The 58,879-nt window shown below is 33.5% G+C and overlaps 1 protein-coding gene across 10 annotated transcripts; it reads left to right on the top strand.

Moving 5' to 3' along the window:
• The first annotated feature begins 4,116 nt into the window (after positions 1–4,116).
• On the top strand, positions 4,117–51,065 carry LOC105347368 (uncharacterized). Of its 10 annotated transcripts, none has more exons than XM_066086244.1 (4): positions 4,117–4,134; positions 19,467–19,536; positions 32,690–33,544; positions 44,388–51,065. In XM_066086244.1, the coding sequence occupies exon 4, from the start codon at positions 44,418–44,420 to the stop codon at positions 47,265–47,267; it is 2,850 nt and encodes a 949-aa protein (XP_065942316.1). In that variant the 5' UTR covers positions 4,117–4,134; positions 19,467–19,536; positions 32,690–33,544; positions 44,388–44,417; the 3' UTR covers positions 47,268–51,065. The 10 variants fall into 10 exon arrangements, with proteins under 10 accessions (XP_065942316.1, XP_011454721.3, XP_065942317.1 ...); XM_011456419.4 differs by lacking the exon at positions 4,117–4,134 and adding an exon at positions 17,700–17,753; XM_066086245.1 differs by lacking the exon at positions 4,117–4,134 and adding an exon at positions 19,148–19,164.
• The last annotated feature ends 7,814 nt before the right edge of the window (positions 51,066–58,879 follow it).

Genomic DNA, 58,879 nt, shown 5'->3' with positions numbered 1-58,879 from the left:
ATGCTCGTACAAATTATTGAGCATTAATCATTTTGATATTAATTAAAATATGTCGATAATTAGGTGAAATATAATTTTTCTGTTCGAGTACTCTCAGTCCTTTGATGAATTTCCTTATTGGCTGCTAGCTTCTACGGGCTTAGTGGCTGCTGTTAGTGGCTGCTAGCTTCAGCCTGGTGGAACTATGTAATCTGGGTAAATTTATTCACTTTAGTTTGAAAATAAGACAAGATTTACTTAATGCAAATTAGATGTTGATATCATATGTACACTTCTGCCACATTCTCCTGTTAACTACCTGTACGTGTATATTGTTTATATTTATTGTACTGATAAACTGTATAGCTTAAAGTTAATAAAGAACTGAACTGGCTGTAGTTTACAACAAAGAGAATATTACAAACATATATATACACATTTTACTCTTTAATTATGCGTGAGTATAGAGGAAAACAAAACACATAATGGGTCTGTACATAATATACATGAAGTAAAAATGTACATTTTTATGTAGATAAATATTTAGAAATTAATAACAACCGGGAGGTTTAGCCTTCTCGGTAACAATACTGATAAAATAAAATAAATAAAATGATTTTAAACTCTACAGTGCGTTACTTGCAACCAAAATAGATTTTCTACTTTTTCGTAAAAAAAAAATACAATAAAATTCATATAAAAAATGAAGGGCATATATCCTTCTTTGAACAAACCAATCTTGCTTCAGACATGACACGCTAACGATCCATAAAATAAATTTTTAGAGTAACATTCCATCTTAATTTCAATTAATCTCATGAATCAATTCGTTAATTCATCAAACTCTTTACATGATGTCATAAGTAGCCTCACACCCTGTGAGGCTACCAAGAGGCCATTCCATAGCAACTCTATGGGAGGACACTGCCATGAAATCCTGGTTTTCCCTTACTTATTACTAACAGCAAAGCAATTCACCTTTTTGTTACTTTTGTTCGTTTACTCTATATTGTTGAATGTATACAGTGTATATTTAGGAGAGAGAGAGAGAGATGAGGGCTGGGGACACTTCTACTGTAACTTGATTTGCATCTTTGGTTGTCACCTCCCTGTTCGAAAAGACAGTAAATCATGTTCATTAGTGTTAACAAATCATTACTATCAAGTAATTAAAAATCGAATCCCATATTTGTGATTTCATACTTTTTTGTCTCGATATAAACAAAAAATGGTGATGTACCTTCATAAGTTATCAACCTATGCCACTTTGAACAAATTTTTTCAAAGTGCGTTATCATAACGCACTTTGAAAAATTTGTTCAAAGTGGCACTTTGAAAAAAGTGCGTTATCATAACGCACTTTGAAAAAAAATTGTTCAAAGTGGCATGGGTTGATTTGGTCCCAAAGACGCTCTTCGAAATTTTGATTCAAAATGTGTAATTTGTTTGTCAAAGCAGCCCCCCCCCCCCTCCCCCCGCGATCCCGATACTACGTGATACTACGTGCTTACTCCAAGAAAGTTGAACTTATTGACAATCCCTCAAATTGTGACATCATCACAGAAAGCTTTATGTACTACGTGTATATCACAATAAATTTATGATAAAGGAACTGATCTATAAGCAATGTCAAAGATGCGATAGCATTGTGAAAAACAAAAAAGCAGCATCGTTTCTGAAAGCTGGTGGGGGCAGACTCATCCCAAAAAAAATCTTGCCAGAAGACAAAAAAGACATTTGTCAGTGGAAATCCTAATCCGTGTGGGGGGGTGGGGGGGGGGGTGGTGTTACTATAACTATATCTATATAACTTCAATTTCACTGTTTATTTTCTTACTTTCCCTTCAAGTTTTCACATGATCCCAAAAAAGTGGGCGAGGGGGCAAGTCCGTTATAATTCGATTTTAATATATTCGATCAGTGCTTACTATCTATTCAAGACAGACTTTCTATTTTTTTTTTATATTACTATAGTCAAGTACTTTTTCACACAATTTCTCTGAAATAATATAGGTCCATTCACAATCAGCTGATACATTACAACAATTGATGTATGTCTGTAGTATGTGGAAGAAAACAAAATTAACGTCAAATGATATGAAGTATCCCTTTTCTTCAAGAAATGTAAATAAAAAGTATCCATATTCCTACGCTCTCTGCCTCCTAACCCATATCTATTCTTGTTTGTATGTGAATTAAAATAAAATGCTCTGCGTGACAAAAACGGGGAGGGGTGTGGTGGCTGACCTCCTGATGCTACGTGCCTGAACAATTGGTGTTTACAACTCTTTTTTTGCAGAGATCTGTATTGATTTGAATTAAATTGAAAATAACATACGTTATAAAGTGTGAGGAATTACGGATAGTCGCCGCAAATCTGGCACGTTATAGGCCTAACTGGATTTTTGACGTTTTTATATCAATGAAATCTGTGAAGCTATTATTATTTTCTTTCATTGAATGAATATCTAATTTACTCTTTTTTGTGTGATATAATTATGTGTGATATTAAAATGCCTAAATCACATTTCACAAACTTCACAAAAGTTGCTAAAACATGTGTGTGTGTGGGGGGGGGGGGGGGGGGGGAATCCTCTACATCGAGTAGCCTCCCTTGTCACGAGAATTTCCTCGCGTGATCATCGGAAACGAGAACATCAACCGGGAAAAAAAACCCTAATATAAATATTGCCTATATGCTTTGAACCACGTGGATTTGGTGTGTAATTTTAGCTAGAGTTACCTTGAATTTTTCCACAGAAGAACCTTCCATCAGCTGCAAAAGTAACTTTACTGAATACCCTCCATTTTAATTTTTTTTGGGGGGGGGGGGGGGGGCACGTTATATTGCAGCTACTTACTTTGCTACTTTGCTTGCCAAGGGGTAGCGAAGATGCTACATGTACTTACGGCATTTTGTGATTTATATCTGTCGATTTTGAACTTTGATTATTGGTATTGATTTTTAAAAAGTAAGCGTAGGGCCGATACAACTGTACAACTCGATGGTCCATGCAATGTGTCCAGGAGAATATATTCACATAAAATGTTTGGGATAAAAATATCATGAAATAAACCTGATTACTGAAAATTGCATAAATTTCCTTGATTGTCACAGCATATTTAACCAAGAAATGAGGTTGTTTAGTTTAAGAATGAATTTAATGAATTATTTACCTGTTTAATAATTGATATTAAAACGAAGAACCCTCTTTTTAAAATACAAACCACTATACTTATACTGTAAAGATTATGAGAATATCACTGTATTATGTACATTGCTAAACAATTGCCAATGCCAAATGCATCTTTGTGCATTTTGGAGCAAAATTGACTATTCCATGGTAATTGGATGATGGTAATTTTTTTATTGGACCTTATTAGCCCAAATTTTATAGAGGTTTGTTGAAATGAGTAAACAATTTATATGTTAATTAAATTTAATGATTATGATATATTCATAACTCAGCAGAGTGAGATGTTCCTGTACTCCAATTTAATAGCTTTTTTTATAAGGTACTTTTGAGTGAAACCATAAGTTGTTGTATTTTATGTCTCAGCAATCTTCCTGAATAGCAAACCTCCCTACAACACCCCCCCCCCCCCCCCCCCAAAGTCTACTATGTCCCAAATTTAAAACCCTCTCAGTTCAACTTATGAATGTGGGGTTGTAAATTATCAAGAAAACCATACTTTAGTCATCTTCTTTGTGCCCTTGTTGTGAAATAGGGAGAGTACTTCAGTATTTCATCCTGCAACCTCTGCTTGCATTTACCAAATAATTTTAGGTAACAAAACAAACCAATGCTTTATTATTTTTATCAAGTAATAGCATAGTAATTCAAAATCTTTTTATACCATATTTCAATATACACTTCATGTTTTTGTTTTCTCTACCAAAAGATTGCAATTACCCTTTATATTTCCTAGAAAATGAGATGAAAATCAGACTTATGCAAAAACTCAAATTGGAATTAAATTTGATTTTTCAACTGATGTTATTTTACTATTAGTTATTCCAACTAAAATATTTTTATTGAAATCTTCATTGTAGAACTGAATAAGGTCAGTCGTGAAAATAATAGGAAGAAGAGGTTGACAAAGGTAATTGCAGGCACGGCTCGATGGTGTATATATACATCTCAATGATTTTAGGTATGTAGACCTCAGTAGCAAGAGTCTAAAAATGTCCATTCCTGTTGCTAATTATTTTCTTTTTTGCTGAAAATGTCCTTGAATTTTTGATTTGTTTCCCTGGTTCTGAGCTGGCTGTCTTCATGTGGATTTTGGGTCATAATCATGCAGGTTTAATCATATTTGAACCATTACCAGTTTCTTTAGTATATATATATATAGTTTGAAGTTGAATGCATTCTTTTATTGCAACTTTGCACACAATGTATCGGCCAGGATGTATAATCTTTTGAAAAATATATTTCAACTTTCTTGGTTAATGATTCCTATGTATGAAATCTGTTAAATTCACCAACCAGCTAGGTGATAACCTTTTACCCTTATTTACTAAAAATATTAACATAGTTGTAACAGTTAATTGATTGGAAAGAACACTTTTATGATTTACACGTGTAAATTTTCTATCTTAGTGGAAAGGTATACAGCTTTTGCTTAAGGCCATCTTGTCACACAAACTAAAACAAATTCAAACTCTGTTAGATGTAAAGCTAAGCAATATTCTGCCAATCCTCTGCTTACATCTAGGCAACAAACATTTTTTTTGATGGACTGCTCCCACCCACCCCTCAACCCCCAAACTCTAGGTTTTTTTTAATGATAGAAAGGAATGCAGATTGTTGTTTTTTCTAAAGTGGGTCGTTGACTTTAATACAAGAGAAATTATTCACACAGAATGCTACATGCATATAAAAAGAAATTTTATGGGATAAATAAATTCTGTTTTTATTCATCTGTTTTGATAACCATAGCCTTTGTGCACCAATCCCCAGGTGATCTTTTGACAGGTAGAAGCCATTGACTTACTGGTACACACCTGAATGAAGTGCATTGGTTCATGTATCGTAAGGTATCAAAACTGCAGGATGCTTATTGACAGAACAGACATTTATGAGATTTTTCCACCTTCTTTTTTTTGCAATATATATTTTGATGCACCAAATTTCTGTCTTTTATGAGGAAAAATACTTCCATCTTCTGACATCTCATTTATTAACTTGTGGGATATATATAAATTTTGATGGAGACCTAGGAAATTGGATTTTTTTTCTAAAGTATGACTAAACCATAAACACACAATAAGCCTCACCCAATAAGCTAATAATTTTAATTTTCAAAGAGAATATTTCACTGTATAATCGGTCATTAACTTTTGGTTTAATCATACTAAACGTGATGTTTTATTTATTTGATACTGCTACTGAGGAAAAATAATTACTGGACAGGTAAGCATCACAACAAACAGCTATGTTGATTTGTTGCGCATTTAAGTAGATGTCAATATGAATACCTATGACAAGATGAATGATCGAATTAATTAATGTGAACTGTTTTCTCGTTGTAGCCTTTCTACGTATTTATAATTCAACCACAAATTTTTTTTGTAATTCACAATAACCACTATGCTTCATTAATGAAAATTTATCATAATTTTAGATGATTAGGATATTTTTGCTGCTACAAAATACAAGATTTAAAGGCAGAACAAAGGAATGTCTATTTTATCTAAAGTGTCATCTCTTCTCCCCCCCCCCCCCCCCTTTGATCTCATGCTTTGATTTGAGGGCCAAACCACACCTTGAGAATGTTTGGTGTTTATGTGCATTTCTTTGGTGTGAACAGTTTTGAGTATTGACTTTGGGATGAGCATCGTCTTGTGTGTCTGTGAAAGGAACATTAGGTCTTTTGGAGAAAACTGTTCTGAATTATTCAATATACCACATTGATTTTTTTGGTCGTGAAGTTTAAACCTTTTTTTTTTTGTTCACTTGATACACTATATTTGGATATGGGGATTGGGGATGGTGTGGGGTCAGAGTATGAATGAAGTATAACCGGTAAGAATATTAATTGCACAGTTGTGGTTACTGGTTACATTACTGAAAATTAACTGGATTTTTCATTTTGTTAAGTTTCAAAAAAATTCTTCCTTTCTCTCCAATATTGTCTATCATAAGTGACTTACTTAAGGGTTTGGTTATGGCATCAAAATTGTGAAGTGTGGGGTGGGAAATATCAGATCCCCTTGAATCAACTAATTGCCTGCCATTACTGAAAATTATGATATCATGTGAATTTGTAGCTTATGATCCATTTTTAAAATTTAAAATACCAGGATGAGAGAAATAATGATGGAGCAGACAAGGATGCCCAGGCCCCCTGAATCTCTAGTCATGTGCTCTACCAACTGAGCTATCTGGCGCCGGTATTCGAACCAGTCTGACCATCACATTCATCATTCCCCCTTAAATGATTTTAACCAGTCAGTTCCAAGGGTTGGTCACAGCACCAAATATAATAGAATGGGAGAAATAATGATGGACCAGACTGGGATTTGAACCTGGGCCCCCTTCCATCTCTAGTCAGATGCTCTACCAACTGAACTATCTGGCACCGGCATTTGAACTGGTCTAACCATCACATTGGTTAAAAAAACCCACAAATATATTGTTTCTGTGTGTGGACATGGCCGGCTGTGTTAAATTAATGTGTTTTAACATTTCATTTTCGGACAGGTTTTATATCTTGAACAGACACTCTGCGGTTGACAGAGATTTTTGTATCCCAATAAATTATGCACCCTAAGTCACCCTTCAAAAATCTTTGAGTGTTAAGATTTTCAAATTATGCCAATACTTCTGACCTTATGGCTGGAGAACTTACTCTCAGGGAACATAAAAAAAGGGATTGCGACAATTCTAGCCACTAATAGGCGGACACAAAGAGTTCACCCAATCTCGTTGCTTTTCTCACTGAAGCAAATTACCATATAGGTGGACAGAAGCGCTTCATCGTTTGTGTCGGGTAGTTATAACTATCCAGTCTGAAGTTTGGTAATGATTGAGTAATGGTTAGAGAGACAAAAATTAAACTGTTTTTCTCCACCAATGATGATAGGAAATTATCATATAGGTGAAGATGTCAAGGCAAGATGGCTTGGGATTTTGTCTGGACTGTCTGGAAAAGGGGACAAGACAGTGATCAGATCAAATCTGTAAATTATTTTTAGCCTGCATATATTTCAGAAATTAGCTGATTTTATGTTTGCAAAGAAAATTGAAAACCTTCAAAATGAATATAAGATTGCAGAAATTTTAGTAAAGAATTTGTTTCGGGGTTCTTAAAGTGATTTTTAATGTACATTCATCTGATATTTTCCCTTTGCCTCATCTATGAATGAATACCAACCGAAATGGTTTTTATTTTTAGGCTTATTAGTTATCTCTAAATGTTACAAATGAGAATATTGTACTAAATATTGACATTTAGGTATATTTATATTTACCAACAAAATAAACCCAATGTAAAAAAACTCTTTTTAACATATATTAATTTTTAAGGTCTCTGCTGAACTTGTCAGTTTAGATTTGTTAATTAAAATTGTATTTCCTCGTGTTGGACACGAAAGTCTTTTATATAGGTCAGATTAGTCTCTAATGATTGCAGATCCTCATTATGAAATGAGAAATTAAATTTATACAGTGACTTCAGCACACTTATGTGTAATAAAAACTACCGTACTACGCAGATGGTATTATTTATTTATATTCTGGTCACTGTGCAATTACTTATGCATATCTTTGTTCGCTGACCCGAAAAATTAGGAAATAAGCATTTTAATAGCTCACCTATTTTGAATCTCGTTAATCATGATTGTTATAAATGTATAAACACCTTCAATTCTCTGCATTGATAAGTAGATGTTAACAACCTTCCTACACTGCCCCTATCCTTGTGAGGTTTGAGGTGCAAGTTGGTTTTTTACAAGATAGATGTTTTTGTGACTAAGTTTATCCAGTGGAAGGAATGATGAAAACATTCAAAAGTCAACGATGTCAGATAATAATGTTAGGGAGATTGTTCTGTTCATTTACTTTTACATTTTAATAAACCTTAATTTACAAGGTCATAAAAAAAGAGACTTTGACCTTGGACATCGCCATCACATCAGACTAGAGTGGTGCGTGCACAATACATAACGTAATCCCATTTAGGGATTAGGATCTGGTGAGGAAACATTGTTTGATACTGATTTGAAAGCAAGACAAGAGTTTTTGTGCACTTCATTTACATACTTTATGATTATGTATACTTAGTTGTGGTAACAACCATTATTTGCTGGTTAAGTTATGAAATGTTTTAACACGTGAGAAAATTCACATGTTCACATCGTATGTGTATTTGTAAAAATAGGAATCATTAAATTGTTGACGTAATTTCATGTGCATTGTGGTTTTTATGGCATTAGATTTAAATTTAACAATTTTTGTTAGGAATACAAATCCTGCGCAATAATTCTCATGCATAAATTGCACTGATGCAATTTTAATAGCAAATTAAGGGAAAACACTGGCAAGTAAAAAAACCTTGTTTCACCCTCATATGGGTGTGAATCAGCAATCTCCATGTTTACTGATTTTCAACTGACAGAATTCAACTTCATAGATGTAGTGAAATAACAGCTTGTTAAAGCAAAATAGGTACCATATTCTTTAGAATACTTTGGGGTGTATAGTAAATAAGACAATTTGAATTACCTGAACAATCATTGAAGATTTTCTGATTAATTCTAAAGTTTGAAAGTGAAAGTTTGCAGAAAAGTAGATTGGCATAGACCTTTCTCTTAGTCAATTAACACTCTGTCAGGGCATGTAACTGCTCACTAAAGACATCAATACAAAAAATAATAAAAAGTATTAAATGTATTTATTCGCATGAATGTATAGATAAAAGGAATCAGTGAAAAATTGACTTTTTACTATATTTATATATATATTTAGACTTTTATCCAACTCCACAAGTCTTGGAAAATGAATAATGCATGTACAAGTGAGTTGGGTAAAAAAAAATTTCGTTGCAAACTTTGCAATTTTTTTTTTAACTGGACTTTTAATGACATTTATGTGTATAGTCATACACAGATTAATAAAACGATTCACTACTTGCATGCACCAAATAGGGAAACATTCAACAGATATAAACATGTAAAGTTATAATTGTTGATGTATAACCACATGTAGCATGAGTAAATCTGACTGATCTATGTGGCACATCCAGGCACCGATATGTCAGAGCTAAAAGCACTACTTTGGAGCAGTCCTTGGGGGGAGAGGTCAGTTTACCCCGGTCAGACCTTGCCCCGTCAGAGACCTTGCCCCGTCAGTGTCTGCAAGTAGGTGATGTTTTTCCTCTCCCGGCCGTGTTCCCAGTCTTGTTAGCGTCCAGACCATAATAATTGCACCTGTTATGACAGGTTTTGTGGCTTAGTTCATTAAATCTGTGTGTTTTACCGGACAACTGCCGAGGATTGCTTCTATTTCTGTGGTGCTGTCTGTCATGTGCAGGCTGCGTTGCTGACGGCCAGGTTGATGGAGTCCATATATAGCTTGCACTGTGCCTGTGATGGACACATTTTGGTGAGGTTGTTGATTAAGGTCTTTACCTCATAGAAAATCTAGCCAGGAGTGCATATTTGTAGATGTTTTAGGTTTTAGTATACAAATGTATGTGTGGTTAATGTCGATGAAAATTCGCTATTCTTTCATTTTCCATCTTTGGCAAACTTTGGACAATTCTGTCATTCCATTGAACCTGGGTTTTACATAGCATCATTGGTGGGGTACAAATTGCTTTAGTGTTACATAAAACCCCCAAAAAGGAGAATTATGTCATCTTTTCAAAATCATTTGGCAGTGATTGTTTAACCATGTCTAAAGCATATTTGCTAGTTAATTGTCTGATGGGTATCCCCTCATCTTCCCATTGGCTAGTGATGATGACTTAATTGGAGGTTAAACTTTATTCAGCACCCAAACTCCCACCCGGCAGATTGACTTCAGCCCTGTATCAGCCTGAATGTTTCTCAACATCTCTCTAAAATACTGGTGGCCTTTTGATTGCTGTACAATACATATCCCTCTGAACATTAGTTTAAGGTGGTATGGGACACCTCCATGTTGTGTTGTACTATTTATCGAAATTAACGATAAAATCAAGTGTAATTTTAAAGATCGTCTCCTTCCCAAATCTGTTAACTAACAGCTCATTTGCAGTATAATTGAATCCATGGTTCTAAGATTTAGACAGTTAGTGCTGGCATACTTGCATGTTCTATAGAATGCTCGTTGACTCGTAGTTCATTTCGAGGTTTTTTATAACAAGCATAATACGTGTAAATATAGGTCAATCATTGCATATGTAAATATTTCTATTCTGGAAGACAGTGTGATTGATATTTTGATGGATTTTCCCGCAGGGACTGGTTTAATTTTTATTTCATTCTTGGCATGTTGTACTGTTGTAGGAAAAGTATATACTGCATTTTTTTTTCATAATTAAAATTTTTTAAATTACCAGTTCTTTTAATATTCACTTTACTTCACTATTTACCAAAACTGCATATCCTTATGGAGAGCCTTTCACCAAAGTACACATTTGAAGTCAATCACCTGACAAAAATTTGTCCATGCACCATTATTTATTTCGGATTCTGAAAAAAAATTACACTCCAAATAACTCTGCCTTGCACTAGTTATATGATTCTATTTTTGAACAACAATTAGTGTTAAGACCGATTAAGATATTCAGGACAATCAAACACAATGATATTTGTTGAATCAGGTCAGAAAAGGGCAAGTCAGACTGAAAATAACAAGATTAAAACCAGATATTGAAATGAAGACAAGTATGGAGATATTTGTATTTGTTTTTTCTTCTGACATTTATTTACAATAGTTTTGAAAATGTTATAAACAAGAAATACATGTACTTAGATTCATGTTGGTGAGTTATTATTGCTCAAAACTATCATGAGTCGAAATTACTATTGTAATACCTCTTTGTTTTAATAAGGTGATTTTACGTATTCTGTTAGGGTTAAGGCTTATTTTTGGATTGTTGATAAATTGCAAAATTTCAATGATTAGTCAAATTATGACCCTATTATTCAGAATACCTCCTGGTTTTATTTCGGTTTGTTATTTTTGTTTTTCATACGGGTTTTGATTATGGCTTTTTAAAAAAAATATATTTTCATTGAAATCTTCACAGAAGAGACAATTCCTAACACATGAATATTGTTAGTCACAATGTTACTCTTGTAGGTGAACCAATCCGATGTAAGTAAAAAAAAAATCAGTATTCTACCATGAATAGTTTGTTTTGCACAAAAGTTTAAAAAGTAATGGAGAAGAGCTGGTCTTGGTATACATATAGCATACAGTTGAAGATTCATGCAGAAAAAAATCACATCTACAAGTAAGTTGTGTTGCCTGCTGTCACATTGAAACTTGATATTCTTAAATTGTCATGAAAGGAAGTGAAAATATGATTAATGAATATTTAGAAACAAAATATGCATGTACTCAATTCACTTTATAGTGAATTATGATAGTTTCTTATTAAAATCAAACAAGAGTTATGGTCCTTGCTTCCTTTTTCTTAAGGTAAATTGGTGTAACTTGCCTGGATTAAGTTACCATATTACATGTAATTAGAACTGGTAATAATTCAACAAATATTCACTGACATCTGTGAACAGGAAATAGAATATATAGAGTATTTACATTCCATATTTGCACTCAATTATTCAAGAACAAAATTTGTTAACTGAATTTAGGGTGGTCCCTTTGTTATTCATTGGGCTCGTCAAATCCGCCGTGTAGATGTCTTCTTTATAGGTAACTTTTTAGTCCATTCTAAATGTCAAGGAAAAACTTATGGAAATTTATCACAGTGTTTTGAAAAAAGGAGAAAGAGAAACCATAAGAATTAGGTTAAAAAACTGGTGATGGAGCTGTTTTATTTGCCTGGAGTGAGTTAATATTTTGGAAATACATGTATGAGTTGATTACTTAGTTCATTTCAAGGAAATAAAGTGTGAGAGATTTATTACAATGGTATTTTCTCACATACTTTTGCAGAACTTTTCAGTGACAAAGTTTCATCTTGGTCGTTTATCAAGTTTACCTTTTCATCTGCACAAGAGTGATTAATTCTACAGGTATAAAACAGAATAGAAAAAAAAGACTTTGCAAGATTTCATGAATGCCGTAATCACACTGAGTTACACTTCAGAAGTTGATGTTAAAAAAAAAAGAAATTGTATTTGATAATGTGTTGCAAATTCAAGAAGTGGCATTCCATTCTCACCTGTGTTAAAATATTCATATAAAGTAAAATATGGCCTAATAAGAATGTAATATTTCAAAAACATTGCTCAACTTATAAGAGCAACTTTGAATCATTACATGTACAAAAAAAAACCCAGTTAATCATCTTTGTGTCAAATCACCATTTGTTTTTTCAGACTTGGTGTTAATTGGCTACAATATGATAAGTACAATTCTAGCCAGATTTAATGAATAAAACAAGTCAACATCTGTATGTGATAATAAATAGCGTGGTGCATGTAGAATAAAGAAAAAGAACCCAGTAGATCCAAAGTGGTATTTCAAAATGCAAAAATCAGGTCCTATGAAGAGTTTCAATACCTTGATTCATCATAGAGTCTGCTAAAGTTTCATTTTCTAAATAATTTTGTTTCTAATTATTTCCCCTTATTGCTTTAAGCATTAAGATATTTTGGGTCTCTACATCAGTCCATCTATCAGTCTATCCTCCACTCCCTCTCAGCCTGTAACACTTCATCTCTGAAAGTCCTTGACCTTTTGGAATAAAAGTTTTCTTGATGACTCCAAATTAAAGACTTCTACTAAATTTGAGGTAAAGTGCCCAAAAATGAAGGTCTTAGTGATATGAACCCATACGATGTCTCCAGTTTCCTTTGCAAGGAAACTTTACTTTGATCTTAACAACTTGAAGAGAAATGGTTATAACCTTATTAGCTAAAGGTCAAGGTCACAAATTATTTATATGCTGTTAAATGTGTTTGTTAAGGACTATACTTGTATATAATATGGCATGGTCCCCATAATTCACAATTTTTTTAAGTGCTTCAGGTACAGTAAATTGTTTTAAATATGTAATATTTTAGAATAGCTAGTTGATAGGATATATGTTTTTCATCTATTTTTTTGATTTAATTGTACTTGCAGTTTGTGACGTCAGAAATGACGTTGTTTTTTTTAATTCAATCAAAATCAGTCAAGAATAGACATTTTTTTACTGGGTTTTGAGTAGAAAATAAAGAGCAACATGTTGAACAAGTCATTTTTAATTCTTTGATAGATAAGATACATCTTTGATGTAAATATTTTGTTTGTTCAAAGAATTGCTCAATGTTTTCTGAAAGAGAAATTAAGCCGTAATATGCTTAAAATGCAAAAAATGGTGGGAAAAGGTTAACTTTATGATGTCATTTTTCAAAATTGTTGGTGGATCAAAATGAAATTTATAAAAAAGCTTCACATGTATATCTGTACAAAGGAATCAAAGGTTACAGTAAATTGATTACCAATGTTCACTTTTGGGGGGGGGGATACTAGGTCCATAATATATATACCAGAAGTCCTTTCTGCCAGCTAAAACCCTAATGTCTTCATTCGGTTATCTTTTTAAAAAAGGAATTGTAATAAAATATGTATAATTGAATTGAAAGAATATATAATTAAAATAAAAAAAAACAAACTTTATAAATTGTAAAAAACTAATTTATAAAAAATTGATTTATTATTTATTATTTAACATCATCCATTCATTTCTTAATATTCTTTCCATTGTTACTTAATGATCAGATTGAATAAGTTGACCAAAATTATCTATGGAGAATCATAGAAGTAAATTCAGAAACAGTCATATCTGATATAAGAAAATATGTATGCACTGAAATACTTTCAAATACATGCATGTATTAATGTTATTTTTAGATCTTTATTACTTTTTATTTTACAGTACATGTATTAATTAAAGGAAATATTGGAACTTGAAACATACAAAAGAAAGAACTTTATTCCTTAAATATGGTAATGCAGTGCTTGATATATTTTGCAAAAATTATTTTTAATATAAATCCCTAGTATGAAATGACTTGGTGTATATCAACTATTTTGTCATTTTCTTAGCATACACATGAAGACCCTTATGCATAATTATTGTGGCATGTTGTCTACTGTATACGCATCTTTATGAAAAGCAATAACCTCTTTGTAATAAATTAAGCCACTGGAATTTATTGATTTGGGAAGTGTGGGTTAAAATTGAAATTTGGTGTGCTATTTTTGTTTAACTAGAAGGTATAGCCAGCCTGATCTATCCATATGTAGAGTTTTTTTTGGTTGAACTATTTTTCCTTTTTGATGTGAAATTTATATTTTGTCTCCAGTGAGTTAAATGTTTTATTAATGCAGAAAGCTGCATCTCTCAAGAATATTGTATTGATAAAAATTTGTGTATGAAAGATTTTGAAAAGCAGAGAAATTGAAAGGAATTGACTGTCTAGCAAGTGTTTTTGACACTGAGAAAAAGCACTATAGCTGATTCATCAGATGTAAGATTATCAATTTCCACGGAAACATAATATTATATTTACATCTACCGAGTATATTTCCCTCTATTAATTACGGAAACTTTGATTTAGTGAATTATCTATAGATCAAAACTAACAGGATTAAAATCTACACGCCCTGTTTATCAATTGGTCAAAATCTACTGTGACTTTAAAAAAATTACGGAGTGCGTGAAATAATCATAATGATGTCATACTCAAATTCCCATAGGATACAATTTGGCTGTTTTTTATCTAATGTACTGATGTACATTAACAGTAATTTTGTGAATTTTACTTTCTTTTTACAATCAATTTATTAATTTGTTAAAAGAAAGATATAAACAATGAAATGGTTTTTTTTATGATTCATACGGGTTATGAAGGTAGCGATCATTGCCAAAAAAATTTACATAACCTGCTAATGCGGGTTTGGTATTTTTTCTGCAATGTTGCCACCTTCATTTCCCGCATGAATCACCAAAGAAAGCATTTTCTTATTTAAATATTATCCATGGACTAAAGCAGAAAAAAAAGAAAAAGAAATGTATGTCAATTGTGTAAAGATGGCTTATTTTTCATAAATGTTATATTTTCAAAACAATTGTTACTGATTCAGAAGCATTGAAACTACATCAAATATAAGTACACATGTAATGGTAAAAAATTTTTTTTCATAATTTCTGTATGCATTTTATTTTTGTTTTCAAATTGGACATTGCTTTGTACAACAAATTATGATGGCATCACTTTTGTGACAGAGGAAAAAAGATATTTAAATATCCTTTAAAAAAATCAGCAGCTGCATTTAGTTTTGTTGAGAAATTGTATTTTTTATGATAATTTAGGATCATTTTAACAAACATAAAAAGTAATGTGAAACATTATAACATATCAATTGTATATTTCTTCCATATTTCTGGTGGAAACTATGCCTGAAGATGGGTGATTATTTCACCATTTATGAATCCTTAATGATGAGAGTCAAAGTTGACGCATTCGTTTTTTGCTATATTTTCTGCTTGAACATAATTTTGATTATGGACCAATTTCCATAAATGCAGAGAGGGGGCCCTAATTATGAGGATATCTCCTACCACAGGCATCCTATTTCATAGTCACCTTATGCAAATATCTCTCTATAAAATTTCATTTAATTTGATGTTATGCATGCATGACGGGCTCTGCTGCAATAGTTTCCTTGAGAGAAAAAAAATATCGTAAAAAAACGGCCAGTTTAAAGGTCACAGACAGGATAACAACTTTTAAGAGGACAAAAATCGAAAGAAAAGAAAGAAGACGGTCGCCTTTTATATCTGCAAGTTTCTTTTAAGATGCATTGAAGAGTGTTTAGAAATCTCGGTAACATTACGGTGAGAACTGCATCCCAATGAATGCTCACTGTAATAAATTAGCGGAAGGTTTCCCATGTATGCAGCTCATTGTCCGGGTTTTGCTTGGCTCCGTATGCCAATTAGGATTAACCAAGGCGTTCTCACAGCATCCTGCTGAAAGCCTGTGAGCAGCATTGTGAAGCTGTGGCATAAATTTCCATCGGGTACTCGGGTAACGTTTGGTAATCACTGGGTCAAGTGATGAATTGTCGTTTAATTTCGTGTCGCGACCCCACATATAAAAAAAGCATAGGGCTTGCACTGAGTGATGAAACATGACCACTGGACTAGAAAATTTACGAAGGACGAGTCTCATACAATTCAATTGTTGAAGGGAATGTCACTTACCTATGAACATGCAACACTGAACTTTATATGCCCTTTTGCTGCAATTTCCCATATTCTTGAATGGGTTTTTTAACCCGTTTTTGAATTTTAATTTTTATATGTAAGGTGTACTCAACTCAAATTGCCTGCAGACATTTGAATTTTTTTTTTCACAAAAACCCTGAGAACTTTTTCTCAGGTAAAAAAATAAGATGCCTCTTGCCCAGATGTGAACTTGTGATTATGTAGAATTACAGGTGTTTTAAGTCATATATTGAATGTTCAAAGAAATGTTCAAAGGAGTGTCCCGTGCAATTAGAGTGCAGGAGAAGACATTAGAAAAGAGGATGTCTGTACAAGAATAGGGCATTTGCCTGTCATGTAGATGAAATGATGGGAACCAATTTCAACTTTAGAGAAGTTAACTGTTAGATGAACCTGAAAGAAGAAAGGGGATGACCGACAAAATATGCAATTTGCTCGTAATTTTGGAAGACCTTGCAAGGAAACCCTTCACTGAAGTTCATTAAACCAATCTTGATGGACGATTAGATCCTATTTATTTCAATTTCTATCTTTAAAATTTTGGGGGGAATGTAAAAAAAGAACATTACATTTATACCCCCTTGAACTTTATTATTAATTTTTTGGTTTAAAAGAAAGTGATCTTATAAATTTACTAGCTTTGATTGAAAAGGAAGTAAGACACTCACAGTGACTGCAGACAATTAATTTTAAAAGTTGAAAATTTGAATTTGAAAATTGTTGTACTCAAGTTAAACTTTTCAGCATGTTGAATAGTCAGAAGTGAAGAGAAACTAATGCTGCACCAATGGTATCAGCTCATCCATAATAAAATAGGGAAAAATAAAGTAGCAAAGAAAAAAAATAAAACATGATAACTACAGAGCTTGTCCTCAATCAAAATAAAAATATGACATAAAAAATTCACTGGCTGTCTTCAAACTGCAACAATGACTGGTTTAAAAAAAAGTGGAAGCCTGAGAGAGAGAAAAAAAGAGCAGATGTTTTTGGTCAGACAGGTCATTGTGGGGAGAGAACTTTTGACCTTGTGTAATCAGTTACTCAATGCAAAAATTTTTTGTTCCATCCACTGATCATTTGCATTTTCATAATATCGGCAAATCAAGCACTTGAAACCCGAGAGTGTGTAGAAAGAAGATTTGGTTTGGGTTCTGAGGGGTTCAGAAAAAAGCGTATTGTGAACCGGGGTGGACAATGGGATTGAAGTATTGTGCAATCATTAATAATTGCCCTTCATTTTTGGGGTAGCCTTTATATCCTCTTTCCCCTGAATTTGAATCCCTCCATTTTAGATTTGTAAGCCCTCTAGATAAGTGCATTTGAGAAATGGATGGACAGTAAATCCCTAGCTTTTATAGTGCTTAGATGGACAGGTAAGAATTCCATCTAATTCTATCGCTTTCAAACAGTTAAAAAAAACAGGGGGAAAAAACTTAATTACAAGAGAGCTGGTTTTTGAGAAGGTATTTCGTGGTTTTTCTTGGGTTGACCATTTTACAAAACGATGGCTTCTGTAGTAGAACTTCGGTGGTCACTGTGCAAACAGTGGTGGCATGGACGGTCTCTGAGGGTCAATACAGCAGTGTACACCTGTGCTAATCCGGGGGTCTGCTTGACATACCTAGAGTTTGACTCAACGACTGTTTGTGGATTTTGATAGTCATCTTGAAATGACCTGTGGAACTGAATGTCCATTGATTAAATCTTGTGTAGACAATTCCAGCAGGGTCTAGTACATTGTACAAACATTTTTGCAAGGCCTCTGATAAAATGATTCCAATATCAAGTGGACAGAAAAATTAAATCTCAGATTTGTTTTCTGGTGAATTTGCAAAACTTAGATTTATAAGGTGTAATTTGTAAGATGTAATAATTGGTGGTAAACAATTTTTAGAAAAAAAAAATAAGTTTAAGTCACTTCCAGAGACTTAAATTCAGCCTGAAATGATTAATTTAGGAATGAATTCAATGGCTATACCCAATTTATACTTGTATGAAATGGGTTGAGGCAGTTTTTGCTTTATAAACTGTGAAGTTTATAAAAAAGCTTTAACTGTTCCAACCCATTTTATATCAGTATAAATTGAGTAGCTATTGAATTCATTCCTTATAATTTAAAAATTATCTGCCTTTAATTGTAGATTAAAACTGTCATTTCACCTTTAAAATGACACAAAATTCAAACATAATGTCAGGTAGATTGGTTTTACTGTGACATAGGTAACATTGTTTATACAATATAAAATAATTTTTTCAGCCAATCAGAAAGCATGTTACAACAAAATTAAGTTATTCTGAAGTAAGAAAAAAACCCTTGAAAATATATGTAATTACTGGATTTTAAGATAAATCATTTATCACAATATCTATAGTGGAAAAGGATTTTTATTTCATTATAAAATGCAAGAAATTGCAAATTTTAGATTTAGAACCAATTTTTAAGTTAATACTCATAGCCCATCCTGCAATTGACTATTTCTACCATTTAAGCCCTTCTTAAACTTTAAACCTAGGTTGCTTAAAACCTTTAAAATTGCAATCGAGAATTCTCCGATCTGACCATTTAGTGGGTAATGTACATCAGCCTAGCACCTGTGTGTCAGCTGACATACATGTCGAGCTGGTCACACTGGACAACAGAAAATTGTAGATAAATTCTTGGTGACCCTCGATAATAACTGCAGGCGATACATGTGAACCAGTGCAGCCGATCGGCACTCTATCTCCTTAATAGCATTCTCTGAAGACCCCATAGGCGCCGTAAGGACTAGGGGCTAAAACTAGGTTGTGGATCAAACTATTTTGGAAGATTCAACCATTTTAATCTATATTTGATGCTAATTTGCATTTTCAATTCAACCACATAAAAAAAAATTAAAAATAAAAGTAAATTTCATTTTTGATCTTTTAATTTTTGTTCACACAATGCAGAAGTATGGTAATCAATAAAAAAATATAAATTAAGATATTTAATTAGTAAAAATCAGCATTTAAAGAATAAAATCAAGTTTTCTGATTCTATTCTGTTCTTAGCAGTATTGATTGATTTCCTGTAATAATGTTTATTTTTTGATCTAACATTCCAGACGGCTCCTGGTCTACCAGCAGTGTAAGAGACAGAAAATCTGGTCATCTGCAGAATGTGACATTTAAAAGGTACGTTATCTGATGTACACTCGTGTACAATGGAAATGTAATTAGAATTTTGCCTGCTGGGTAGGACCATAATTCATCTGAATGATAGCCGGTCGCGTCCAATCTCAGAATTGCATAAGTGTTTTCTTTTGATTGACCAGCGGTACCAGTGTGCGCTGGGGTACACCGCACCAACCACCCCTCAGGCCAGTGATGCAATTTTCTTTGCTTTTGTTTGGTCACTGGTTAAGTGCTCTAGATGAAAAATGGTCAGTGTGAAGAAATAAACAAGCAATTGAAAAATAAGGTCGTGCCTGCAAAGTACAGTCATTCAAATCCAAATAAAATGGGTTTCTGCGCCAGTAGTTTTCAATGGGAATAAAACGCCCCCAGCTCTTTGCTTGTCATCATTAAATTGTGGGGTATAGGTGTACATATTGTGCAGGCAAGGCCAAAGATTTCTATGGTGACTGTTTTATTATCAGAGCAAACCTCCTTCTGATAAAGTGATACATTTTTCCTCAATGAAACGGATTGGAGACACCAATGATTTGCCACCCACTTATAGATTGTAATATCCCAGCATGTTAACTGCATTAAAGATATTCAAGCAACATTTTCTCAAGATGTATTCATAAACAAAATTCATTAAGGAGGTCTGTAGAGAACATCAAGTATGCAAAAATTGATCTGATAAAATTCTTATTCCTATTTAATGTATTAATTGTGGGGAGTTAAATATTCTGTGATTTTGACAACTCCCATTAATAATTCTCCACTAAAACATTCAGAGAGGGGTTTTTTTATTGGACGACAAAGACTTGAGGAATATATGCCACTTACAATACACCTGCAAACTGTATCGTAGCAGAGCAAGACTAAAGATGCCATTTTGTCCTTCAAAAGCTCTATCCTAAAATACTTCTGACACTAAGTAATTAGTTTTTCAGACATATTTCCTGTGGCCATGAATTACAATCTGATTTAAAAAAAAAGATCTTTATAAAAATTAAGATGCCATGCAAGTAAAGTCTGACTTGCACAAACATTTTTGATAATTAACACCTATAAATGTACTAGATCTTTGACTCTTCTTTCACGCTGTGGTTGTATGGTTGAACCCCCCCCCCCCCCCCCCCCCCCCCCCCGTCATTTAATGGATATGGTCTTAAAGAACCCCTCTCCATTCATCTTTTATCATATCAAAATATTTCTTTCCAAATCCTATGTATCCGTTAATGAAACTCGAAGTCAGTGTTATATACTCTAATGATGAAACTCAAAGGTGAACATCATTTCTTTTACATAAAATCATACATGATTTGTGATATGGTCAGTGGTTTTTATTCAGTGAGTTTTCTATCCCTCAGCCTTGGTGATATTGTATATAGAAGTCCAGAGACACGACGTCATCCCAGGGTAATAGCAACAGTTGGTAACATGATAGATACCCACTGCATGTTGGTGCAATCATGCAATCATGACGTCATCCCAAAGTAATAACAACTGTTGGTAACATGATAGATACCCACTGCATGTTGGTGCAATCATGCAATCATGACGTCATCCCAAAGTAATAACAACTGTTAGTAACATGATAGATACCCACTGCATGTTGGTGCAATCATGCAATCATGACGTCATCCCAAAGTAATAACAACTGTTGGTAACATGATAGATACCCACTGCATGTTGGTGCAATAATGTAATGAATTCCCTTTGGGTTTGACCACATTACCTTTCAGTTTTGGCTCCAGCAAGGGTCAGAGGGGTTTCGAACTCCCCTCTGGAATTTTTCAATTGTTGGGTTTACTAAACGATGAAGAAAGAGCCACCTTAGAAATGAATCTGATATTTTGGGGGGACTATAAGGGTTTACAAATAAAAACTAAATCTTAGAATATGAAAAGTGACCAAAGCCTGATATATGATTGTGTGGGAATGTTTGTCTGACAATGGATCACCTGTTTATTTTGGTTTATTTTTTAAGTGAGAAAATCATCACTTTCCACACACAAATGTAGATGGTCTACTTGTTTTTGTGCCAGACGATCAGAAATAGTTCTTGAGGCATATATGGTTCAGATACTTTTGGTAAATCTATGTAATAAATACTGACTCCTCTGTTAGATCCACACCACAAAAAATCGCATGAAATTGAAATGTAGGATTTTCCCAGAAGCTAAAGGGTTTTCCAAAAAGGATGTGTGAACTATTGGATGCTATTGATTTGAAAAAGTTGTCTAGGACTTCTTTGTCTCAAGAAGAGATGGCCATGGAGGAAAATTTATGTTTTACTGTATATTTAAAAGCTGTTTTTGTGGAGTAGTTTTTTAATACAAGCATGAATCTCAATCAAATTAATGTTAAAAAGAGAACTTATAAAATATATGAAATGATTTTTATTGCTAGGTTTTGTTCAAATCTCCAGAGATATCTTTTGTGTTCTGTCACTTCTGTGGGAAACCATAAAGACCCCAAGAATAGTTTTAAAAAAGTGAATGATGATATTCAATTCACTGCCTGTCTGTCTGTTTGTCAGTGTTTTAAACTTGATATTGATATCATAAGAGGCCTCCTTTCTGGTTAGGTTAAAGATGTCAAGGGTTATCAGTGTCAGAGGTCAATTTGCCACATGTTTCTTGTCCTTGCATGAAGTAGAACATACTGGTATAAGATATGTAGATCATCTATGTAAGATTTGTCACCAGTCTATTAACAAAAACAAAAAATTAACAACTCCATTTACAGTCTGCTCACCGGGAAGTTATCAGTTCAGTACAAAAACTGTTAGTAGTCTAGTCTGTGAAATTAAACTCTGTCGCAGCCCTGCTTAAATTCTACTTGTTCTCATTGGTAAACATGGAAGCTTCTAAGTCGGTTACACTAAGAACTAGTATGTTTGAAAAAAAAAAATCAAATATATAATTAAAGAGGCGGAATGGTCAGGTAATTGCCCGTCAGATATATGTTATTTTAATGAAAGGGAATAAACTGCAGAGTCTTTGGGTAATAAATAAACTAGTCCATAGATGTAGTTGCTAAATATGGTAGTTATTTACCAGTACTCGTATAAAGAATAGTTTGGCTTTTGGCTCAGATGTAAGAGATGTTAGTGTCACATGTACATATCGCTCTGCCCTTGTATATTGTATGTTTTAAAATTCAATCCATCTGCTATACATGTCTTGAAATAAGTATGCTGAGTACCCAAATGAAAGCTGGGGAGTAGAGTTCATTCTTTGATAAAGATGCTTCATTATAATAAATATTCATATAGCTGCAACAGAATGTTGACAATCTGGATCGGCTGGGCAGGCTCTCTGTGCCTGGCATCGCCTGCATGTTCCAATCAATGCAGTGGCCATCATGAGGATGTAGATAAATTCCAGCATCTGTTGCAGACCCATATTGATTTTTCCCGCCTTCCTTCTGCACTTTCCTTGCCAGCACAAGCTTTTCAATTTGACTGCATTGATTTCTGCAGTTTTTGTGACACAGGCTTGAAGCTGTACTATAGACCTTCAGGGCTTCTTTGGCATTGGCTTGGCTTGAAGTATTGACGACAAACAGAGAGTTGCCATGGCTGTTCATCTAAATAGAATACCACCCTTGTTGCTTATTACATGTAAAGTGTTTATTTTACCTCATTGAAATGTGAGAATTTTGAACTTCTTATTTTTGCAAGGACATGGTTTTTCTTTGTTTTTTTTTTTATTATTACCTTTCCTAAGGTGCAGTACAGGTAGTTTATAATAAGAGTACTGCATTGATACAGTATGAGCTCCGCTGCATTATTTTCATTGGTTGATTTCTTTGCATCCTACCTGTTAGAAGTAAAAGTATGATAAAAATGACTCAAAGAATTAAAGTCTGATGCTGATGACACTAGGCTTCTCCTCTGAAAAGATTTGTTTTGAAGGTATGCACTTGTTATTTTCATGGTTCTGCTTTTTTTTCATAAATCAATATTAGTTGCAATTTTCTTGTATTGTTGAAGTTTTTAGTTTTAAAGTACATGAAGTATCAACATTTTTCTGGTTTATAAACTTTTATTCATTTTTTTTTTTGGGAGGGGGTGTGTGTGATTTTTCCTTCTTCTTGCCCAAAGATTGGTTTGCTGCTATGTATAAGTTCTCTATTTATTTAATAATATAAAATCTTTCCTCAGATTAAATTTAAATGATGTGTTTTTATCTACTTATGTTATCAATTAAACAATAAATTATGCCTTTTTGGGTGATCCATGCTGGATATGAAGGTGGGAACATTACAAACAAAAATACATGCCTGCATTAGCAGTTTTTGTAAATTTTATCATATTCATATTCTGCATCCTTTCTTAGATTGCTGAAGAATTTGACCAATCAATTAACTGGTTAGAATTGGATAATGTAGATTTTAGCCCTGTCAATTTTATATAACTATGAATTACATTTAATTTAAGTAAAAAATAGAGTGATCGAATCTGCATACCTTGTGGATGCAAATATAATGGTATAAAATCCATTCAAAATAATCCTAATTAGCATGTTTTTTGCAGCAATAATAAAATTTTGAAAAACGTAGCTCATAATGTTTTATTGAATGCATAGAGTTTTTAGTGAATGATGACAATAAGTGATTTGACCCAAAAATTGCATTTTTAAATCCCTTAATGTTATTCAATCAAGAAATTCTTGTCAGAATGCTAGAAACGTAATACAAGTACATTGATTGATATGTTTGAATTTGGAATCTTCTACTCAATAAGTTGTACACATCTAGAATGTTTTGTCTTGCTAGTCCTTGAGATGCTTTGAAGTCTTAATTGAGGTATACTAAAAAATCCTGCAATTTGATAAAATTAACAGCTTTTATTTAATGTGACGTATTACATGAAGATCATCTGCTGTATTTATCAGATTGCCATGGTGATGCATGAAGGTCTTGATTAATGATGTCTTTTTGGTATTAATGTTTTAATTTTCCTAACACATACAGATTGTTTTAACAAAGTCATGAGTTTTTGTTAAACAACTTCATAATAAGTTTATTCTAAAATATTGATAGATTCAAAAAGCCCTCTTGGTGAACTGCAAGCACAAAAGTCTAAAGCAGCAGTTGCAGTCGTCCTTCTGAAGAGGGCCACAATGTGAGCATCAAGCCTAGAACATTTAAAGGCTAACATTAATAGACACTTTATAGAGTAATTTTGATTATTACACAATATATAGATTATTAGGTTTGTAAATACTTGTATTAATTAAGAAGGCTCGAAGGCTGTGGCCATTTTCAGACTGTATTGATCTCCTAAGAAGAAGAGCACTCTATAAAAACATAGGAAAATACCCAAGTTTGAACGGTAAAATATATGAATTTTTTTTAACATTTAATGGTTTATAGCTAAACGAATCATTTATTACAATTTTAGGCAGATCTGATGGTTGATTTGTTGACCATGCATTCAGCCCCCTTAAGGTTAAATTTATTGTGAGGTTAAGGTTGAAGGTAATAAAATTACTTTTTTACTTGGATTCACAGAAACTTTTATTTGAATGTTATCCTCTGTGATATAGCTTGCAGTGGCAAAGGCACAAACACATGCTACAAAGTGTGACCAGTGCAGAAGATCTAAACGTGTACAGTGTCAAAGGGATGACTCTCACAGTTTGAAAGTAAATTGTTGTATGCTTTCTTTGCTTTTGAAAAAAAAGGTGTTCACAGTTATTGCTCCTGAATGCTTGACATTTTTTACGTTCCGCATAAAAAATTTGCCGTCAAATACATTTAATTACTGCTGGCTTATGATGGGTGGACAGAGTGTTTGGGATTTGCATTTTGTTGCTCACAGTAAACATAAATATGAAGACTTTTTCCTGCTTTTTGATTTGTAGCTTGTGTAATTGGGAAGGGATCTGAAATTTTATTTACATGAATGATGTGCATACAATCTTAAACCACAAGAAATTTTGGTTGTTATTTTACATAAAATGAAATGGTTATGAAGATTAATCATAGAAAATACAATACCAAGAATGATTGTGAATGATTGATTAGTTTACGGTTCCGCTACATGACATATTTATATTTAGGATAATTCGAACATGAAGGAAGAATTACCTATTCAATTCAGGTGTGGAAATTTGCATAAAACTTGCAACTGTTTTTTATAAGTTAAAACAGAAAATGCTAATGAGACGGGGTCCATTATCGTGACTCACCATTAGTTAATTGAGACATCATAAGCGTAGAGTAACGTCTTGATGTATATTAATATTTTATTCATGACCTCCAATGTGCAGCCAGGTAATTTTTAGACCTTTTAGAAGAGTCTTTTTTTGTGTTTCATTATGGCGCTGCCCATTTCAGGTAAGCTTTGGTTTTTATCTTATAAGCCTCTGTCAACCCTCATATAAGAAAAACATTATATATGCCTTGCTTAATACTTTGTCAATGTAGGTTCAAATACAGAATATGCTACCTGTATTCAGTCACTGTTATGACTCTAAATTACTGGAAAGATAAGACCTTTTTATAAACTACGTATTTATTGATAGAGATTCAGGGAGCGAGAAATGCCGTCTGTAAAGCTGTACAAGTCCGGTGGTGTATAACAGTTGTCCGTTTTATGATTAACCTATAACAACCTCTTGATTTCTGCGTAGTATCCCTGACACTTAAAACAAGTACATGTACACTGCGCTGAAAAATATGAAAGCAATTAATTGTCCATGTTTAAGGACATACTGGTATATCTATTATAGGGAGATATTTTCAATATGGTGGGTGTGAAATGGCCCGGGTTCGGGTAAAAATTATATATGGTATGTCAATTGATTGAGAGAAAATTGTATTTTGACCTTGTCAAGTATTCAGATCATTAGTATGTATGATTGCTGTAAGATGGAGGAAATGTGAAGGCACTGTGGCATATGTTTATGTGTGTGCAGCTGTGGGGCGAAGAATTTTTCATCAAATACATGTTCAGCTAATAAGTCAATGGCAGAGTAAAACCAACATGTCTTTTTTTTACTTCTTTAAAGATACAGGTTAAGATCAAATGAACTGAAGAACTAATTAAAATCTACAAGGGTAAATTCTTTTTATTTATTAAATGCTTTAACTACTCTCCGACAACCATTTATAAAATTCACATTTTACAGAAATGAAGTCATTGAACAAACTTGCATTAAACTTTTAAACTTTTGAACTTGGCCGTTTGTTGGAGATTCGACAGCATGTTGCAACACTGATAAGCTAGTTTTGTGAGTGTAAACCAGGTGCAAGTGTTGTTTAGGACCACAGGTAAACAGAACAGGTCAACATTTAGATAAGGACCGGCTCCTCAGTTGTCATAGTAATTTACCTATTTTAAAAAGGTGCTGGTTTACAGTGCTCTACAACTGTTATGGATAAGTGCACTAGGGAGAGAAATTCAATAGATGTGTCCACCCTTATAAAGCCCAGCTAAACCTCTTTTTTTCACCTTGTCAACTGTAAAAAAAGTTATTAAAGTGAATTTATTAGCCAAGACATTCCGTTGATATAGACTACTGCAGAACCTTCGCTCTGTGTATTTTTTTTAGGAAAGGGAGGGGTTTGCTTTTATTGATATTTCATTGGTTAATTTGTTTATTTCATTATTGTTTAATCATTTACAGATAGATAAGAGTTTGACTATTACCAAACATCACACCAGGTTTAAAATGTTGTAGGGGGGGGGGGGGATTGTCAATACAAAAGAAGGCACAATTTATTGATGTACTTATTTTGGATATTTGTTACAACTTGCATATCCTTTATCTCATATATCCATCAGCTTGTCTTTCTGGGTCCAATGTCAGAAAGCAAACTTCAGCTTATTCAGTTGCTATGGGACAACCTAAAATTCAGGTGCCACATACCAAAAAAATCTGAAAAAAAGTTCTGCCTTGTACAACTATTCTTTTCTGCAATCACCAATTAATGTATCTTAGCATTAACATGGAATTCAAGCATATCTAAACTTAAAAGTAAATGTAATAAAAGCAACAGTTTAAATACTATTTTTCTCACCCGATTTTTTGCTCATTGTTCTGTTGATTGCTTTGTTATGTAAACACCAAGCCCGTTTACTATTTAGCAAAGGTTTCAATGACCTACTTATATGATTTAACCAGTTAAAAAAATAATCACTTGCTCTGGGATTATGCAATATTTTTACTTTTCAGGGCAAACAACCTATTCATGTCCCTTTAAAAGCTTCACAGAGTGCATTTTGGACAGCGTTCATAAGAGGCGGCCTCTTTATCGGTCCTATCTGACCACCCCAAGGCTCGGCCTGTCCGGTGCCACTAATTCTATATAGATGAGTCAAAACCTCTTTGATGGATATGTCCATTTATTGAACATTTGATCCTTTACTTTCTTTTAAAAGAAATGCAATTAGTACACAGCTTTAATGGGCTACGGTGGTCAAACACAGAGACTGTGGGTTGGAGTTAGTGTGTACAGCGTTTTATCGGGTACCTGACGATCGACCCACATTACTTACTGACCACTGCATATGTCATGCACCCTGGAGGCATAGATTAATCAAGGTGTACAATGTTACCTGGTCCCTCAATACCTGGTCCCTTTGTCAGCTCTGAACGAGTTCAAATAAAACTTCTCATTCGTGTTTGCCTCAATCAAATAGCTTCTTGTAGAGAGAAGCTGTCTTTAGCAAATAATCTGGTCTAAAAATTGAAGGTGATTAAAGCATTAATGTTTATCACTATTACAGGGCATTTTAAAAATACCATAATTTTCTGTCGGAAGATATGCATGTAATTATGATGAATAAGTACATTATTTTTACATGTAGTACCTTCACTTGAAGTAACCTTCATATGTCAATTTCAGTACCCACATAATAAAAAACTTTCTTTCCCTCTCAAAAAAAATCTCATAGTTTATAGGTCAACTCAAGGTATCTGATTTTGTGTGCTGGTAATGACCTCTAGCAATATTATAAAAAAAATTCTGCATTTATCCATTGCATATGCGTCATTATTATAGAATCGTGTATAAATACATACAAAAATTATTTCCTGAACCTTTCTTAAAACAAAAAGCATCAAATTTATAAATTCTAAATCTGCAAGATGAAAGACCTATCACATCTTGACATATAATGAGATCAAAATGTACCATTAATAATTTCATGGTGATGTATTCCAATAAAAGAATGAAGAGTAATATACATTTTTTTTGCAAATTTGAAAAGGGAGGTGTTGCCAATTGAATCATCAAGAATTCATGAAAATCAGAAAATTTATTCATTGACCTCCAAAATGCAAATGTATTGCGTATGCATCTAAAAAAAATAATCTTTCATAGTGCATGAAATAATTGAGACACTTTCTAAAGTATTTCTCTTAGTTTTTTTTTTTTTATTCCAGGGAGATTCACTATTTTGAACGAATTTATATTTTAAACATTTATAAAGTGACAAATTTTCCTGCTAATTTGTTATAAGTCAAAGCATTTCTGTTATAATTATCCTGGTGTGAATTTCTCAATGCATATATAATTTTTTGGGTATTGACTGAAAGGTTGATTTACTATGACTGCAAAATTTACATTAAAAGACTATAATAGAAAAAAGACATTAATACAGAGCAGTCACATTTGCAAATTGAAAGGAATATATTTTAAGTAATTAAATTCAGTTTCTTTTCTTTATAACTAGAGAATAAGATTTTAATTGTCATGATGTTGTTGTTCTGAATTTAATATAGGCACCAGAAGTTTTGAATTGAACTTTGCCCTTCAGGGAAATGACAAATTCAAGAATTGTGCAGTGTCAACTGAGGTGCAAGATTCTCCCACCCTATAATATTTGGCTTACAATCAATAACTGTACAGAAAACTCAACTAAAAACCTAAATCATATCTCTAGTTTAGATGACCTTTTGACCTTTACCTTGACCTGTGTTGACCTTCACCCCAACCAATCAGATCTGTTGACCCTGAAGGTTTAACTTTGTACAGGTTCCATGGCAACATCAGTTCATAGCTAGGAGACAGTGGATAATGAAAAATGTTACAGTAAACCAATGTAAAAGGCTTGAAAATTCATTATATGCTAAATCTATGATTCAAAATACTGAATTTGTAATGAAGTTGGAGTGTATTTCCAACATATGGTTCTGTTTTGTTTCCTTTGACTAATAAGGATATTCTTTTAGAAATTTGACATTATTACTATAGAATATTACAATAGGGGAAGGATTAATTTGCACTGAAGTAGGACACTGATAGAGACTTATTAATAAATTAATAAAATTTTTAGAATTTTGGCATAAGAAATGAAAAGTTTACAAAATGTTCGCTTTGCAAAAACAAAATCACTTAACTATATCATTAGATTTTCGTATACAGTTTTGTTTTAATTTCAAAATTTTCTAAAAGTTCTATTTTAATATACTGAATATTTAGTCAACATTGACCATGGTAGATTAGCCCCTTATGAGTGTGTATGAGAACTGTAATTGTAAATATTAGTATCTTTGGTCAGTGACCCATATGTCATGGTAACGTGTGAAGGGTTACTGTGAACTGAGATTTTCTCGCATCCATTTCTTTGGTGTCAGTGAGCCAGGGTGTGTTACAATCACCTTGCATTGCATAAACGCATCGGGTTACGGACCTTCCTGGAGATCAATACGGAGGTAATAATGAGTTATGACGGAGTTGTAGAAGTTACGTGCTGCAATTCTTGTTTGTAAGAACAATGATGATATTATATATGCATAACTGCACTGAATATTAATCATTAATTCTTCCTCACCAAAGATATTAAGTATAATCATATCAATTTAATCAAATAGTGCCAAATTTCTGTATTTGTTTTAAATCATTTTAACTTGAATTCACAGATAGGAAGCAGCATGAAAAATGCTAAAATATGATAACTGTGAGATGAAGTTTGTTGACAGTGTAGTAGATGGGGATATATGGACCATGGATATCAGATTTGTTAGTATAGCTCAGTGGTAGAGCTCCTGACTAGAGTTGCAGGGGTCTAGGGTTCGATTCCCAGTCCAGCCATATGTTTTCAATGTATTTATACATGTATGTGCATTCCTTCTTTCCTACAATAACAGTTTTGAAAAGTCTCCGGTACTGTTAAGCTTTAGCTGATCTCCACTTTTGACACTTATTATGAAGTTTGACAAGGTAATTTTAATTACTGATGAATTTTCTCATTACAGTGTTTCATTGATCAGTGCGTTACTTAGATAGAAGAGCCAGTAAACACTTTGACTCCATATAGGGTCATTTAATACAGTTGGTTTATTGATTTTAACCAGTTTTAACTGATTCTTTCCTGTAAGATATGCCTTCCTGCCTTTACAGGTGTATGAAAGCAATTAGACTTTTGTTATGAATTAGAGAACTAATTGGACGTTAACTTATAAAAAAGGAAAAAAATGTAAAAAAAACAAAAAAAACATTAGAGGATATGACTAATTGATAGAGTTTTCATGCTCCTATATTTACACATTGATTGCAATCTTTCCTTTGCAACAAATTTCATAATACTCATATCTCATAATTTTTGGGATCTAAATTGCCTGTTAATTTAAGAATGAAAATTTGACTTCCTTATTGATGCATCAAATCCTTTTTAATAAATTTTAATAGCATATTACCGGTTTGTCATGAAATGTACATCAGTGGAAATGCACTTGGATGATTAAACAACTTCCTGTAGCAAAGAGAGAGAGAGAAGAGAGAAAGAGGAGGTCTAAAAATAAATAAAGATATCAAAGAAAAAGAAGCTTTAGCTCCATATGGGCTATGACCTTGGAGTTCAACAACCCTACTCCACTTGCATATGTATTACATCTATTGATGTGAGTTGCATATGCCTGTGTTAGTTGCAGCTTTTTTAAGCCGAGAAATGCATGCTGAGTTGGAACATAAAAAGTGTTAAACTATTAACCTCTTCATATCAAAAGTATAGATTTTTTCTCTGCGCTCCACAAAATTGTGTACACTGCATGGAGAAGATGCAAGTGGAATTTGATTATACTGGAGGTTGTTTTTATTGTAGCATATGGATTTTTTCCCTGGAAATTTCTTGGAAACATTTGTGAAGGAATTTGTTTGCTTACAATTGCTTCTATCTTTTCCAACCGGTTGTGTTTTGCCACGGTTTGTGCATCCTTTTCTCTCTGTTACAGCTCCACTTTCATGTTCATTGTATATTTTATGTTTTTCAGAATTTTAAGATCATTTAAAATGTTCTGTACATAGGCTTTGTGTTGTGTACACTGAAGCTTTGATTGTATGTGAATAAAGAAAAAGTGTGTTTTCAAGGGAAATTACTCATGATATGAATCTCACTTTGCAAGCTGCACAGATTTTAACTGAGTCAGTTTGATGCGTTAGATAATTAATTTCCAAAGATACCTTCCATCTGTGTTGTTTAGATGTTTGAGGTGTAAGATGTTTTTCTGGCAAAAAGGGTTTTAACCCATACAGCCAGAATAATCTGGCAACGGGATTTTTAATCAATTTTCATTTAACATAAACATTGACAGTTTCTTCCTGTGTAGAGTGCAGTTAACTTTACAAAAGGCTATTTTGTTTGTAAATCTTAGGGAGTGACCCTTCTCTCTCTCTCTCTCTCTCTCTCTCTCTCTCTCTCTCTCTTAAAACAATCTTTATTCGTTATTTTAGTCTTTTTCTTGAATGAATTAGATGATTGATGTGTAAAACCTGATAAGAATTTCTGTACAGCATATCATTATGGTTTCGGTGAGACCTGTACTTATTTCACACATATTAACTTTAGTACAGGGTATATAAGAGGTGTTTCTCCCAAGCAAAAATCACTTAAAACTGCTTAATTAATGGCTATTGTCAAGTAGTGTTGGTTTTCTCGGGTTTGTTTTAATGGCCCAATATTAATCGTAGCTGCATGTGAATTGTTAAGGGAATTCTAACATCCACTGAACAGCAAGGAAATGTATTAATTAGACTTCCAAATTAGCCCTGTGTTCTGGCCTCATCGTCTTTTCTACCTGTATGCACCGACTTCATTTGCAGTTTAATGTAATTCACATAGATAGGTATGGATTTATAGCTCTCCATGCACGGCCAGGTATAAACACCGTGATAAGGTGTGTTCTTTTGTTAAAATTCCATTCTTGTCTTGCAGGTAGGAAGGATTTAAATGACCACATTATGAAAGAGCAACGCAATGTACAGCACACGGGCACTTCCAACGGACGGGATTGATTTTTAACTGTTTACAATCTCTCCGGCGTCCACTCTAAAAAAGGGAAGAGAGGGGGAACACATTGGTATCCAGCCTCACGGTCATCTGGAGTCCGTAAGAGAGACCTCGTTCTGAGGGAGAACGGTGTTCACATTGGGATATTTTTAGTCTGACTAATGACAAGTATGTGTCACAACAAAGTGTATAGGTAAAAAAAAAAATCTGGAGAGAATCGTAGGAAGTTGTAGCGAACTGGGATTCATTGAGAGGGATTGGAGTTTGTTTTTAGTGAATGTGCACCCAGGTGTATCTGTATACTACAAACACAGCCGGCTACGTCATCCCTCTTCAAAACTTGAACTGTTCATTTTAGTAGTAGATATGTGTGTAAGTGGCATGTGCTGTGATTACTGAGTGAGCAGAGAACTGGACAGGGGTTTTACAGAACTATGTAACAGAGGACCGAGTGTTTACACTTCACCAGTGAACAGATCAACTGTAGGATTTATTGACAACCTGTGTGCAAGTGACACAGTCAGCGACCCCACAGCATGCTTCAGTGCAATTCATATGCAATCCCCTTTCATTGATGAAATAAGCAAATCAATCAAAGAGGAAGGGGCCTGCCTAAGAGATAAGCCATTCGCTATGACAGAGCAGAGAGGGAGATAGGAAAAAAGAGTGGTCACTCCATTTCATAATGACCAGCAGGGTTAAGAAAAATCGGACTCCCTGGTCCACAGTGGCTTACTTGGACAGAAGGATGTGGATCTCTTTCAACAGGCACTTTCACAGGTAAATAGATGAAATTGGAAAGAAAACAACAACAGAATAGGTTAATATGCAGGGTTAAAAACATGTTTTGTGACATTGTTCCATAGAGACATTTAACTTTCTGATTTTAGTAGGCTTAAAAAATCTTAGATAATGAATGAGATTAAATTGAAAGCATTATGCACGGGCAATGGAAGTTAAATATAGGATTTTGGGGGATTTAAAGTCAGGTGCGTGTAAATGCAGCGCACTATAAGCTATTTAGGTCACCTCTTATCTTGCATATATACACCTACTAGTGCTGCAATGTACAAGGGAGGCACTACACAGGAAATTTATCATTCAACTCATGGATAAAAAGTTTGTAATCAATTAAAAATGGTTGTGAAGGCAAGCAGGGAAACTAGCTTTCCTTGAACTGGTTGGGATCTAGTTGTTATGGTTGTTTGAATGTTTGAGTTATCAACTGTTTCTATTGAATTCATTTTTTTTCTCTCATAAATCCATTATTACACCTTAAACAATGATTTCCCTCTCTCCCATTAAAAAAAAAGAATGGCATTGTAAAAATAAAAAACGTAAAGGAAAAAACACAACATTTAGTGCTGTTCCAGTGTGCCTCTGGTGTGCAGTCTAAAACAGGGGAAAAAATCAATAAGACATCTTCACATAGTAGCCTCCTGCTTTCTGAACATTGATTAAATAAAAACTGGAAAATCTATTATCTCGATGTAATTTGACATGCAGCTATAGGTGTTTCACAGGGCTTCATTGCTTGACATGATTGTACTTAAATGTAGACATTTACCTGCAGTATTCAGTTACAGAACTTCATGTGTAAAGTATTTGGATAACTATAGAAAATCTGATAAATGAATTCACAAGGTCATATTTACACTACAATTGCAGGATAGGTTGCACGTTCAAGTTTCTGTCGTCATGACGGAATGTATATTATTATCAATGCTATGTTTTTTAAGTATTCAAATTAAAACGGAGGGGAGGGTGTTGAAAACATTTTTATGGTATTTCTCTAAAAACAAAAGATAAAGAAAAGTGGAGCAAAAACTCCATTGACAGAATTGATTAAATTTACATCTCCTCTGAGGTGGAAAATGTTTCATGTACAATTGTACGGCCCAAGTGCACAAGTTCAGGATATAGGAAAAAACAACTTGCGCAGTTTTTACGTGAATGGATCGAGTGGGAGAGATGTGTGCATAGATCGCTTCGCTGATCACAACTCTGTAAAACTACGCCGAGAGTTAATTGCTTGTTGCGTACATTAAAATTTTTGTTCTATATGAGTGCAGCAAAATATTTATCTACAGATGAAAACATTTCTTTTGAATTTCTTGGCTTCAATTCAATCTAATCTTTAGAGGCCTAGGAAGGGGTATCTTTGCACATAGATTTGCAGTAGGGAAAAATGGCCTTTTGTGACCACACGAATGTCCTTAGCTTTACTATGTGAATTTCCTTTCACTTCTTATATAGGTCATGAGTTTGCATAATTGCACCTTTTCATGAAGAGATCCTTAAGAGATTATAGAAAGAGCGTTGTTAAAAACTAGTGATGCACTAGCCCCTTGTTTAAATAATGCTATGTTTTTCATCAGATCAAATTCCTGCACAGTTTCATTCATAGAGGGCTCTGATAGTTGTGGAGAGGTGTAGGTTTCAAGTAATTTTTTGCCCCCTTATTTTTGAAGGAGTAGGTAATGGCTTGAAGTTTACGTGCCATTACACCCAATGCCAAATAAAATGGGAGAAGAATGCCTTTTCCTCCATTCTTATCTCCAACAATTTCAGTCGTGTTTACTTGAGAGGAGATGTACAGTTCCTATTTCACTCTCCTGCACAATTAAGTTTTAAGAAAGACATGAGCTGTATATCTTAAATTTCATTTTAGAATTCATTCTAAAAGATATCAGGAAATGAAAAAAAACCCATAAATATTGCAAAAGATTTGATAAATATGAGTGTTAAGGGGGTGGGAGGGTGGCTTTGAATGTATAAAGTTGAACCAGGCACATTGTAACAAAGCAAGTTTTAAAGACCAGCAAGACAACAGATTTACAAAGCTCCATTTTTATTTTTTTTATTTAAAGCATTTCATTTTAAAAATGAATAAGTTGTTAATTAATTTACTAGATAAGTTAATTTTCACTGTTTTTGGTATGCATTGTTTATCAATTTCTTCAATGCATATATAAATATGTACACACCCACTAATAAGTGAATTAAGTTAGACACAGATAAGTACCGTACATATTATCTTTAACTATGCTATCAACTTTGAATTAAAGTAGATCACCCCACATTCCTCACCCATCCCACCCCACCACAAACAATTTATAATGGAGGAGGTAACACATTAAAGTTATCTCTAACTACATGTATATACATACCTGGTAAATGTAAATGCACTTCAAATCATTGCAGATCTCATTTACAATAAGATGGTGATAATTGTATGTGGATACCTGAATTTTCAAAGTATTTGAATATCTTTAGAACGGGGACAATTCTTCATGCAGGCGTGGCCTGCTATTTGTCCTCTTCCATAAGTTTCACTCGGTGTGGCCATTCACGGTTCCTTGATTAGTGTGATGTCGGTCCAAGTATCAGCTCCCAGTGTCCGCTTCCCAGCTTGTGGCTACCTGTACCCTATATAGTGTAGCAGGACTGAGCTTGAGATAGCTAGTACAAGTACTCCTGCTTCCCTCAATATAGTGTAGCAGGACTGAGCTCGAGATAGCTAATACAAGTACTCCTGCTTCCCTCAATATAGTGTAGCAGGACTGAGCTCGAGATAGCTAATACAAGTACTCCTGCTTCCTCCTATATAGTGTAGCAGGACTGAGCTCGAGACAGCTAGTACAAGTACTCCTGCTTCTCCCTATATAGTGTAGCAGGACTGAGCTTGAGATAGCTAATACAAGTACTCCTGCTTTCCCCAATATAGTGTAGCAGGACTGAGCTTGAGATAGCTAATACAAGTACTCCTGCTTTCCCCAATATAGTGTACCAGGACTGAGCTCGAGATAGCTAGTACAAGTACTCCTGCTTCCCCCTCAACATTTGTATATAACATATCTTGTCTTTGGGTCTCAAGTTGGTTTACACAGATTTCTTACCTTGGAATTGAAGTGATTAAAAAAAAGAGTGCTGTAGGTGTTATAAAAAAAATATTTTGGATACCTTTTTCTCTTTTCTCTTTTCTCTTTTTTTAAATGCCATTTTGTATTGCCTGAAAGAAAATTCAAACATTATGTTTTTGGAAATTGTCCATGGTTACGGTATTCAAACTGGTTCTGTCCATATCAACACATCAAGATGCCGCAGGATTTGAATCTTGTTTTAACTAAATTTATCAAAGTAACCCTAACCAGTTATATTTGATTAGGAGTTGAAGATACTTTTGAAGTGGAAATGAGGTACTGTTGCTAAAACAGTAATGAGATGGTTTTTCCTTTTGTAGCCTTTTAAGAGACACCCTATTTCATTGAGATAAACAATAATATAAAGACCTACATTACAGTTATTGAATTGAATTGACCAAATATGTCAAAAAGTTGGTACACAGTTTTCTAATACAAAACTGAGATTGTCCTCTTATTAGTGTGGGTTCATTATTTTGCATTCTCGCCTAAACTTGGTTTAATGTGGGTTCGTTATTTTGCATTCTCGCCTAAACTATTTATTACACAGTTGGTAAGAGCATCAGCTTGTGTTCTATAAGTTGTAAGTGTACAATTGCATGGCTTGATCAATATTTATGATTCATTTCTATTATCCCAAACTTTATATTTTGAAATCATTTCAAACAGTGATTATGAATGAGGATATAGTGTCCTTCAACCATAACTATAGGTAAAAGGGTCCAATTTCACTTCAACAGTAAAATAATCAGGTATTGTAAATGTTTAGTGTGAGACAATATGCTATGAATAGTGTGTATAAAATTTATTGTGTTGTTTTGCATACAAAAAGTGGCATTTTGTTTCATAAAAGGTATTGTAATACTAAAGCAATAAAACTTTATGATGGCTTCAATCTTAGCTGCTTGTTCATTGTCAAATTCAATTTGTCAAGATGGAGAAAAGATAAATGTTGTTGATCTTATTGTATAGTATCTAATTAAGTATTGCATTGTTGTTGTTTTCCTCTTAACTTTCAAGTGACTAACATTCTGACCTACAATCTGCTTCTTGCAAACTTTGATCTCTCACTGTTTTATCAATATCAAAAAGATTCACTCATTCTTCAGATGAATGTAGTATTGCCTATTAAGAATTTTTTTTTGCAATATTTAAAAAAAGAAGACATTAGTGATTGCTGAAGATCTGTAGGTCTCTCCGGAGAAAACACATTTTTGGACAGCTTTTAACAGAAGAGTTATATTCTCCGAACTGTGCGAGATACACAAGGGGAAAGTATGTTACATATGCCGGCATGCAATACACTTTATCTTACACTAGCGGAAAAACTTAAAACTGGCGATCTGTAGGATGTTTAGTCAAATTGATTACAGTGGAATGTTCCTGTGCACACATCTGCACTCATGGTATACATCTCAAGACCCAACGGCACGCCAGAAATAAATAGAACGGGGATGAACAAAGTCTCAATTTATTAATGATATTGGAGCTGTTTACAATTGCTGTGCATATTATTTCCTTCTTCACTAAATATAGATCTTGCTTTGAAGAGTAATGAAGTGAGGCCAGAATCTTGACGTATAATGAAATCGTACATATGACAAAGCATATGCAAATGTTTATTTTTGAAATGGCTGTATGCATATTCAATTTTTAGTAGGTTGTTTTATTAGATGATTTTAGTGAAAAGCTACTAAAGAGCAAAAGTGTTCATGCATAATAAAGTATAATTGCTTCAAAATTTTTTTTTTTTGGAAAGTTTGGACAATAGCTATAAAAGAACAAAATTTATTCATGCATAGTAAGTAATTGCTTTAATAGTTCAGAATTTTCCTTTTTGGAAATTTGGACAAAAAGTTGTAGATATATGAAGAAACTGACAGCTCATTCATGACCACTGAGTGTTAAACATGCAGCTCGTTGATCACGCTGCTTTTAACCTTGGAAAATGTTTTGTAAGTACTGCTATTTTAAAACATGTAGTAATTATTTTTTTTTTTAGCTAAATTCTTATCGTTAAAAAAAAGTAAATTTTTATCATTAAATTCAAGAATTCGCCTTTGGCTAAAATGGTCAGGATATTGTCAGTAAACAATACCAAACATAGTCATATAATACAGAATGAAATATAGTTACTTATTAGTTAAATTTACTTTGATCTTTCAATAGTTGTTAGAACTTGTTTCTGATCCTTTTGTTTAGTCAATAAAATATGTTCAAAACAAACAAAACACAAATATGCAGTGCTCATTTTCTACTAATGGAGGGATACATTTATTTTTCATCTAGTATATTATGAAGCTTTTTTTCCCCTTAAAAGAGAAAAAGGAAATTTAAAATCCTTTCCTGTGTTGCTGTTTAATGACACAGATTGAATGATAACGTCACCATCGTGCATAGTTTTTATGACCCACATAATGCCACAAACAATAAAGGTTGTTTTTTTAGTTTCCATGTACGGAACCATTCCCAATTTTTTATGAAAGCTGACAAACCAACAGGGATAAATATCTTGCTCCTCTGAGCATAAATTGTTTTTAAGAATATGTTCCTTGATACTGGAGAACTGTAAAGAAAGTATCTAAAATGTGTGTAATTTATTTCTGGAATCCAATAACTGTTATGTAATCGTTTATCAACGTGTTTTCTCCAATATAAAAAAACAACCGTTGTTTACATCTATTATGCGCAAATTCCAATTGGCAATCGATATATTAAATAGGACAGGAGAGGAAGGTGAAGCATATAGCATTACAGAGTAAAGTGAAGGGTGTCACCTTGAGGGAATGCATCACATTCAAATCAAATCAAACACACTCCTTAAAAATCTTTATACATATCAATCTAAATATCTTATGGTTCTAGTTTTTTTGGTCAAACACTGATTGAATTAAAATGGCTTACACCTCCAATGCTTACTCTCTTGAAAATATAAACACTTTTGGTCTCTTGTTCTAGAGTATATCCAAGAAACCATAATGAATGGGGAGCGCTTATTGATCTGGAATTGATCAATAGAGTACGTTGTGCACTGTGAGGGGGAAATTTTAGTCACTGAGATCGAGGTTTTAATAATAAAAAAGGATGGTAAACAGTGGTCAGTTGTGTGAGTGGTCCAGCCTGTACAATTACACAGTTTCTAGGTGTCAACATGATCTGGACACAAGCAGGGGTAGGCTTTGTGTGGGTTTTTGCAGGCCATTTCTATTGTTCAGGTGAACAATGAATTGCATTCCCTGGATTTACAAGGGTTATGTAAGAACTGCTTGACCAATACCAAAGCTTGTGTCACACATTCTTCTTTGCACTTTATCTTACTGGGGCCCTGCAAAGGGAAAGTTTTAAATTTCCAAATAATAATGAATTATTTTAAGATTTCTCACCAGTAAAAACTATGTTTTTCATTAAATTACAAAATGCAAAGTTTGGTCAGCACTTTCATCGTTTTGCTAATTCAGATGAAATTTTGTAAAAGCTACAGATTTCAATTTTCACACTTTGAGTTCCATGTGGGCCTCAGGGCTTTAGTTTTGAAGAAGTGTTTTTCTTGAATGCATCCAATCTATTTGCCCAAACATTTCAACTGTTTTTCTCTGACTCTGCTGCAATGAAATGGACACTCAGAGACCTTTGCTGTATGACTTCAGGGATGATTCTGCTAATAAGACTTCAGAGGTGGTTATATATTAATTGACTAGTTTATACAGAACTGCAGCATGTGTGAATAAGCAGGGTGCTGCAGGATAAGCTTAGCTGGTAGAGTTACCATATTAATGTAAGTGCCATTTTTCCAGTAAAGTCCAACATTTTAACCATGTTTTCTGATTCATTTACTTTGATAAGCAAAATATTGGGAGGAAACATTTTTTCTTTGAATATATGTAACTATTTTAAACCTTGTAAGATTGTGATCAGCATTGTGCAATAAATGAAATTACCTGTTTCAGCTTTTAGCAAGTTTTGACCAATCATCCGAATGGGTGTAATAGCCCACTGTAGTTTGATACCTCAAATAGGATATAAATATATAGTGCTATAAATGGAACATTTTACTTGGTAATTTTGTTATTGGTCAGCATAAATATACATTAAATACGTCAATATTAAACTATTGGTAAGTATTTTTTTCCCTGAAAACTACATGTATAACAGTTTGCAAGATTGATCTTTAAGAAGCTGGAGATCTATTGAAGGCCAATCTCCCAAACTGTTTAATAAGGTACAGAAACCCATAGTACTGAATATTTTTTAAAACATATATTTCAGTGAATATTTATAATTTATTTTTTTTGGTGCACAGCAAATTTATATCCCATTTGCGACATTATAGACTGAGCAAGCTTTTCTTACAACCCATTCGGGCAATTGGGTCCTTCTCTGTTTAATTCAGATGCTTTTCTCTTTTGAAGAAAAAAATATTCAATTTTTTTCTTTTGACAAAAAAATAAATCAAAGCAAGGTTAGAAGTTGAATTACGTGAGATTAAGAGCTTATTTGGTTTAACAGAATCACAAGTGAAGAACGGGGCTTGGACCTGATGTAGGGACGTTATATTTAAAATGCAGTGTGCGAGTCATGTGTATATATTTGTGTTTTTAGTAGACATCTCCAAGTGCTATTGCTTTCAGCATTTTGACAAGAACATGACAATTTCCCCCTACCTTTGATTTAATGTCATTTAGGTTTTTTTCATCATGCTATTAAGAAACCCAATTTGCGTGTTAGAATTCCTTTGGCTCGTTAGAATGTGTAAGGAACTTCATTGTCATGTAAGGCCTAGATATTGGTTGGAGTTGTGTCACCCAAATAAATTTCGATGCTAAAAATGCAGCAAAGATTGTGTACCTTTTTAATGGATGGGTCACGTGCCACTGTTCTATTCACTTCTGAACTGTGTCTTTGAGATCGCTCAGTCTTTGAGATCAGTCAAAGTAAATATTTTTCATTCATGATAATTTTGTTGAGTATATAATTGTTTTGACAGTAAAAAACAAGACATTAAGAAAAAGAAGAAATTATTCATAAGATGTACATATTTTGTTCCGTATCTAGATGATTGTGCTTGGATCGTTTCCTCATCACCCTTCTATCACTTCTTTTGACAAAAAATAAAGCAGTGCAAAATTTAGAGAAAAGAAATCAATTCGCTCTGCAAAAATCACTCTGGCAAAGATTAAAGCGCAGAGAACTATAACCTTGGTGGGGCCTTGTGTTTTTGTGTCCACTGACATCAATATTGCTGCAAGAGTGAGCGGGGTGAACACATATTTACTTAGGGTTTAAATTGTAAGAACTGCATTTAAATGTCCACTCCTGTTAGCCAGCGGGGAATGGTGGTCAAGGAAAAGTAAAAGTTGCCCATTGATTTAAATATGTTGGTTTACATCCAGCATGGGCTGGCTACAGGTGCACAGAGATTAATTTAAGAGGATTTGTTGGACAGTTATACAACAACGGACAATGCACTATAAGGCAGGACTTTTTGTCTAGTTATTTTCTATTCAGAAATTTAAAACTCTTGTTTTCATTTCCTCAAAGAGAAGATTTATATTTTCGTTTGGTTTAGGATTGTTAATAGTTTTTTTTTTGTATTGCCAACTTGATTACGCAAGTCAAAAGTTTTAGAAGCTATAAATAATTAACCGAAAGCTTGGGCCCTCCTTCACAAATATTTTTACTACCTGGGTGATATTTACCGGAAAAATGCGGCTTCTGGTTCACGTATTAAAAACTTACTGTGAAGAGTCTTAAAATTGATATTACAATATGTTGATTAAAATATATATTGTTATAATTTTCATTTTAAATGCATGTTCTGAATTATTATTTTTTTATGCAAAACTCATTTACAGCAGATTGAAAATGTCACAAAACCTGTATTAATTGTGATTCTGCAATCTTTATTATAATTAGGTAGTCAATTTCACACAATTTATTCCTCATTTTTTGAAGGAGATAAAAACTTTTTTTAAAAGTCTGAATGTTAAAGAAGTGATTGTTTAATTTTAGTTTGTGTTTTTATGTATGATTGCTTAACTTAATGTGCCATATTGACCAGTCGTTGGAATGCACCGAGGGTGGGAGAGAAGCTTGTCAATTTCTACAAAATAAATGCCCTGCAGATAGGGTAATTTAAGATTCAACAGATAGGATGTCTTGCTGGAATGAGAAAATCTACTGCCTTTCATGTCTCTGCTATCTTGTGAGCAATCGGAGCACTTATGTCCGATTTTTCCATATTTAGACCAAGGTCAAATTGGTCATGCCCAGTGGAGCTTCAAGAAATTGACCAGAAGACTGTACATTATCTTAGGTGCAAAATTACACCTTGAACATGGCAAGCAATGGGCTCCTGAGATAAGAGTAGAAAATGAACAGTCTTTCTGATGTAGACTGATAAACTGTCATATCTGAAGGAGAAAACAAAAACTTTACACAGAAACTTCAGAGAGAGAGAGAGAGAGAGATGTATTTTTTGTGTTGGGATAACATTCATTCTGATTTAAATGATTAAACTGTCATATCTGAAGGAGAAAATGAAAAGATATAGAAAACTACAGTTAGATAAAAGAGAGAGAGATTGCAACATTTTCTTTTAGTTTTTTTTTCATTTATTTAGTTCACAAAAATACAGATTGTTTTACTTTGGATTTCCTTTCCATTCCCACTGTTGCATATATTTAATCTTTAAAGTTAATTGCCCTGGTGGCATAGTTTTCTTTTTTGTACATGCATATGTTAAATCTGATTTCTGCTCAGCTGAATATATGCCACACATGTTTCAAAGCAATTATGACACCTGCTACCAGCACAATCAGAATGAGCAACTCAAATCAAAAGGTGTGATCTGGTCATTACATAACTGCAGACCTGATAACAAACAGTAATTACAAGCGAGATAAACACAGGAATGTATAGATCCAATCAGCACAGTGCATATTAAACAGTTGTAACAGCTCTAGAAGTTCTTCTGTCATTTTGTCCTCGTTTGTGTTCAAACATGAAAGGGAGTTGACTCTCTGTTAATAATTGATTCATGGAAATATTTAAACTGTGTTCAAATCAATGAAAAAGTATGTATCTTTTTATATTTTATGGGGAAAAAATTTTCTTGTTTGTTTTAATCTCTGTATTAAATTTAATTCATTATAAAAAGATTTTTTAATAATATAATGCAACTAGAGAATTAAAAAAAAATTAATTCATCGTAAGAATTTTTTTAAAATTTAATGCAGCTAGAGGATTCAGAAATGAAAATTATAAGGCAATTTTTCGCATCTCCTAGAATCAAAACAAGCTATAAGTTACCTGCACAAAACAGTAAATAGCAGAAATTTCAACAACAAATCAGGTGGGAAATACGTGAAGAGGAAATTTGTCTTGCCCGGGGGCTTGTTTTTTGCTTCAGAGATAGCCATGCATAGAATTTAATTTCTACTGAAGTTATATTGCAATCTATTTGTAAAACAATGCATAAAAACTATTACCTTATTTTTCCAAGTAATAATTCATTACCCCATTCTCAAGGAAAGCAGTTAACTTCTGTATTGCGTGTGTGGTTTTTAAAAAAAAAAACTTTAATTAAATATTCATCTTCTCTAATTATTAAGGGACTTATTCATTGAAGTATTTTTTAATTGGCCTGTGCATTACACATTTTTATGTATCATACGATAAATCGGTGTTTCAATATTTTGCAGGTAATAAAGACGGCAGGAACACTTGGATCTATGGTGGTTCAAGGCAAAGAGAAGCGAAACACTTTAAATCAGGGATCTGTTATAGACTTATATAAGACTATTTATTCTACAATGGATTTGAGTAACAAAGCTCAACCAAACAGCACTCAGGGATTGCTGGCAGCAGCCGCCTCCACAATGGGGGCCCTCAACTTCAGTCAGGGGGAATCATTCAGAGGGGAAAGTCCCCTGGGTGGGGGCCGGAGTGGAACCACAGATTCATTTCCGTACGGATTGAGTGGGGTTGCCATGCCGAATTACGGGTACCCTAGTGATTTATACCAATTTACCTCCAATGGATATCCTCGAAAGTCCCGCACCTGTAGTTATTGTGGGAAAGTTTTCACCAGGTCAACAACGCGGCGCTATCATGAAAAGCGGTGCCCCCTACTGCGAGCAGCGGTGTGCAGCATGGTACCTCAAGACGAGACGAAGAAAATGGGAACTAGCTCAACGTCGGACCACAGCTCGTCATGGCCAACCACTGCAGAATCTCGCAAAGCAGTGGAATCTAAGGTTGTTCAGTCAGGGAAAATCTCAAACTCATTCAGTAAATCATTACCTCCTCTCATGACCCCACCCTTCCTCCTGGATCGAAAGTATCTGAAGGAAATGGAATCCGTGGCCGGATACCCAGGAGTCATTGTCAAAAAAGAAGCTCAGGAACAGCGAATACCTCAGGGCAGCAAAATGTATGAAGGTTTGTCCGATCTCCCATCCTCTCAGTACACATCTGAGTCCAGGTGGTCTCCTCATATCAAACGCAGCAGCGAAACAAGGGGTCACTCTTTATCCCCCTACAATACCTCAGCTGGACTGGACTTGTCCAAATCCCCCTCAGGAACCTCACATGATGATGCAAGCTCAGTCACACAGGAAGACCAATATCAACGGGACGTTATACAGGAAGACATGCAGAGGGAGAAAAGCAAAGTGGAAAATGGCCAGGATTCCGACTCAGAAAAACACAACTCCAGAGAATCTGGAAAGATGAAAATGGCCGAGAGAAGTACCCCCTCAGGTCAAGATGATTCAGACTCCATGGATATCAATGAAACTACCTCACTGCATGAGTCGCAGAATCATCATTTGGGAACGAATGGTGAAAGCAAGATGGATTCAAAAGAAAATGTAGAAGGAGGGGAAACCAAATGTGAAATATGTGGTAAGAATTTCCCTTCATCTTGGCAGCTTCATGTACACAAGCAGATACATACCAAATTCAAGCCCTATGCCTGTCGATTTTGTGGGGACAGATTTTCAAAGGCAGGTCTACGAATCACCCACGAGAGAGCTCATCTAGGAGAGATTGGGTACGCCTGTGCGTTATGTGCTGCCTCCTTCACCAGTAAAGGCAGCCTTCGTGTACACATCAAACGCCAGCATGCAGAAGGCCCCTGGACCTGCAAGCACTGTGGATCGACAGTAGAGGCTCAAAGTGACTTGGTCAGCCATTTGAAAAACCACAATCTCACGAAAGAAGAACAGGAGTCTCTGCAATACATGCCTGGAGCCCCAGGAAGTGGTGACTATGATGAAGATTCGCTGGAAGATGGAGACGAAGAGCAGGAGCCAATGGACTCTGAAGCTCTGTCAGACTCAATAGATAATGAGGCCTCACCCGACAGAGATGTTGAGAATCTGGAACAGGCAGCTAACCCATCCGGACTAGCGGATGCTGACGAACCCAAAGAGATGTGCAGTATATGTGGGCATGAGTTTCCGGCCAGTCACATGGCATTTCATATGAAAGTCCATGAGGGTCAGAAACCCTACAGCTGTCCTATATGTGGTAAACGATTCGGCTACAAAAACAACATGAAATCTCATATCAAGCTTCATGCAGGGATAAAGCCTTACCAGTGCTCAATATGTGGAGCTAAGTTTACCAGGGGTTCAACTCTACGAAGACATGCCCGTCGTCATGGCATATCCGCCGAGAGTGTATGGGATCTCTTCGTCAAAAACAGCGCATCCTCTCAGGAAAACATGCTGCCATCAACAAACGGCAATGATGGAACTCCTGTGAAGAACAACAGCAGCAGTATGCCTCTGCATGCTTCACCAGATGAGCGCAAGGAGGAAGTAACCTCCTATGCTGATTCAGCATACAGCAGTTTCTTCAACACACCTACCTCAGTTGCAATGTCAAATGCATTATTTATGAGTTACCAGAATCACCAGGCAGCTGTAGCGGCAGCAGCCTCCTCATTTCCGTCGATATTCAATACCTCATTACCAACTCCTACCTCAGAGATACCTCTCCGTTCCTCCGCCGGATTTCTAGAGACTAGTCACCACACACCTCAAGCTGACGCCCTCAATCTCAGTGTACAAAAGGCCGAGAAAACCCACAGAAGAAGTGAAAGTCAGGAAAATCTCCTCCCCTCTCCTACCTCAGAAGAAAAGTCCTGGCCAGCAGCAGGGTCTAACGTCCTCAGACCGTCTGTAACCGTGGCACCGGGAATCAAGGCCAACTCGGTCGACATTGGTATTCAGGTCAACAAATGCTGCAAGAGCGGCCTGGAGCTACTACAGGAAGACGTCAGGAGCCCCAGCGAGGCCAGTGTACACTCGGACCACAGCGGCTCCACCTACCAGCAGGTAACAAGCTCAGGGTTAGACAACTCCACCGAGAGTATATCAACGCTATTAGCCACTGGCAGACTCTACAAATGTGACCACTGCGAGTGCTATTTTTCGGAATACGCAATGTACCGCATCCACAGTAAGCTCCATGCACGAGGTGGCAACTTGAAGCCGTTCGCCTGCCCTGTTTGTGATGAGAACTGCCAAGATAAGACATACTTCTCCATGCATCTAGCAGAACATTTACGATGAAGAAGTGCGGTACTTAGTGTTTCAGAGTGAAGTATATACCTCATTGTATTATATCTCAGTGCATTTGTAATATTGTTAGTCTTTAAATCATATTTGTATGACTGTAACTTTAATTAAGAAGGGTAATATGTAAACAACCCCTAATATTTACAATTTGTTGTCAAGTAGTACCTCATTGACTTTTTTCTTTCATGTGTTGTTGACAGTGGCGATTGATCTGACAAGGGGGGTAACTCCAGTATCTGTCATGATTGTTGAATCTGATAATTTGATATACCTCATCTTTTTCTGTTGATTTGTGATGTCTGTTAATTAAGCAAGCAGCAAAGATTAATTGTTTATTTATGTATTTTTGATATGTCTATCAGGTTATGATATATTTACCTTTGGAACTTTTTCAAATACCTCATTGATATGCCTCAGAGCAACAAAATTATTTTGAGAAGATATATTTTATTCTACTGCAAATCTTCAACATCAGGTTACCACTACTTTTCCGTGCAATGTGAATGTCTTGATATTTATTTTAGTTTGTGTCATTATTCATTCAAGAAGGAAGACTTTTCCCAGTCATTGTTTTGCTCACATTTTAACAGTATTGCCGATTGGGTCATTCAGCAAACTTTATCAAAATTGAGTTTTTTCTTCCATTGAAGCAATAAATTTTTTTTATTTATCATCCCATCTACCCCAATACCAAATATTAATGATATACCATTAATAATATATCAACCTTTTAAGATTTTGTCAACCCCCATCCCCTTTTTTTGCCAAGAATAACAGTGTTTATTTTTTTTTTTACCTCTACTGAATGATCTGAATTCTTTGAGTTAAAAATACACAAATTTATTGAATATAAATGATAATTTTGTTGAAAACTTAAAGCTGCAGCATTGACAATACTTAGAATTTTAGAGCACATTTATAATAATTACAGGACTACGGGTGTTATATCTAATAATCTTCCTTTGTATCGAATCTTTTTTTATGTATGAATGTGTAATTAACTTGTTTAAAAGTGTTCAGGGTTTGTATCTGCTGTTTGGAAAAAAAAAGGATGACAATTACGGGCATTGGTTATTTTTATCTCTCATACTTTTTAAAATTAATTTAAAGTCTTAAGATATTCTTCAAAGTTAAGTGCCATCTCATATTTTTTGTTGTTATTGTTTCGAATAAAAATTTGATGTTTGTTAAAAGATGGCACCTTCAGAATTAAATTCTGATTACGAGTTATATCTGCAAATTACTAAACTCTGATTCAGTTGCGTATGACTTTCAGATTTGTTTCTCCTATGTTTGTTTTTCCTTTTGGAATTGGTCATTATGGGTAGCACATGAGGAACAGAAGTTTCTGCCGTAGCCAAATTAATAGCTTAGTTAGTAAGCAGGTGTTTATACCTCTATGTGTAATATGTTAATATGTCAATGATGATTTTTGGACTGGGATATGCATTTATATTCTATGTTGAGTACGGGTATATCACATCTATCTCACTCACATTTTTTGTCACGTATTTTTCTTACAAAAAATAATGAAAGTGCTGATTTCGTCATGTACATATATGGTACTAGTTCATCATTTATATGTGTGTATAGATAAAAGACAATATATACATTTATGTTATGTTGAATGTTCAGGAAAACTTGTATATATATTAAATTGTATGTGTATTTGTAAATTTGATGAAATAACTTGACAATGTGCTGTCATTTAGAATAGTTTTTGGCTGATAATGTCCTCAATCTCAAATTCCAGTTTTCTTTTCTCTTCTTTTTTTTCCATTTAAAACCAAATTTGATTAAAAGTTTTGATTTCACAAGGGATCAAGGCAATATGATAAATGAGTTTTGCAAAACAAAGTATTTTTTATAGAGAAATGAATGATAAGAATTTAAAGTTCTATTTATATAAGATAAACGTAAAAGCAGAGGGATTTATTTTCAATTTCTGAAGAATCAGACCCCCTCTTTTATTTTGGCGAGTTGTGAAAAATTTCTCTATTTTCTCTATTTTGCTACATTTTAGTAGGACAAGGTATGTCATTAATCATTATGTGAATTGATATGCATTGATGACGATTATTTTTATGATGTCATAATGATCAGATTTGTGGTATTTTTGTTTTTCATTTAATTTTTGAGCTCAATGTTATTATGTCTATTATATATATTCAGCTGTCTTCTTTTGCGTAAAGATATTTTTTTCTGTGAACTATTTAGGACATCTGTCTGAGTGTGATACAAAGAAAAGCTGACCAGTAAAAACAAAATGGAAGTCTACAATTCAACTACCAAATGGTAGATCATTTTGATACTATGTATTTTATTTTTAGTTGTTAGTAGGTGAATTGAAATCTTTTTGTTTTGAGATAAAGGTTGTTTTCTTTCTAGAGTGGAGCTGCATTCTGTTATGTTAACGAAGTAATTAGGTAATTAAGTGGTGCATTTTGTGATCAGGAATATCCATGGTGACGGTTGTCCTAGACAACCATGTAGATGCATTATTATACTGGTGTCCACCTACAAAGTCAGGAAGTCTCAACTCTTTGGATGAGGCACACGGGAGAAGTTTGTCTCCGAGAGTTGTAAACGCTTTCTTTATTTTTTTTTTCCTTTCCGATATTGCTAATCAAAAAACAATTACCAGCAAAACCCAAGTTTTGTGAAAGTTTTTTTTTGTGAATAACTGTCTCTAGCTTTTTTTTAACAAATAAACATTGAGGAAATCATGATACTAGGATTAAACATTTCAAAAGTTGATTTTTGGAGTCAGAAACGCTTTTATTGCCATAATTTTGGGTATGTTATTTTACTTAAGGATAACATTCAATTCAGGTAAATAAAAAAAATCTGGAATCTTATTTTGGTGAGAACTATTGATATTGTAAATATTTAAAAAAAAAAAAACACACTCTGCAAAGTGATGGAATATACTGAAGGATTTTTTTAAAGGAGACTTGTTATGTGTGGCACAAAGTGCGAGTTGATACAAAAGGGGGCCATATGATTTGAGAAGAAGGAGAAGGACATTTTTTTACGGTTCTTTTTTTCTGTTGAATTTTTTTAACATATTCTTATTTTTCTATGTTTATGAAGGACATTACAATTTGCTCAGAGGAACAGCTGTACCACAAAGCTATCTCTTACTTTACAAGTATTGAAACTGTAGCCACTTGTTTTGATCAGCTCATTGCAGAAATATACATGTAAGAAAAATGTTGAGGAAAACATTTTAAAAGACTTTTTGCAAGGTTGTTTTTTTTTATTTTCCATTCTTGTTTTTTTTTTCATTTTTTTGGGTTATTCTTGTGTAATATGAAAGACATCATTTTAATTTTAGAAATAAGAAAATTGTGTTATAGTTTTCAATGGTTGCAAAGTAATAGAAGAGCAATTTATAAATATTATATGTATACATATATTATTACCATATATATTATATATCAATTGTTAATACTTTATTTCCTGTTAACGGAGTTGTTATCAGTCGTAGATGAACAGTGAATTTTTTCTTTCATTTTTGATTCTACGTTCCTGTATCACACTTTCAAACTTTGGGGAAAAACTACAGCATTTCTGTCACCGCTCATATTTTTCTCTGTATTTTTCTGTAAGATCGCCCTAAATACCACAGAAATACTGAAATACATGCTAGCTTTAAGAGGTTTTCTGTGGTATTTGGGCCTACCTGTTGTGTAGTACATTTAGATTGAGATAAACAGACTTAGTGTCACATGTACCTCAGGCAGACTTGCCTTGTAGTATTTTTAATATATAAATATTACATAAACGACACCATTGTTAGTTGTTTTTTTATTTCGTTGATGGCGTACCATAACCCAGAATTCTAAGGTAAAAAAAAATGGAATCAGAAATTGAAAATCAATATGTGGTTAACATCCCTTCCAGCATTCTAAGTTCACAGTTGTGTGTGGACTAAGAGTTTTGATATCCTGGGCTCCCGAATCACTAAAAGAGTTGGCGTGGGACAATACCCGGAGACGTCATGGGTGTGCCAGTACCGTATTCTTGCTATTGTTCCATGCCTGACTTGGTTTATGACTTGGATACTGTATCAGTGTAATGGGAGATAGACACATCTGCACAGATGATATTAGATTAAACCCTCTCATCGCTGTCATAAAATCTAGAGGTCCAAATCGTAAATAAAAAATCTTTTTTTTTTCTAATTACAGATAAAAAAAATTAACATTTCGCAACAGATTTCCACAATAATATCTTTACTTTTATTTTTATTTAAATTGTTCGTTAAAAAGACAATGAATACGTTATTAACATTCCAGTCATTACGTTACGTAAATTATTACGTTACGTTACGTTAGTGAAATGGCAAAAAATTAGTACTAAATGAAATTCCGTTTTTATTTCGGAAATTAAGATATTGTAAATCATGATTAACTACTCTACTGACCAAAACTGTTAATAGACTTTTGTCAGTTTTATATATATATATATATATATATATATATATATATATATATATGCAAATCTTCAACATCAGGTTACCACTACTTTTCCGTGCAATGTGAATGTCTTGATATTTATTTTAGTTTGTTTCATCATTCATTCAAGAAGGAAGACTTTTCCCAGTCATTGTTTTGCTCACATTTTAACAGTATTGCCGATTGGGTCATTCAGCAAACTTTATCAAAATTGAGTTTTTCTTCCATTGAGGCAATAAATTTTTTTTATTTATCATCCCATCTACCCCAATACCAAATATTAATGATATACCATTAATAATATATCAACCTTTTAAGATTTTGTCAACCCCCATCCCCTTTTTTTGCCAAGAATAACAGTGTTTATTTTTTTTTTACCTCTACTGAATGATCTGAATTCTTTGAGTTAAAAATACACAAATTTATTGAATATAAATGATAATTTTGTTGAAAACTTAAAGCTGCAGCATTGACAATACTTAGAATTTTAGAGCACATTTATAATAATTACAGGACTACGGGTGTTATATCTAATAATCTTCCTTTGTATCGAATCTTTTTTTTATGTATGAATGTGTAATTAACTTGTTTAAAAGTGTTCAGGGTTTGTATCTGCTGTTTGGAAAAAAAAGGATGACAATTACGGGCATTGGTTATTTTTATCTCTCATACTTTTTAAAATTAATTTAAAGTCTTAAGATATTCTTCAAAGTTAAGTGCCATCTCATATTTTTTGTTGTTATTGTTTCGAATAAAAATTTGATGTTTGTTAAAAGATGGCACCTTCAGAATTAAATTCTGATTACGAGTTATATCTGCAAATTACTAAACTCTGATTCAGTTGCGTATGACTTTCAGATTTTTTTCTCCTATGTTTGTTTTTCCTTTTGGAATTGGTCATTATGGGTAGCACATGAGGAACAGAAGTTTCTGCCGTAGCCAAATTAATAGCTTAGTTAGTAAGCAGGTGTTTATACCTCTATGTGTAATATGTTAATATGTCAATGATGATTTTTGGACTGGGATATGCATTTATATTCTATGTTGAGTACGGGTATATCACATCTATCTCACTCACATTTTTTGTCACGTATTTTTCTTACAAAAAAATAATGAAAGTGCTGATTTCGTCATGTACATATATGGTACTAGTTCATCATTTATATGTGTGTATAGATAAAAGACAATATATACATTTATGTTATGTTGAATGTTCAGGAAAACTTGTATATATATTAAATTGTATGTGTATTTGTAAATTTGATGAAATAACTTGACAATGTGCTGTCATTTAGAATAGTTTTTGGCTGATAATGTCCTCAATCTCAAATTCCAGTTTTCTTTTCTCTTCTTTTTTGTCCATTTAAAACCAAATTTGATTAAAAGTTTTGATTTCACAAGGGATCAAGGCAATATGATAAATGAGTTTTGCAAAACAAAGTATTTTTTATAGAGAAATGTATGATAAGAATTTAAAGTTCTATTTATATAAGATAAACGTAAAAGCAGAGGGATTTATTTTCAATTTCTGAAGAATCAGACCCCCTCTTTTATTTTGGCGAGTTGTGAAAAATTTCTCTATTTTCTCTATTTTGCTACATTTTAGTAGGACAAGGTATGTCATTAATCATTATGTGAATTGATATGACGATTATTTTTATGATGTCATAATGATCAGATTTGTGGTATTTTTGTTTTTCATTTAATTTTTGAGCTCAATGTTATTATGTCTATTATATATATTCAGCTGTCTTCTTTTGCGTAAAGATATTTTTTTCTGTGAACTATTTAGGACATCTGTCTGAGTGTGATACAAAGAAAAGCTGACCAGTAAAAACAAAATGGAAGTCTACAATTCAACTACCAAATGGTAGATCATTTTGATACTATGTATTTTATTTTTAGTTGTTAGTAGGTGAATTGAAATCTTTTTGTTTTGAGATAAAGGTTGTTTTCTTTCTAGAGTGGAGCTGCATTCTGTAATATTAACGAAGTAATTAGGTAATTAAGTGGTGCATTTTGTGATCAGGAATATCCATGGTGACGGTTGTCCTAGACAACCATGTAGATGCATTATTATACTGGTGTCCACCTACAAAGTCAGGAAGTCTCAACTCTTTGGATGAGGCACACGGGAGAAGTTTGTCTCCAAGAGTTGTAAACGCTTTATTTTTTTTTCCTTTCCGATATTGCTAATCAAAAAACAATTACCAGCAAAACCCAAGTTTTGTGAAAGTTTTTTTGGTGAATAACTGTCTCTAGCTTTTTTTTAACAAATAAACATTGAGGAAATCATGATACTAGGATTAAAAATTTCAAAAGTTGATTTTTGGAGTCAGAAACGCTTTTATTGCCATAATTTTGGGTATGTTATTTTACTTAAGGATAACATTCAATTCAGGTAAATAAAAAAAATCTGGAATCTTATTTTGGTGAGAACTATTGATATTGTAAATATTTTTTAAAAAGAACCCACACTCTGCAAAGTGATGGAATATATTGAAGGATTTTTTTAAAGGAGACTTGTTATGTGTGGCACAAAGTGCGAGTTGATACAAAAGGGGGCCATATGATTTGAGAAGAAGGAGAAGGACATTTTTTTACGGTTCTTTTTTTCTGTTGATTTTTTTTAACATATTCTTATTTTTCTATGTTTATGAAGGACATTACAATTTGCTCAGAGGAACAGCTGTACCACAAAGCTATCTCTTACTTTACAAGTATTGAAACTGTAGCCACTTGTTTTGATCAGCTCATTGCAGAAATATACATGTAAGAAAAAATGTTGAGGAAAACATTTTAAAGACTTTTTGCAAGGTTGTTTTTTTTTATTTTCCATTCTTGTTTTTTTTTCTCATTTTTTTTTGTTATTCTTGTGTAATATGAAAGACATCATTTTAATTTTAGAAATAAGAAAATTGTGTTAATAGTTTTCAATGGTTGCAAAGTAATAGAAGAGCAATTTATAAACATTATATGTATACATATATTATTACCATATATATTATATATCAATTGTTAATACTTTATTTCCTGTTAACGGAGTTGTTATCAGTCGTAGATGAACAGTGAATTTTTTCTTTCATTTTTGATTCTACGTTCCTGTATCAAACTTTCAAACTTTGGGGAAAAACTACAGCATTTCTGTCACCGCTCATATTTTTCTCTGTATTTTTCTGTAAGATCGCCCTAAATACCACAGAAATACTGAAATACATACTAGCTTTAAGAGGTTTTCTGTGGTATTTGGGCCTACCTGTTGTGTAGTACATTTAGATTGAGATAAACAGACTTAGTGTCACATGTACCTCAGGCAGACTTGCCTTGTAGTATTTTTAATATATAAATATTACATAAACGACACCATTGTTAGTTGTTTTTTTATTTCGTTGATGGCGTACCATAACCCAGAATTCTAAGGTAAAAAAAATGGAATCAGAAATTGAAAATCAATATGTGGTTAACATCCCTTCCAGCATTCTAAGTTCACAGTTGTGTGTGGACTAAGAGTTTTGATATCCTGGGCTCCCGAATCACTAAAAGAGTTGTCGTGGGACAATACCCCGAGATGTCATGGGTGTGCTAGGACTGTATTCTTGCTATTGTTCCATGCCTGACTTGGTTTATGACTTGGATACTGTATCAGTGTAATGGGAGATAGACACATCTGCACAGATGATATTAGATTAAACCCACTCATCGCTGTCATAAAATCTGGAGGTCCAAATCATAAAAAAAAACCTTTATTTTTTCCTATTTACAGATATAAATAATTAATACATTTCGCAACAGATTTCCACAATAACATCTGTACTTTCATTTTTATTTAAATTGTTCGTTAAAAAGACAATGAATACGTTATTAAATTCCAGTCATTACGTTACGTAAATTTTTACGTTACGTTATGTTAGTGAAATGGCAAAAAATTAGTATAAATAAAATTCCGTTTTTATTTTGGAAATTAAGATATTGTAAATCTCATGATTAACTACTCTACTGACCAAAACGTTAATAGACTTTTGTCAGTTTTATATATATATATATATATATATATATATATATATATATACATATATATATATATATATATATATATATATATATATATATATATGAATCATCATAGTACCATGTCTTTGTAGCAAAGTATAATTCACAAAAGGTCCTCAATTTTAGATAATTTTTCCAGGAATTTGTTAATGGTTTACTACCACTTTGACAAGCTTTCTTGCAAAAAATTAGGGTACCTTACCAGGCATTTCTGCAAAATACTAGAGTACGCAATTTCCTATTTAATCTTCTTGAAAATATACTTGAATTGCTGATATAAAAATAAATACATCTACAGCAGAGCGAAATTCACTAAATTAGAACTATTTCTCCGCCGGGGCGGTGCTTTGAACTCACGACCTCTAGATCCTATACACTTCTGGCAGTGTGCGGCCCGGTGTTATATAGTGCCTTTTCCCCCTAGCCATCTTTCCCCCCGGAAAAATGGCTATATAGCAGTTTTCCCCCCCGGAAAAATGGCTATATAGCAGTTTTTCCCCCACGGAAAGCTGACTATATAGTGTGTTTTCCCCCTTTTTATAGCCAGATTACCCCCACGGAAAACCTACTATATAGTGGATTTTCCCCCATTTTTACTTTCCGGCCATGTTTATTGCGGACCATTCGTGACAATAATTTGCAATAACTGATATGATATTAATTTCTTACAGAAAAGGATAATTATGGAATTTATTAATACACAGAATAAAATAATGGTTTTTCAACCCCAAATATGAACTTAGGCATGCGCCTTCATAACATGCATGTGTCATCATCGTTTATTTCACCTGTTCTCACCCCTTTTTGGAACACCTTTTTCACGGATTTCAGAATACCTCGAATCCTTTTCATCTAATCGATGCTTATCTACAGTTTTGACTTCGACGTTATGAACACGTGAGAACACATTTGAGTTAAAATACGCCGGTTTGGAAATTTAATTTTCCAATGTTTTACCATCAATGTATAAGCTTCTCCCAGGGAACTAACTGACCAATCTTGACTTAATTTTGAAGAGGAAGGGAATAAAAAGTGGAAACGTATTACTCGCTTTGTCTAAAAGGCTATCAATTTTAAATTAATACCGTTAGAATTGACGATCTTAAAAAAATTATATATTTATTTCTTCTTCTAAATATCAAACGGGAGACAGGATGCAATGATATGATGAGAAACTGAAATGTTTTAGTTTTACTTTGATTGATGGGGTTCTAGATCATGGGTAAGGGGTATTTTAATTATGTATTAAAAGCATTTGTAAAGTTAGTGTTTACCATTTCGTTTTAAAGTTACGCATATTCATATGTTTAAGCACATTTCTACGAAACACGAGATATTATGATGTAAACATTTTAAAAAACAATGAAATGTCTTCACAACCAGAACAATGTCGGTATCTTTGCTGGTTACTTTGGAAAATGTGAAATGGAGCCTGAACTAACTTTATGTTTATATTGTCACTCACTATTTGCTAATTTTTCCACTTTTAAGTTTGCAACGTGATTTATAAATATACAATTTTGAAAACGATGCCATATAAATCAAGATATACGATTCAATTACCTAAAAAATTTATACTATTTTGTTTCATATTTTTGCAATAAAGATTTACTTGTGTACCATATTATTTCTTCGAACAATTAAACAAAGGTAATTAAAAAAACAAAACACCCCCCCCCCCAAAAAAAAAACCCAACCAACACATATATTGTGATGAGCTGACTTCTTTTAAATATAAGCTTGTTCTTCTAATCAACTAACAAGTAAAAAAGTCGTAAATGCGCGCACTTAGGTTGGTTATTTATTTTTGATTTTCGGTTTCTCCTTTTATGAATTAAAGTTCATTGATTTATTTACCTAATTATTTATTATATCATTAGTCATCTTATGAATTGATTAAATGTTTTGAAGAATAATGAATTTTAACCGCGTACCTTTATAAAAGATTTTGTTCGTAAACTTAAAAAAAAGCAGCAGAATTAAACGTAATTTTCAATCATTTTGATAAAGAAAAATATGAGTGATTGTGTATTTTTAAATGATGTTTTTACTTTTAAATGACCGTAAAAATATGTTCATGTGGTCATCTATAGTTTTTGAGATATGGGGCACTAAAAATTACATATTCTTTATAATTGGATTTCAAACATCGGGCTAAAAAACAACAAAGGCTCCTACCCTGCATGGGGGCTTAAATTTTCGGTGTCATCTACTAGAAGTTTACCACTATCACTGTGAAAATATGGTTAATTGGTCATCTCTAGAATTTGAGATTCGGGTCCCCACTTATAGAACACTATTCTATCATTATAATGGGGGTTTAAACATCGGGCCCTGAAACATCAAGGGCCCCTATTTTCAGAGTCATCTTCAAGTGGTAAACCACTGCCACTATAAAAATATGGTGATATGGTCATCTCTAGTTTATGAGACATTGGACCCTAAAAAATATGCACTATAATTATTATAATAGGATTTTAAAAATCGGGCTCTCAAACATTGGAAACAAAATTTCTCTAAAACAGAGGTTTAGCCTGGATGAAATTTTCACAAACAGACAAACAGTCTGATAGATTTATCAAGAAATTCTTAAAACATTCTCGTTTAATACAATTTCAGAACACAGAATTATGAATATAAGTGTAGAACTTGTAAAACTTTTTTCAATAAATTACCTAAATTAAGTTCTATGTGTAATTCCATTACACACATGTTCAACTTTCAGCATTGTCTATAAAAATAATAAATCGGCAAAACGAAACTTAACCTGCACAGATGAATGCAGATATACATGTATGCAACCTGGGAGTGTAGAAACATTGATTTTTATCCTTACTGGATTTCCATAAATATTTTTTATAAAATCTGAACCAAAAACGTTAGGGAGAAACCCTACTATGGGGGAAAAGCTACTATATAGTAGCTTTTCCCCCCGGGGGGAAAGGCTACTATATAGTAGGTTTTCCGGAGGGAAAAGCTACTATGGGGGAAAAACTGCTATACAACACCGGTTCTAATCACTCGACCATCTAGACACATAACCAAACCAAAGTAAATTTTAATCATTTTTAAAGTAATTATAAAATCAATATTTTT

The sequence above is a fragment of the Magallana gigas genome, chromosome 5, assembly GCF_963853765.1.
Source record: "Magallana gigas chromosome 5, xbMagGiga1.1, whole genome shotgun sequence".
Classification (NCBI taxonomy): domain Eukaryota; kingdom Metazoa; phylum Mollusca; class Bivalvia; order Ostreida; family Ostreidae; genus Magallana; species Magallana gigas.
Note: the sequence above shows the minus strand (reverse complement) of the source record. Positions and strands in the feature narration are given on the sequence as shown.

Bases quoted from the DNA above. Each gene is read 5' to 3' on its own strand.
- LOC105347368 (XM_011456417.4), top strand. From the start codon at position 40,300: ATGGACACTCAGAGACCTTTGCTGTATGACTTCAGGGATGATTCTGCT. The intron at 40,363-44,387 runs GTGGTTATATAT...AATATTTTGCAG, and splicing joins CTGCTAATAAGACTTCAGAG to GTAATAAAGACGGCAGGAAC.